Consider the following 72,089-nt stretch of genomic DNA (forward strand, 5'->3'; position numbering starts at 1 on the left):
AAGGATCCAAGTCCCCATAGACCTTGGGGTTAGCAAGGTAATCAGCCTAATAGCTCTCCCCCTCTGAATCCTGAGAAGACATCTTGACCTAGATCTGTGGCAGAAAACAGGCTCGAAACGAAAAACAAAGGAAATCTGGGTGATGTAGAGGTCAGACCAAACGGGAGTATATATAATGATTTTTTCCAGACCACAAGGAGTCCCACGCACGAAAACGGAGTCCGGGAGGCTCACCAGGTGGCCACAAGCCCTCACGGCGCGGCCAGGGGGTGGGCCCGCGCCGTGCAGGCTTGTCGCCTCCTCGCGCACTTTCCAGACTACTTCCAATTATTGTATTTTTTTTTAAATATTCCAACATGGAGAAACATTTCTACTGGAAAAGTTTTGGACTCTGTTTTCTTACCGAATCACATACCTCTTCGTTTTTGGAGTCTGGAACAGGCTGGTAAATGTCATTTAGGTATTCTTCCGGAGTTATGGTATTGATGATATTGCTTTCAACATTTATGGGAGTACCTGAGATATAATGCTTGATTCTCTGCCCATTTACCACTCTCGGACAATTACCTTCTGTGTTGTTGATCTTGATAGCACCGGAACGATATACTTCCTCAACAACATAGGGACCTTCCCATTTAGTGAGAAGCTTGCCTGCAAAGAATCTTAAACGAGAGTTATATAGCAAGACATAATCACCTACATTGAACTCACGCTTTTGTATCCTCTTATCATGCCACCTCTTAACCTTCTCTTTGAACAGCTTGGCATTCTCATATGCTTGAGTTCTCCACTCATCAAGCAAGCTAATATCAAATAACCTCTTCTCACCAGCAAGTTTGAAATCAAAGTTGAGCTCTTTGATTGCCCAATAAGCTTTATGCTCAAGCTCAAGAGGTAAATGACATGCTTTACCGTACACCATTTTGTACGGAGACATGCCCATGGGATTCTTATAGGTAGTTCTATAAGCCCACAATGCATCATCGAGCTTCTTAGACCAATTCTTTCTAGACATGTTGACAGTCTTTTGCAAAATCAGTTTAATCTCTCTATTACTTAGCTCTACTTGACCACTGGATTGAGGATGATAGGAAGACGCAATTCTATTGTTGACATCGTACTTAGCAAGCGTTTTACGGAAAGCACCATGAATGAAGAGTGAACCACTGTCGGTCATTAGATATCTAGGGAAGATAGCTTCTTTCAGCATCTTGATAGAAGTGTTGTGATCAGCACTACTAGTGGGGATAGCTTCTACCCACTTAGTGACGTAGTCAACAGCAACTAGGATATGAGTATACCCGTTGGATTTTGGAAAAGGTCCCATATAATCAAAGCCCCAGACATCAAATGGTTCAATGACAAGTGAATAGTTCATAGGCATTTCCTGACGTTTGCTAATATTACCTATTCTTTGACATTCGTCACAAGACAAGACAGACTTACGGGCATCCTTGAAGAGAGTGGGCCAATAGAAACCTGATTGCAATACGTTGTGTGCAGTTCTATATCCCGCATGGTGTCTTCCGTAGGCCTCGGAGTGACACTTCTGTAGGATCTGTCCCTGTTCATGTTCAGGTACACAACGTCCAATAACACCATCTACTCCTTCGTTATAAAGGTGAGGATCATCCCAAAAGTAGTGTCTCAAGTCAAAGAAAAATTTCTTCTTTTGCTGGTACGTGAAACTAGGTGGTATATATTTGGAAACGATATAGTTTGCATAATCAGCACACCATGGTGCACTACGTTGCTCATCAGGAAAGCTATCATCAATAGGTTGTGGGTCATCAAGAACGTTATCCAACCTAGACAAGTTATCTGCTATTAGGTTATCAGTACCCTTTCTGTCGACAACGTGCAAATCAAATTCTTGTAGCAAGAGAACCCATCTAATAAGTCTAGGTTTAGCGTCTTTCTTCTCCATGAGGTACTTAATAGCAGCATGATCAGTGTGAATAGTGACTTTGGAATCAACTATGTAAGATCTGAACTTTTCACATGCAAGCACGACCGCTAAAAATTCCTTCTTCGTAGTGGCGTAGTTTATTTGGGCACTGTATAGAGTTTTACTAGCGTAGTGAATAACATTCAACTTCTTATCAACTCTTTGCCCTAGAAAAGCACCAACATCATAATCACTAGCGTCACACATGATCTCAAAAGGCAAGTTCCAATCAGGTGGTTGAACAATAGGTGCAGTTATCAAAGCCCTCTTAAGTATTTCGAAAGCTTCCTCACAACCATCGTCAAAAACAAAAGGAATATCCTTTTGCAAGAGATTGGTAAGAGGCCTAGAAATCTTAGAGAAGTCTTTGATGAACCTTCTATAGAAACCAGCATGACCAAGGAAACTTCTTATCCCTTTGATATCTGTGGGGTATGGCATTTTCTCGATTGCATCAACCTTAGACTTATCGGCTTCAATACCTCTTTCAGAAATTTTATGCCTTCATTAACCATAAAGTGGCACTTCTCCCAATTCAAGACAAGATTGGTGTCTTTACATCTCTGCAAGACTCGATCAAGGTTGCTGAGGCAATCATCAAAGGAAGACCCGTAAACGGAGAAGTCATCCATGAAAACCTCAACAATCTTATCACAAAAGTCAGAGAATATAGCCATCATACATCTTTGAAAGGTGGCAGGTGCATTACATAAACCAAAAGGCATACGTCTATAGGCAAAGGTACCGAAAGGGCAGGTGAAAGTGGTTTTCTCCTGATCAGATTGTGCAACTGGTATTTGGGAGAAACCATAATAACCGTCTAGAAAGCAAAAGTGTGTGTGTTTGGACAGCCTTTCTAGCATTTGGTCGATAAAAGGCAAAGGGTAATGATCTTTCCTAGTGGATTTATTCAATTTCCTAAAAACGATCACCATCCTATAGCGAGTAATAATCCTCTGTGGGATCAATTCATCCTTATCATTAGGGACAACGGTAATGCCTCCCTTCTTTGGGACGCAATGCACCGGACTCACCCAATCGCTATGAGCAACAGGATAGATGATACCTGCTTCCAGGAGCTTTAGTATTTCTTTTCTCACTACTTCTTTAATCTTAGGATTCAATCTCCTTTGATGATCAGCAACTGGTTTCAAATCAGGATCGGTTTTAATCTTGTGCTGGCATAGAGTAGGACTAATGCCCTTAAGATCATCAAGAGTATATCCAATAGTGGCACCGTGCTTCCTCGGGGTTTTTAGCAACTTCTTTTCTTCATGCTCTGAGAGGCTAGCACTAATAATAACAGGATATATCTCATTTTCATCAAGATATGCATACTTAAGAGTATCAGGCAACTTTTAAGCTCGAACAAAGGATCACCCTTTGGTGGGGGTGGATCCCCAAGCAGTTCAACACGTGGATTATTCTTAAGGGTAGGATATTCTTCTAAGACAACTCTATCTATCTCATCTCTTTCATCCATATGCATATCATTTTCATGCTCAAGCAAGTATTGCTCTAAGGGATCAGTAGGAGGCACGGAAATAGAGGCTAAGGCAATAGTTTCATCCCTACTAGGCAACTCCTTTTCATGAGGTTGTCTACCAAACTTAGAGAAATTGAACTGATGTGACACACCTTCAAAGCCAACAGTGACAGTTTGCTTCTCACAATTAATATGAGAATTGACAATATTGAGGAAGGGTCTCACAAAAGCTATCTTGTGCGGTAGCAAGAACAAGGAAATCAGCAGGATACTTCATTTTACCACACAAGACTTCAACATCCCTAACAATTCCCACAGGGCAGATAGTATCTCTATTGGCAAGCTGAATAGTGACATCAATAGGCTCTATCTCAACAGGTGCAATCTCATCTTTGATTTCATCATATAAGGATTGAGGTATTGCACTAACACTAGCACCCACGTCACATAATTCATGATAACAATGATCTCCTATCTTAACAGAAACCACAGGCATGCCAACAACAGGCCTATGTTTGTCTCTAATGTGAGGTTTAGCAATTCTAGCAGCATCTTCACAGAAGTGAATATTATGACCCTCAACTTCTTCAGGCAGAAGATCTTTGATAATAGAAATGCTAGGTTCTACTCTAATTTGCTCAGGGGGTGTAGGTGTTCTAATATAGCCTCTACGTATCACAGTTGAAGCTTTAGAATGATCCTTTATCCTAACAGGGAAAGGTGGTTTCTCAATGTAAGCACTAGGAACAACAGCATCATTATAGGCAATGACTTTCTCTTCAAATGGAGTGGGTTTAACTACATTTACTTCTAAAGGAGGATGATATTTACACCACTTCTCTTTGGGGAGATCAATATGAGCGGCAAAAGATTCACACAATGAAGCTACTATCTCAGAGTCAAGTCCATACTTAGCGCTAAAATCACTAAAGGTATTTGTCTCAACAAAGGATTTAACGCAATCAAATGTGAAATTCATACCTGACTCCTTACCTTCTTCAAGCTCCCAATCTTCAGAGATGCGTTTAATTCTCTCCGATAAATTCTGTTTGAAGTCAATATCTCTCTTCATAAAAGAACCGGTACAAGAAGTGTCAAGCATGGTGCGATCATCATGAGAAAGCCGAGCATAGAAGTTCTGAATGATAATTTGTCTCGAGAGCTCATGATTGGGGCATGAATATAGAATTAATTTAAGCCTCCCCCAAGCTTGAGCGATGCTTTCTCTGTCACGAGGCCAAAAGTTGTAAATATAATTTCGATCACGATGTACTAAATGCATAGGATAAATTTTTTGATGAAATTCCAATTTCAACCGATTGTAGTTCCATGATTCAGTATCATCACATAGCCTATACCATGTCAACGCCTTATCCTTCAAAGATAAAGGAAAGACCTTCTTCTTGACCTCATCCGTGGGCACACCTGCAAGCTTAAATAAACCACAAAATTCATCTACATAGATTAGATGCAAGTCTCGATGTGATGTTCCATCTCCTGTAAAAGGATTAGCCAGCAGTTTCTCAAGCATACCCGAAGGAAATTCAAAGCAACTATTTTCAGTAGGTGCAGCAGGTTGAGGAGCAACTATTTGTGCTTCCGTTCGAGGTGAAGATACCCCTAAAAAGCCCCTCAAAGGATTAGTATCCATAGTGACAAGTGACAATAAATTTCAGCACACTATATGAATGCTTCCTTACCAAGTTCCACTTACCAAAGGCGCTTCACTCCCCGGCAACGGCGCCAGAAAAGAGGCTTGATGACCCACAAGTATAGGGGATCAATCGTAGTTCTTTCGATAAGTAAGAGTATCGAACCCAACGAGGAGCGGAAGGATCTGACAAGTGGTTTTCAGCAAGGAAATATCTACAAGCACTGAAATTGTCGGTAACAAGTGATTGTGTGGTGAGATGATTCGTAGCGAGCAACAAGTAACAAAACTAGCAACGGTGCAGCAAAGTGGCCCAATCCCTTTTGTAGCAAGGGACAAGCCTGGACAAAGTCTTATAGGAGGAAAAATGCTCCCGAGGACACACGGGAATTTCTGTCATGCTAGTTTCATCATGTTCATATGATTCACATTCGTTACTTTGATAGTTCGATATGTGGGTGGACCGGCGCTTGGGTACTACCCTTACTTGGACAAGCATCCCACTTATGATTAACCCCTCTCGCAAGCATCCGCAACTACGAAAGAAGAATTAAGACAAAGTCTAACCATAGCATTAAACTAGTGGATCCAAATCAGCCCCTTACGAAGCAACACATAAACTAGGGTTTAAGCTTCTGTCACTCTAGCAACCCATCATCTACTTACTACTTCCCAATGCCTTCCTCTAGGCCCAAATAATGGTGAAGTGTTATGTAGTCGATGTTCACATAACACCACTAGAGGAAAAACAACATACAACACATCAAATTACCGAACGAATACCAAATTCACATGACTACTATTAGCATGACTTATCCCATGTCCTCGGGAACAAAAGTAACTACTCACAAAGCATAATCATATTCATGACCAGAGGGGTAATGAGTAGCATCAAGGATCTGAACATAAACTCTTCCACCAAATAATCCAACTAGCATCAACTACAAAGAGTACTAGCAACCTTACAAGTACCAATCGGAGTCGCGAGATGGAGATTGGTTACAAGTGATGAACTAGGGTTCGGAGATGAGATGGTGATGATGAAGATGTTGATGGAGATGAGTCCCCTCCAATGAGAGGAGTGTTGGTGATGACGATGGCGACGATTTCCCCTCCGGGAGGGAAGTTTCCCCGGCAGGATCGTCCTTCCGGAGCTCTAGATTGGTTATGCTCAAGTTCCGCCTCGTGGCGGAGGGAAAACCACGAAAAAGCTCCTCCTTGATTTTTTCTGGACGAAACCCTCCATATAGCAAAATAGGGGGGCAAGTGGGCCAACAGGGTGCCCACAAGCCCCCATGGCGCGGCCTAGGTGGTAGTCGCGCCGTGCAGGCTTGTGGCCACCCCCTGGCGCCCCCTGGCACTTCTTCGGCCCGGTATGTTTGATAAATCGGGAAAAAATCCTCGTTGATTTTTATGGCGTTTGGAGTTGCGCAGAATAGGTATCTCAACTTTGCTCCACTTTCAGGCCAGAATTCCAGTTGCCGACATTCTCCCTCTTCATGTAAACCTTGCAAAATAAGAGAAAAAATGCATAAGAATTGTACCGTGAAGTGAAATAACAGCCAAAGAAGCGATAAATATCAACATGAAAACATGATGGAAAATGGACGTATCAGGTGGCATTTGAATTTCTTTCGGTATTTGATTCAAATTTATTTCTGGCACAAGATTCCAACCACTAAATTTTCGTGACAATATACTTGCCAAGCAAGAAAGAGAGGAGGTAACATGACACCGCCAAATAAATAAAAGTCAGTAGAAAAAGAGTGCCAAAAATTTTAAAGGCAAAACTTGGATTTTTATTGGATTTTAAAAAATAAAATTTTATAAAGTTTTTATTTCATGAAAAATAAATTGTCCACGTGGTGGGAAATATTTTTCTGAGAATTTCGATATATAATACTTCTATATTTGGAGTTATATTTTTTCCTTTTTATGTTTTACTTTCCTATTATAATAAAAAGGAAACAAATAGCTTTTATTTGGAATGGCATCATGGGCCATTAGGAAATCCCAATCACGCCCGATACACTTCTTCCTCTACCTCACGACACCTTCCTTTTCTCTACGTTGCAGCTTCGAGGTAGCTTCCTCGCTAGAAATCCGCCCCGATTTCCTCGAGCTTTCCATCCCAACACCTCATGTCGCCGTATATAAGATCCCCACCCCCTCCTCTATCCATTTTCCCCAAGAACCGTGCCTCTCCTCGCCTCTAGCCATCGCCCACACCTCGCTGGAGACCCTGTTCGGTCAAGCTCCAGGAGGACTTCCTGCCACGCCCCTAGCGCCCCCTGACGCCACCAGCACGACGCAAGAGATCCCCACCGCTAGCCGTACCCCTCCGTCGCCCCCTACACCACCGGAGCCACCTTTCCGTCGTCTTCTCCAACTCCGGCGACTAACTCCGATGAGCTGCAAAAAAATATCGTAACAGTTTTTTTCAGAAAAAGAGCAAATTTATAAAATTCATATCTATTAGTCTATAACTCCGAATTAGGTGATTCTTTTTGCCTTGGATCAAAAACTTTATGTAGTTTCTGTAGATATAAAATTTGACAATGTTTGAAAATGTAAAATTTGAATTTAAGCAGATTTGCTTTAAATCTTGTTTAGTTAATATCTGGAGTTTAAAATAGATTTTTAGTTGATTCTTTTTGCTACTGATCACTAGTGATCTTATTTATCAGTAGGGAAAAATTCGAAATTTTTGGAATATTTTAACTCATTATTTTATGTAAAACAGATTATGTTTTAGTTCTTTCTAGGATTATTGTTATTTCTTTTGCTATAATTGTTTTTAACTTATTTATTTTTATACTTGTGAAAGGTTATATTTTGTTTCCTGCTAGTTAACGGTAGGTTTTCAACAACAACAAAAATTTATTTTATTTGATAGCATGAAATCAATTCTAGTTCCCTAATAACTTGCAAAATGATTTCGTTGCTAGTTTGATGTCCTATTTGAAAATACTTACAAAATAATATAGTTTATGAAAAAATACTTTCTGTTTTCTTAGTTATTTTTATATTTTCTCTTATATTATTTTACTAGTTTAGTGTTTTATTTCTATTTGATCTTTATTATTGATTTTATTGCATCAATTTTATTGTTGTACTGATTGCTAGGATGATTGCTAGTATCACTGCTTATATGAATACTATGTTTGATTATATAGATTTCATCGGAGAGTGACGAATAGTTAATCAAGTTATTTTTCTGTGAGAGATATCTATCTTCATCAACCCTACTAGGAAATTCACATTGATCATGTATATACCTATGGTTTTATATGCATTGTAGTTCAACCTTCATCACCCATTGCATGCAAGTAGGTACTTGGAAACTTTGGTTGTTGAGTAGTATGTTATGATAGGCACCCTCAAACCCTTGTTACTTTGGTCGGGACATTATTTTACTATGCTCCTAGTAGACGGGGTTTGGTTGAGTGTTTATCATGAGCGTTGTGACAAACTTAATAATCATGACCTGAAGACTCCAAGACTTGCAAGACCTCAGAATGAAATATACCTCTGGGTGAAGGACGGTTCAGATGGGATCCCTGGGATAAACCAGCAGAGGACCCGGGATGCATGGAGAAGCGCCATGACATCTTGCGAAAAGCTTCACCCAGGCTCAAAGATATGGATAGATATTTCAAGACCCAAGGCTTACCTGCACAGCCACAAGTCATTATGGGCTCTGGCTTGGTTGGACAACGTGGTGACTTTGGACGGGCGGTGCTACGAGATGTCGAAGAACAGTAGGATTGGATGGGCACCGACAGAGGCTCAGAGGAACCCGTTGAAAGACCATGTTTTGATCATCCGGTTCTCAAACACCCTGAAGTGCGAAGACTCCAACAGAGGCAATCAAATCTTGTGGGGAACGTGTGCAAAACTCTGCAGAGTACTCAAACCTAATCGATTAGCCGTGTCCATGGTCATGGACAACTTGAGCCGAAGGAACTGAAGTTATCAGGAATTCTCAACACCATTGACTTATTGATGTGGGTAATATTGATAACTTGGGTATGAGAAATGCTTGGTGGAACCTTTCATATTAACAACCAACAATGTAGTAAATTTTGCTTTTACCTCTCTCTTGTTGTAGGAAAAATTTGCTTTATGCAAAACTTTAACTACAGCCCCACTTGCCATATATGCATATAGTATAGATGATATTTTCACCCCTCTCTTTTGTGACTTGCCGGCATATTCAATATGCTGAACTACATGGCTGCAACATCTTATGTTGCAGATACTTTCTTCGACGAGTAAGAGTACGATTAAGAGTTACGGTCTGCACTCAACCTGTTGTTGGTGTTTATTGGGACTCCACTCCCTTGACTGTTTCCGCTGATATTTTGAGGTATATATCAGTTTTACGTTATTTACATGTGATTGCACTTTGATATATACATTGGTGTACTATGTGTGCCAGCATACTGATCCAGGGATGGCATAGATACATAGAGGCTTGACTCTTTTTGAGTCGGGTCGCTACACCTTATCCACCTCAATACCTCGTTTGCAAATTTTATGACCCAAGACAATACCTTCAATTACCATAAAGTGTCACTTCTCCCAATTCAAGACAAGGTTAGTTTGCTCACATCTATGCAAAACTCGATCAAGGTTGCTTAAACAATAATCAAAAGAAGTTTCGTAAACGGAGAAATCATCCATGAAGACCACAACAATCTTTTCACAAAAATCAGAGAATATAGCAGCCATAAATATTTGAAAGGTGGCGGGTGCATTACATAATCAAAAGGCATACGTCTATAAGCATAGGTTCAAAAAGGACAAGTAAAGGTGGTTTTATCTTGATCAGGTTGTGACAAATGTATTTGAGAGAAACCAGAATAACCATCTAGAAAGCAAAAAATGTGTGTGCTTCGATAATCTTTCCAGCATTTGGTCTATGAAAGGTAAAGGATAATGATCTTTTCTAGTGGCTTTCTTTAATTTTCTAAAATCAATTACCATTCTATAGCCAGTCACAATTCTTTGTGGAATGTGTTCATTTTTATCATTAGGAACAACAATAATACCTCCTTTCTTAGGAACACAATGAATGGGACTTACCCATCTACTATCATCTATGGGATAAATTATACCTGCTTCTAGAAGCATTAATATTTCATTTCTTACCACTTCTTTCATTTTGGGATTCAGTCTTCGTTGGTGATCAGCAATCGGTTTAGCATCTGGTTATATATTAATCTTGTTGTCAGAGAGAGTGGGATTAATGCCCTTAAGATCATCAAGAGTGTACCCAATAGCAGCTTGGTGCTTCCTTAAAGTGTTTAACAATCTTTCTTCTTCATGCTGTGTAAGGTTAGCACTGATAATAACATGATATATCCTCTTTTCATCAAGATAAGCATATTTCAAAGTATCAGGTTGTTGCTTTAATTCAAACACAGGAGGACCCCCTAGAGTTTCAACAGGCAAGTTGTGTTTAAGGATAGGTTTTCACTCAAAGCACATATTATCTAGTTCATTTATTTCATGCATATGCATATCATTTTTATGGTCTCTAAAATATTGTTCTAATGGATCAGTAGGAGGAATGAAAATAGAAGCAAGACCAATTACTTCATCTTTACTAGGCAATTATTTGTCATGGGGTTGCTTACTAAACTTGGAGAAATGAAACTCATGAGACATGCCACCCAAATTAACACTGACAGATCCCTTTTTGCAATCTACTTGAGCATTAACAGTGTTCAAGAAGTGTGTACCATATATTCTGGGACAAAAATTATCCTATGGTGAGCCAAGTACTAGAAAATTAGTAGGGTATTTTACTTTTCCACACAAGACTTCAACATCTCTAACATGCCGAAGTGGTGTGATGGTGTATCTGTTAGCAAGTTTAATAGTAATATATATGTGTTCTATCTCAGCGGGTGCTATCTCATGCATAATTTTTTGATATAAGGTGAAAGGGATAGCACTAACACTAGCACCCATATCACATAAACAATGATAGCAATGATCTCCTATTTTGATTGAAACGACAGGCATGCCAACAACATGTCTATTCTTATCTTCAGTGTCAGGTTTGGCTATTCTAGCAGCTTCATTACAGAAATAAATAACATGCCCATCAATATTGTCTACCAAGAGATCTTTAACCACAACAGTACTACGTTCTACCTTGATTTTATCATAGGGTTTGGTTGTTCTCACATAACTTTTGTTAACCACAGTTGAAGCTTTAGTATGTTCCTTTATCCTAACAGGGAAAGGTGGTTCCTCAATATAAGTAGTAGGCACAACTAGGTCAACAGTGTAAATGATAGTTTCAGCCTCAACTTTAATTGGTTCTTCAATTTGTTATTTAATAGGTGGATGATATTTAAACCATTTATATCTAGGGAGATCAACATCAGTAGCAAATGTTTCACAAAATTAGGCTACTATCTCAGAGACAAGTCCATACTTGGTGCTACAATCATTGAGAGCATGGATATTCATAAAAGGTTTAATACAATCAAACTTAGGTTTTATACCTGAATCTTTACCTTCGTCAAGCTCCCAATCTTCAGAGTTACGTTTATTCTTTCTATAAGATCCCACCCAAATTCAATAGTCTTCTTCGTAAAAGAACTAGAGCAAGAAGTATCGAGCATGGTTTAATCATTACGAGAAAGCCAAGCATAAAAAATCTGAATAATAATTTATCTCGGGAGCTCATGATTGGGGCATGAATATAACATTGATTTCAGCCTCCTTCAAGATAGAGCGGTACTTCTCCTTCACGAGGCCAAAAATTATAGCTCAAATTCGGATCACGATGAACAAGATGCATAGGATAATTGTTTTTGGTGAAACTCCAATTTCAATCGATTCCAGTTCCAAGATGCTGTATCATCACATAGCCTATACCATGTCACTGCTTTCCCCCCAAAGATAAAGGGAAAGTCTTCTTCTTGACTTCATCTCCGGATGAACCTTCAAGCTTAAGTAATCCACAAACTTCATCCACATAGATTAAGTGCATATCGGATGTTTTGTTCCATCTCCTGCATAAGGATTAGCTAGCAGTTTCCCTATCATACCCAAAGGAATTTCATAATAAACATTTTAATAGGTTCAGCAGGTTGAGGGACAACTCTTGGTGTTTCTGGATGAGGTGAAGATACCCCGAACAAACCCATCAAAGGATTACTTTCCATAGTGACAAGTAACAGTAAATTTCAGCACGTAATATAAATTTTCCCTTACCAAATTCTGCTCACCAAATGCGCTTCACTCCCCAGCAACGGTGCCAGAAAAGAGTCTTGATGACCCACAAGTATAGGGGGTCAATCGTAGTGCTTTCGATGAGAGTGTCGAACCCAACGATGAGCGGAAGGAAATGACAATATGTTTTCAACAAGGTAATTTCTGCAAGCACTGAAATAGCGGTAACAAGTTTTTGGATAGCAAGCTAATTGTAACTAGTGACAGGTAGCAATAGTAACAATAGGTGCATAAAGTTAGCCCAATCCGTTTGTGGCAAAGGGAAGACCAAAACAATTTCTTATAATATGCAAAGCATTCTTGAGGGCACACTGGACTTTCATCTAGTCACTTTTTTCATGTTGAGTTAATTCACATTCAGTATTTTGATAATTTGATATGTGGGTGGACCGTTGCTTGGGTGTTGTTCTTACTTGAACAAACCTCCCACTTATGATTAACCCTCCCACAAGCATCTGCAACTATGATAAAAGTATTAAGAATAAATTCTAACCATAACTTTAAATATAGGGATCCAAACAACCCCTTACGAAGTTGTGCATAGACAGGGGTTTAAGCTTGTGTCACTCTCGCAACCCACCCATTAATTACTACTCCACAATGCATTCCCTTAGGCCCAAAGATGGTGAAGTGTTATGTAGTCAACGTTCACATAATACCACTAAGGAAATTACAACATTCATATGATCAAACTATTGAACGAATATCAACTTCACATGACTACTTGCAACATTATTTATCCCGTGGCCTCAAGAGCAAAAGTAACTACTCGCAAGTGATAAACATGTTCATGACCAGAGAGGTATTAAATAGCATAATGGATCAGAACATATGATCTTCCACTAAATAAACCATAAAGCATCAACTACAAGGTGTAATCAACACTACTAGTCACACCCTAGGTACCAATCCGAGGTTCCGGTACAAGATTGAGTACACGAGATGAACTACGGTTTTGAGAGGAGCTGGTGCTGATGAAGATTGGCCTCCCTAAGATGAGAGGGTTGTTGGTGGTGACGATGGCCTCGATTTCCCCCTCCGGGAGGGAAGTTCCTCTAGTGGGAATCACTCCGCCGGTGGGCAAAAGTGCTCCTGCCGAGGTTCTGCCTCGAGATGACGGCACTTCATCCCAAAAGTCGTACTCTTAATTTTTCCAGGGTAAAAGAGAATTTATACGAGAAGATGATTGCGAGAGGTGGGCCAGGTGGCCCACTAGACATCTGGTCGCGCGAGGGGGCCTGTCGCGCCCTTGTGTCTAGTGGGCGCCTGGTAAGCCCCCCTCCGGCACTTCTTTGCTCCAGTATTTTTTATTTTTTATAAATTAAATCTCCGTAAATTTTTAGCCCAATTGTAGATGTGCCAAATAGGTATCTCTAACATAGCTTTTTCAGGTCCAGAATTCCACATGCCGGCATTCTCTCACTTGATGTAAACCTTCCATATTACGAGAGAAAGGACATTAGAATTACTCCACCAAGTGGCAAAATTCATAAAAATACTATAACTAAGAGTAACAAAACATGATGCAAAATGGATGTATCAGGCTACCACCGTAGTTTCCACATACCTACTTGTGAAGAACTTGCTTACTATTATCATACTAAGCGAGTCCTTGGGGATAGAACTACAATTCTCCATGCTTATTTTTAAGAACCGGCTTGCCATTCTCATAATAAACTGGTCCTTGGGGGCTATAGATAGTATACAAAGATAGAAAGGTTACAGTGGGAAATCTTACTTCATATTTTTCCCTAAGGACTTTGATCATATTGGTTTCAATCTCCCGGATCTTAGACAGTCGTGTCAAGTATTGCTGGTGGATTTTTTCAACACTAAACATTGACATATTCGGGATCTCCAATTGGGTTTTGCCTTTATCCAAATTCACTGGTTCTTCATTTGCCACAATCTTAACTAGATAGGTGGAAACAACAGGAGCTTGGAAGCTTTCCTTGATAATAGAAACATCTGGAGTGCTCCGGTCAGCCGGTGGAATAGGGTCATGCACATGAGTCGCCGGATTAGAATGATGAGCCACACTTGGTGGATGAGCATAAGGATCAATTAAAGTGGATGTAATATCTACTAGTGTTTCCATTAAAATCGGCTCATTTGATTTAGGTGCCTCAACAACGGTCGCTCCTTCGGTTGCAACATCTAGAATGTTCTCTTTAGAAGGGTCAGCATTGGTGGATGCCTTTTTTGTTAGGTGGTTCAAAATGTCTATGTTTTCAGCACCAAGAAATGATCCGGCAGCGCGACGAGACAAAGTAGCTTTGGCCCTACAAAGATCAGAAGTCAAATGTTATGCTAAGAAAGGTAAACATATGCAATCAGGTCATGATCAGAAACCTACCCGTGGTTGGTGTTAAAGGTGGGGTGTTGCGTTGCTGATGAAGCGCTTGAAGATGGAGGGGATTTATGGTAAAGTGAGTTTGAAGGTCTAAAGGTTGTTTAAAAAGACCAGCCTTTGGACAAGAATCACTAGAACTATATTGCACCTTAACATGTGGCTTACGAGCTGGCGGAGCATGAGACGAGCCAGGGTCTAACTCGCCCAAGTCACTTTGGGTCTTGCGTTTTGATTGACTGGCAAATTGTGCTTTCTTCAAAAGAAAATCCAGAGCTAAATGAGCATCTTGATTTGATATCTTAACCTTCTATATGGCTTGCCTTGTTTTTCTTGCAACAAACGTTTCTGAGGAACTGGAAGAGATTGGAATTACAACAATATCATCGACTTGGCTCGATTCAGAGTCGCCCTAAGTGGAAGGCATGTGAGTAAGTTTAATAAGAAAATAGCCAAGTGAGTCGAGTTCTACCTCATATAGTTCTCCTGAAGATGAGCCAAGAGTCGGGTCATCACGAGCCGAATCATTTCCTTAGCCCGATGAAGAAACAGGAATCTGAGGTGTGACTTTCCAAAGCTAGAATGCTCCTGCAAATGAAAGAGCATGATAAGGGTGGAGGGTTCAAATGAAATCAACAAAGGAACATAGTATACTTGATGGAAAAGGATCTTTATTAAGGCCATTGTCCTTTGAGTCGGAGAAAAACATAGTATACTTCTCCTTTGAGTCGGAGAAAAACCTCTTTGTATCTTTATTAAGGCCATTGTCAGTTAAGTCTTGGGTGGAAAAGTGTTGAGCATCGGATGAGTCACCTGAATAGTCGCACATTAAGCCAGTCCTCGCACTGACAGGCTGGATGCGCCTCTTCCGCGAGCAACGGATCAAGTCGACCCCGGTTAGGCCCTGAGAAACCAAGGCTCTCAATTTTGTGCGAATAGGAGCCATCATATCTGTAGCAACCTGAATCAAAACGAGTCAAGCCTCTGTGTATCTGTGCCATCCCTGGATCAGTATGCTGGCACACACAGTACATCAATGTATATATCAAAGTGCAATCACATGGAAATAGCGTAAAACTGATATATACCTTAAATATCTCAGCAGAAGCAGTCAAGGGAGTGGAGTCCCAATAAACACCAACGACAAGTTGAGTGTAGACCGTAACCCTGAATCGTACTCTTACTCGTCGAAGAAAAATATCTGCAACATAAGACGTTGCAGCCGTGTAGGTCGGCATATTGAATATGCCGGCAAGTCACATATGAGAGGGGGTAAAATATCATCTATGCTATATTCATATATGGCAGGTGGTGTTGTAAGTTTTAGCGTAAAGCAAATTTTCTCCTACAACAAGAGGGGCTAAAAGCAAAATATTACTACGCTGTTGGTTGTTAATGAGATGGTTCCGCCAACCAGTTCTCATACCCAGGTTATCAATATTACCCACATCAAATATATATAACTGGTGTTAGAATTCCAGATAACTTCAGTTCCTTTGGCTCAAGTTGTCCATGACCGTGGACACGGCTAATCGATTAGGTTTGAGTACTCTCCAGAGTTTTGCACACGTTCCGCACAAGATTTGATCGCCTCTGTGTATGTCCTCGCACTTCAGGGTGTTTGAAGACCGGATGATCAAAACATGGTCTTTCAACAGGTCCCTCTGAATCCCTATCGGTGCCCATCCAAATCCTACCGTTCTTCTACATCTGCTAGCACCGCCTGTCCAGAGTCGCCGCGTTGTCCAACCAAGCGAGAGCCCATAATGACTTGTGGTTGTGCAGGTAAGCCTTGGGTGTTGAAAATATCCGTCTGTCTCTTTGAGCCTGGGTGAAGCTTTCCGCAAGATGTCATGGCACGTCTCCAGCATCCCGGGTCATCCACTAGTTTCTCTAGGGAGCCGATCAATCGTCCTTCACCCAGAGTTGCATTGCATCACGAGGTCTTGAAAAGTCTTGACTTAACCGGTCTTGGTTATTAAATTATTCTCGTATCACTCGTGATAAACTCTCAACCAGAATCCCGTCTACTCAAGCATAGCAATATGAAATTTGTCGTCCCGGGCCAAATAATGGGGTTTTTTGGTGCCTACCACATGATACTACAATATGTAACCATAATTTCGAAGTACCTACTCTGCATGCAATTGGGCATAGGATGGTAGAACTACGATGCATAAAACATAGGTGATACATGATCAGATGACTTGCCTGGTGATGTTCACGAAGAAGAATTTTCGTTCTTGAGGAATAACTTGATAGACTACTCGTCACTCTTCGATGAAATCTATATAACAACCATATCATTCACGTAAGCACTCATACTAGCAATCATTCTAGCAATCAAAATAAAGGAGAGAGCGAATAAGAATCCGAAGGAAACTTCAAATAAGACTAGGGAGTCTTCTACTACATCGAACACTAAATAGTTTTTGTCTAACAGAAAATAAAATACTTAAATAAAAAGGAACTAAGATATAAATTTAACTAAGACAAAATAAAGTATTTTTTCACAAAACTATTTGAAGGTATTTCCAAACGGGATTTGAAACAGTAGAGAAACCAATTGCAAGTTATTAGAGAACTAGAATTGATTTCATGATAACATATAAAAATAAAATCAAAACTTGTTGCAAACCTACTGTTAACTAACAGAAACAAAACATAATCATTCTGAAATATAAAAGAAAAAATAACTTAAAAACAACTAAAGAAAGAAATATAGTCATAATCCTAAAACAAGTGAAACAGAAAGTGTTTCACAAGAAACAATGAGCTAAAATCCTCAAACAATTCTGAACTTTTTACCACTGATAAATAAGATCACTAGTGATTAGTAGAAAAAAGAAGTAATAAAAAATCTATTTTTAAACTCCCAGAATAAGCAAAACAAGGTTGAAACTAAATCTGATCTAATTCATATTTTAAATTTTCAAACATGGGCAAATAATATGTTTTTGAAAACTACAGCAAAATTGTGATCTACTGGAAAAATATTCAACTCCACTGGAGTTCTGGATCAAAATTTATGGAGGAAACAAAATTGGAACTCTCTCTATTTTTGAATTAAAGCAAAAAAACTGAATAGCTAATTAGTGAGTGGGGGTCCACGTGGCGTGTTGTGATTGGCTCTGGGGTGTGCGTTGCATAGGCTAAACAGCGGATGGCCGCTATATAAGAAACCGCTTCGCCTAAACTTACAAATAAAAAATAACCGTCGGTTCTTTTAAAAGAACCGAAGGGGTATCTTCAGATCTAATCTCACGCTTTTATGAGATGATCAAAGATTTTAGGTTTGTACAAGGTTTATGAGAAACTTGTATTTCCAAAGAAGTGAGTGGGAGCACTATAGAATTTCTGATAAGTATATGTGGTTGACATATTGTTGATCAGAAGTAATGTAGAATTTCTGTGAAGCATAAAAGGTTGTTTGAAAGGAGTTTTTCAAAGGAATACCTGGATTGAGCTACTTGAACATTGAGCATCAAGATCTATGGAGATAGATCAAAACGCTTAATAGAAGTTTCAACAAGATGCATGCCTTGACAAGTTTTTGAAGGAATTCGAAATTGATCAGCAAAGAAGGAGTTCTTGACTGTGTTGTAAGGTGTGAATTTGAGTAAGACTCGAAACCCGACCACGGCAGAATAAAGAGAATAGACGAAGGTCGTCTTCTATGCCTTAGTCATAGACTCTAAAGTATGCCATGCTGAGTACCGCACCTGATGTGTGCCTTGCAGCAAGTCTGTTAAGAGGTACACAGAGTGATCCAGGATTGAATCACTGATCAGCGGTCAAAGTTATCCTTAGTAACTAAATAGACTAAGGAATTTTCTCGATTATGGAGGTGGTTAAAGAGTTCGTCGTAAATGGTTACGTCGATGCAAGCTTTGACACTAATCCGAATAACTATGAGTAGTGAAACGGATTCGTATAGTAGAGTAGATATTTGGAGCATTTCCGAATAGCACGTAGTAGCAGCATCTATAAGATGACATAAAGATTTGTAAAGAATGCATGGATCTGAAAGTTTCAGAACCATTGACTAAAACCTCTCTCACGAGCAAGACGTGGTCACACCCCAGAACTATATGGGTGTTGGATTCATTGAAATCACATGGTGATGCGAACTAGATTATTGACACTCGTGCAAGTGGGTGACTGTTGGAAATATGCCCTAGAGGCAATAATAAATTAGTTATTATTATATTTCTTTGTTCATGATAATCGTTTATTATCCATGCTATAATTGTATTGATTGGAAACACAATACTTGTGTGGATACATAGACAAAACACTGTCCCTAGTAAGCCTTTAGTTGACTAGCTCGTTGATCAAAGATGGTCAAGGTTTCCTGACCATAGGCAAGTGTTGTCACTTGATAACGGGGTCACATCATTAGGAGAATCATGTGATGGACTAGACCCAAACTAATAGACGTAGCATGTTGATCGTGTCATTTTGTTGCTACTGTTTTCTGCGTGTCAAGTATTTGTTCCTATGACCATGAGATCATATAACTCAGTCACACCGGAGGAATGCTTTGTGTGTATCAAACATTGCAACGTAAGTGGGTGACTATAAAGATGCTCTACAGGTATCTCCGAAGGTGTTCGTTGAGTTAGTATGGATCAAGACTGGGATTTGTCACTCCGTATGACGGAGAGGTATCTCGGGGCCCACTCGGTAATACAACATCACACACAAGCCTTGCAAGCAATGTGACTTAGTTTAAGTTGCGGGATCTTGTATTACGGAACGAGTAAAGAGACTTGCTGGTAAACGAGATTGAAATAGGTATGCGGATACTGACGATCGAATCTCAGGCAAGTAACATACCGAAGGACAAAGGGAATGACATACGGGATTATAAGAATCCTTGGCACTGAGGTTCAAACGATAAGATCTTCGTAGAATATGTAGGATCCAATATGGGCATCCAGGTCCCGCTATTGGATATTGATCGAGGAGTCTCTCGGGTCATGTCTACATAGTTCTCGAACCCGCAGGGTCTGCACACTTAAGGTTCGACGTTGTTTTATGCATATTTGAGTTATATGGTTGGTTACCGAATGTTGTTCGGAGTCCTGGATGAGATCACGGACGTCACGAGGGTTTCCGGAATGATCCAGAAACAAAGATTGATATATAAGATGACCTCATTTGGTTGCCGGAAGGTTTTCGTGCATTACCGGAAAAGTTTCGGGCTCATCGGTAGTGTACTAGGAGTGCCGCGAGGGCTGCCGGGGACCATCAGGAGGGGTGTCACGCCCCAAGGGGTCTCATGGGCTATGGGAAGAGATAAACCAGCCCCTAGTGGGCTGGAATTAGTTCCCACTAAGGCCCATAAGGTTTGAGAAGGAAAAAAAACAAGGTGGAAAGAGTTTCCAAGTGGGAAGGTGGAATCCTACTCCTAGTAGGATTGGAGTAGGACTCCTCCACCTCCAATTTCGGCCAAACCTTTAGGTTTTGAGGCTGCCTCCTCCCCTCCCTCCCTCCTATATATAGTGGGGTTTAGGGCTGATTTGAGACAACTTTTGCCACGATAGCCCGACCACATACCTCCACGGTTTTTCCTCTAGATCGCGTCTCTACGGAGCTCGGGCGGAGACCTGCTGAGATTAGATCACCGCCAACCTCTGGAGCGCCATCACGCCGCCGGAGAACTCATCTACCTCTCCGTCTCTCTTGCTGGATCAAGAAGGCCGATATCATCATCGAGCTGTACGTGCGCTGAACGCGGAGGTGCCGTCCGTTCGGCACTAGATCGGAGCGGATCGCGGGACGGTTTGTGGGACGGTTCGCGGGGCGGATCGAGGGACGTGAGGACATTCCACTACATCAACCACATTTCTTAACGCTTCTGCTGTGCGATCTACAAGGGTACGTAGATCGGAAATCCCCTCTCATAGATGGACATCACCATGATAGGTCTTCGTGCGCGTAGGAAAAGTTTTGTTTCCCATGTGACGTTCCCCATCAGTGGCATCATGAGCTAGGTTCATGCGTAGATGTCTTCTCGAGTAGAACACAAAAGTTTTTGTCGGTGGTGATGTGCGTTTTGCTGCCCTCTTTATTCTTTTCTTGATTCCACGGTATTGTTGGATCGAAGCGGCTCGGACCGGCATTACTCGTACGCTTATGAGAGACTGGTTTCATCGCTACGAGTAACTCCGTTGCTCAAAGATGACCGGCGAGTGTCAGTTTCTCCAACTTTAGTTGAATCGGATTTGACCGAGGAGGTTCCTGGATGAGGTTAAATAGCAATTCATATATCTCCATTGTGATGTTTGCGTAAGTAAGATGCGATCCTACTAGATACCCATGGTCACCACGTAAAACATGCAACAACAATTACAGGACGTCTAACTTGTTTTTGCAGGGTATGCTTGTGATGTGATATGGCCCACGATGTGATGTGATATATTGGATGTATGAGATGATCATGTTGTAATAGTAAATATCGACTTGCACGTCGATGGTACGGCAACCGGCAGGAGCCATAGGGTTGTCTTTAAACTAATGTTTGTGCTTGCAGATGCGTTTACTATATTGCTAGGACGTAGCTTTAGTAGTAATAGCATGAGTAGCACGACAACCCCGATGGCGACACGTTGATGGAAATCATGATGATGGAGATCATGGTGTAACGCCGATGACAAGAAGATCGTGCCGGTGCTTTGGTGATGGAGATCAAGAAGCACGTGATGATGGCCATATCATGTCACTTATGAATTGCATGTGATATTAATCCTTTATGCACCTTATCTTGCTTAGAACGACGGTAGCATTATGAGGTGATCTCTCACTAAAATTTCAAGACGAAATTGTGTTCTCCCCGACTATGCACCGTTGCGACAGTTCTTCGTTTCGAGACACCACGTGATGATCGGGTGTGATAGACTCAATGTTCACATACAACGGGTGCAAAACAGTTGCATACACGGAACACTCGGGTTAAGCTTGACGAGCCTAGCATGTGCAGACATGGCCTCGGAACACATGAGACCAAAAGGTCGAGCATGAATCGTATAGTTGATATGATTAGCATAGAGATGCTTACCACTGAAACTATTCTCGACTCACGTGATGATCAGACTTGAGATAGTGGATTTGGATCATGTACCACTCAAATGACTAGAGAGATGTACTTTTTGAGTGGGAGTTCTTGAGTAATATGATTAATTGAACTAATTGTCATGAACATAGTCTAATGTTCTTTGCGAATTATGATGTAGCTTGCGCTATCGCTCTACTGTTTTATATGTTCCTAGAGAAAATTTAGTTGAAAGTTGATAGTAGCAAACTTTGCAGACTGAGTCTGTAAAACCGAGGATTGTCCTCGTTGCTGCGCAGAAGGCTTATGTCCTTAATGCACCACTCGGTGTGATGCACCTCGAGCGTCGTCTGTAGATGTTGTGAACATCCGACATACACGTTTCTGATGACTACACGATAGTTCAGTACAAAATACTTAATGGCTTAGAAGCAAGGCGCCGAAGACGTTTTGAAACGTCACGGAACATAAGAGATGTTCTAAAGAGATGAAATTGTGATTTCATGCTTGTGCCCTTGTTAAGAGGTATGAGACCTCCGACAAGATTCTTTGTCCACGAAGTAAAGGAGAAAAGCTCAATCGTTGAGCGTGTGCTCAGATTATCTGAGTACGACAATCGCTTGAATCAAGTGGGAATTGATCTTCCAGATAAGATAGTGATGATTCTCCAAAGTCACTGCCACCAAGCTGTGAGAGCTTCGTGATGAACTATAACATATCAAGGATAGATACAATGATCCTTGAGAGATTCGTGATGTATGACACTGCGAAAGTAGAAATCAAGAAGGAGCATCAATGGTTGATGGTTAGTAAAACCACTAAGTTTCTTGAAAGGCAAGGGCTAGAAGGGATACTTCATAAAACAGCAAAACAGTTGATGCACTAATGAAGAGACCCAAGTCTAAACCCAAACCCGAGACTAAGTGCTTCTGTTATGAGGGGAACGGTCACTGAGGCGGAGCTACGCTAGATGCTTGGTAGATAAGTAGGATGGCAAAGTCGAAAGTAGTATATTTGATATACATGATGTTGATGTGTGCTTTACTAGTACTCCTAGTAGCGCGAGGGTATTGGATACCGGTTCAGTTGCTAAGTGATTGGTAACACGAAATGAAAGCTACGGAATAAACGGAGACTAGCTAAAGGTGAGGTGACGATACGTGTTGGAAGTGTTTCCAAGGTTGATATGATCAAACGTCGCACGCTCCCTCTATCATCGGGATTGGTGGTGAAACCCAAATAATTGTTATTTGGTGTTTGCGTTGAGCATGAACATGATTGGATCATGTTTGTTGCAATATGATTATTCATTTAAAAGAATAATAGTTATTCTATTTGCTTGAATAATTACCCTCACTGGTTTATTGAATCTCGATCGTAGTGTTACACATGTTCATAATATTAGTGCCAAAAGATAAAAAGTAATAATGATAGTACCACTTAGTTGTGGCACTGCCACTTGAGTCATGTTGGTGTAAAATGCATGAAGAAGCTCCATGCTGATGGATCGTTTGGACTCACTTGATTTTGAATCACTTGAGACATGCAAAACATGCCACATGAAACAAGTAGAGTAACTTGTTGGGAGTAATGCATTTTTGATGTGTGCAGTCCAATAAGTGCTAAGGCACGCAGTGGATATCATTATGTTCTTACTTCACTGACGATTTGAGTAGATACAGGAGTATTTACTTGATGAATCACAAGTCTAAAATGTTGAAAAGTTCAAAGCTATTTTAGAGTGAAGATCGTCATGACAAGAGGATAAACAGTCTACGATATGATCATAGAGATGAATATCTGAGTTACGAGTTTTGGTGCGCAGTTAAGACAATGTGGAAATTGTTTTGCAGTTCATGCCACCTAGAACACCATAGTGTGATGATGTGTCTGAACGTCTTAGCCATGCCCTATTTGATATGGTGCATACTATGATGTCTCTTATGAAATTACCACTATCATTTATGGGTTATGCATTAGAGACAACCACATTCACTTTAAATAGGGCACCGCGTATTCCCGTTGAGATGACACAGTATAGACTAAGGTTTAGAGAAACCTAAGATGTCGTTTCTTGAAAGTTTGGAGCTGCGATGCTTATGTGAAAAAGTTTCAGTCTGATAAGCTCAAACCCAAAGCGGATAAATGCATCTTCATAAGATATCCAAAACAGTTGGATACATCTCCTATCTCAGATCCGGAAGCAAAGTGTTTGTTTCTAGAAACGGGTTCTTTCTTGAGGAAAGGTTTCTCTCGAAAGAATTGAGTGGGAGGGTGATAGAACTTGATGAGGTTATTGAACCATCACTTCGACTAGTGTGTAGCAGGGCACAAGAAGTTGTTCGTGTGGCGCCTACACCAATTGAAGTGGAAGCTGGTGATGGTGATCATTGAGCTTCGGATCAAGTTACTACAAACCTCGTAGGTCGACAAGGTCGTGTACTACTACAGAGTGGTATGGTAACCCTATCTTGGAGGTCATGTTGTTGAACAATAATGAACCTACGAGCTGTGGAGAAGCGATGGTGGGCTCGGATTCCGACAAATGGCTGGAGGCCATGAAATCCGAGAGAGGATCCATGTATGAAAACAAAGTGTAGACTTTGGAAGAACTACTTGATGGTCATAGGACTATTGAGTAAAGATGGATCTTTAAAAGGAAGACAGACGACGATGGTGGTAAGTCACTATTAAGAAAAGCTCGACTTGTCGCAAAGATGTTTCCGACATGATCAAACAGTTGACTATGGTGAGACTTTCCCACTCGTAGCGATGCTAAAAGTCTGTTAGAATTATGTTAGTAGTTGTTGCATCATTTTTGAAATATTGCACATAGGATGTCAAAACATTGTTTCCTCGACGGTTTCCTTGAGAAAACATTGTATGTGATACAACCAGAAGGTTTTGTCTATCCTAAAGATACTAACAAGTATGCAAGCTCCAGCGATCCTTCAATGGACTGGTGCAAGCATCTCGGAGTTGGAATATACACTTTGATGAGATGATCAAAGATTTTGGGTTTGTACAAGGTTTATGAGAAACTTGCATTTCCAAAGAAGTGAGTGGGAGCACTATAGAATTTCTGATAAGTATATGTGGTTGACATATTGTTGATCAGAAGTAATGTAGAATTTCTGTGAAGCATAAAAGGTTGTTTGAAAGGAGTTTTTCAAAGGAATACCTGGATTGAGCTACTTGAACATTGAGCATCAAGATCTATGGAGATAGATCAAAACGCTTAATAGAAGTTTCAACAAGATGCATGCCTTGACAAGTTTTTGAAGGAATTCGAAATTGATCAGCAAAGAAGGAGTTCTTGACTGTGTTGTAAGGTGTGAATTTGAGTAAGACTCGAAACCCGACCACGGCAGAATAAAGAGAATAGACGAAGGTCGTCTTCTATGCCTTAGTCATAGACTCTAAAGTATGCCATGCTGAGTACCGCACCTGATGTGTGCCTTGCAGCAAGTCTGTTAAGAGGTACACAGAGTGATCCAGGATTGAATCACTGATCAGCGGTCAAAGTTATCCTTAGTAACTAAATAGACATAGTTCTCGAACCCGCAGGGTCTGCACACTTAAGGTTCGACGTTGTTTTATGCATATTTGAGTTATATGGTTGGTTACCGAATGTTGTTCGGAGTCCTGGATGAGATCACGGACGTCACGAGGGTTTCCGGAATGGTCCAAAAACAAAGATTGATATATAAGATGACCTCATTTGGTTGCCGGAAGGTTTTCGTGCATTACCAGAAAAGTTTCGGGCTCATCGGTAGTGTACTAGGAGTGCCGGGAGGGCTGCCGGGGACCATCAGGAGGGGTGTCACGCCCCAAGGGGTCTCATGGGCTATGGGAAGAGATAAACCAGCCCCTAGTGGGCTGGAATTAGTTCCCACTAAGGCCCATAAGGTTTGAGAAGGAAAAAACACAAGGTGGAAAGAGTTTCCAAGTGGGAAGGTGGAATCCTACTCCTAGTAGGATTGGAGTAGGACTCCTCCACCTCCAATTTCGGCCAAACCTTTAGGTTTTGAGGCTGCCTCCTCCCCTCCCTCCCTCCTATATATAGTGGGGTTTAGGGCTGATTTGAGACAACTTTTGCCACGGCAGCCCGACCACATACCTCCACGGTTTTTCCTCTAGATCGCGTTTCTACAGAGCTCGGGCGGAGCCCTGCTGAGATTAGATCACCACCAACCTCCGGAGCGCCGTCACGCCGCCGGAGAGCTCATCTACCTCTCCGTCTCTCTTGATGTATCAAGAAGGCCAAGATCATCGTCGAGCTGTACGTGTGCTGAATGCGGAGGTGTCGTCCGTTCGGCACTAGATCGGAGCGGATCGTGGGACGGATCGCGGGACGGTTCGTGGGACGGTTCGCGGGGCGGATCGAGGGACGTGAGGACGTTCCACTACATCAACCACGTTTCCTAATGCTTCTGTTGTGCGATCTACAAGGGTACGCAAATCGGAAATCCCCTCTCGTAGATGGACATCACCATGATAAGTCTTCGTGCGCGTAGGAAATTTTTTGTTTCCCATGCGACGTTCCCCATCAGGGGGAGGGTCGGCATTAGGGGCTGGGGCGCCGGCTGCCCTGGTCGAGCAGGGGCGAGGGGGGGCAGCTCCTGGTCATGATGTGGAGCTCCTGGAGATAGCTTCGGCGGGGTGGGGAGGGGTGCAGGGGCGAGGAAGGGGCGCGCAGGGGTGGGGTGGGGTGCAGCGAGGGGTGGGGGTGCGCAGGGGTGGGCTGCACCGAGGGTGGGGCGATGGGGAGGTGATGCTGGGCGACAGGGGAGAGCTCCCTGATGCGTTCTTGACAGGGAAAAGGGGAGGTGATGGGGAGATTCTACGGGCAGGGGAAACGAGGATTTCTCTAGGGGAATGGAAAGAGGAGAGATGGGGCGTTCTTACAGTGGTGACGGGAGGCGCCAGGAGGGAGTATAGCTCGCGAATCCCGGAGGGGAAGCTTCCTGGGAAGCTTCTGCCATGGCTACAGAAGGAAACGTTGAGAGGAAGAAGAAGGCGGGGATATGGGCTAGATGACATTCCTAATATGGCCCAAGGACTTTCCTAAAATAAAGATCTCTTTCCATATTTATTAAAACAGGAATTAAAACAATTAAAAGTAAATGGAATATTCCTCGGAATATAGGGGTATAATATATTAAAAATTTCAGAAAAATAAATCCAAAAAGATGGGCATTTTTCCGCTACCAAAATAAATACTTCAAAAAAAAAAATTAGAAAATCCCTAAATTGGTTTATTTTTCTTTTTGCAAATATTTTTCAAATAAACCTTGGGTTTTATGGTCCAAATATTTCAAAGGAATATCCCCGGTTTGGAGGGTCATGTTCCTTCTCTCTTTCTTGCTTGGCAAGAATTATTTTCGGGGTATTTCTCGGGGAAGAAAAATATAGAAGCAAGGGCAAATATTTGAAAGGATTCAAATGCAAAACTCTGTTCAAATTCTTTATAGTTGAAGAGGTCATGTCATCTTCTCCCATTGCTTTTAATTGGATGAATTTGAATTTACCGGAGAAGGGCAAAGTCATTTTATTCCCTCTCATTCAAAAGTTTTTGAAAAGTTTCAAACTCCACTCAAGTTTCAATCACTCAATCAAACAAAGAAACAATCTAATAATTATTTTTAACATTCCAAAATTTGGGATGTTACAAACCTACCACACTTAAAATGAATCTCGTCCTCGAGATTCGAAAGGCTAGAAAGAAAAGGTTAGGGTTTTGGGGTCTTCTAACAAATCCAACCTCCGGCAAAGCGGGATGCTACCACACTTAAAATGAGAGCTACTGGTCCCTCAGAATTTTAGAAATCCTCTCGGGTTTTGGCATCTGACTCCTCACAGTCTTCATACTAACTCCTCTGGTGATGCTCTTCCATTATACTCATAACCTTCCCATCAAAATTGAGGGTTCTTCTGTTGATACAAGCTTCTTCCGTTACTGGGTCTTCTTAACTGACAGACTCGTGATTAATACTAAATAACCTATCGATGATTCTCATGGTGGTATAACATTTGTGGTTATCCTGCAGAGAGAGGGATCTTGGTTTCATCCTCAGCGTAAAATTTCTTACGCGTGACAACAAGTGCCATGTACATGAGGCTTTCCTCATACCATTCTAAGGCTTAAACAAAAGCTTCAAATAACGTCGTCTCTCTCTATGGGTAAGTCTCTTAGATTTACCTTTCCGAATAGCAAGAGAATGATAAGAGTAAGTTGTCATGGTGGCCAAACCATGTCGCACTGAAATCATTACCTTGTATAAGGTTTAGTGAATCTCGTATTCTAACACTTGGGCATCCTCACAAGTGTTGCAGAGTTTCTCTTGTCCACGAACGAAGTTCGGATAAACCATTGGTTCTACAAGCTGAACAAAACACCTATCGTTTCTTCACCACTCTCGGGTTGTCGTATGCTCCTAGGAAAACGTTTGCTGATACAAGTTCCCTTCTTCAAAAAGATAGCACTTGATCCTTATTAGTCTCGGGGTCTGTGGGTTGCAGGCATACTTGGAATCACTACGCCTTAAATCCTATAGTGTTTCATTCCATCATACTCTTGGGGTAACCATCATATAATAAAAATCCTCAGACTTATTTTTGGTACACACTCCACTCTGTGGGATACTTTCCATTGGTGTGTTTACCATGAAAAGGTATTGGTTCATCCATAAATCATATTCATTTCATAATCAATCCTTTATTACATCCTTACTTTCTTCAAAATTCCAACTTAAAAGTAATTTATTACAAACGCTGCCATCCACATTGTTCGGTATGGTCAAGCATTTCTGCCAACATTATTCATCTGTCTCTCTTGGAGGTACTTTAGTTCCACTTAAACTTTCTGAGGTGCTCCTTGAAATCATCCATCTTTTGCTTCATCATGGTGGCCATGAACTTCATCTTCGCACGTACCTCACTCAGGTATTCTTGGGTATGACGGAGTCTTGCTTCAAGTATTTCTCTAATCTGACGTATGGCTTCCAAGGCAGCTTCATGAACAGCATCAAAGAAGGTTGCTCGTGGTACACGTGAAATGAAAAAGTATTGCCCCATAGTCTTTGGACAAACTCCTTTCACATGGTGGAGGTGTACTTACACGTACCAAAGTTCTACCCCACTTTCCATGAATGGGTAGCCTTTGTAGACTGCATCTCCTTCAAGATGAATGTGCTTCATCATGTCCTTCAGGATTTTCGGGTAATCATGATCACTGGTCAGGGTCATGATCGTTTCTCGGCCCTTGAGGAATGACCCGTAGAGAGTTGTCATCTGCAGGTGTTAGTAAATAGGTACTCAGAGGAATGTATATGTCTCCTTGGTAGTTATGGTACATTCCTACTCAGTGGATCCTCTGGGTTTACCGATTACTACCACACTTAAAATGAATTATACTCATGCCTTCATAGACCATATTTTCTCATATCCTCGTAATTGTTCAGAGATCTTTGTTTGAAGAGAAACAACCCATATAGTTTCAACATAGGCAATCATGAGAAAATAAATTCCATTTATTCATGATGTTATTACAATCTCAGGGACTTCTGTTACAAAAAATTTCACTCCATGATCTCATGAAAAACAAGAGTTCTTCAGATTACACTAATTGCCGCGGTCAAAACTTAACTACTCCTTTTTAGCTTTCTTCCTTTGTGGACAATCGTTAGCAAAATGTCCTACTTCCTTGCAACGAAACCAAATGAGTTCTGACAAGTCTCGAGGCGTCTTAGTGTTTGCTTTTGCTCCTTGGGTTTCCGACTTCCTTCCTGAGCACATGTATTTGTGGTGGCCAAATTCCATACACTTGTAACATCTGACATGACTCAGGTCTATATCTTGAGACATTTGGCTCTTCCGAGGGTAACTTTTTTTCTTTCCAGACTCCTTTATTTTGGCTAGTTCTTCTATTTCAAGTGGATCAAACTCCACTTTTTCCGTCGGGAAGTTTCGAAGATACTCTTGGCTTCCCTTCGTGCAATCCTGTGAATAATGTCCTTCTTCTCCACATGAGTAGCATGCATTGGAGAAAAATCTGGTCAGACCTTGTCCATCAGGGTCTTCAATATTTTCGTTCATTACCGGCTCTTCTAGAATCTTCTTCTTGAGTGTTTCCTTCATTGCATCTTTGTGCTGCTTGACAACTTGTTGCACCTTGGGGTAAATGTGACATTGAGATGGGTAGTGGGTGGTTCCTTCACAAAGGAAACAAGTCACCTGACTACTTGGGCACTCCTCAGCTGGGTGATTTTCTTCACAATGAGTGCATCCATCCTTGTGTTCTTCCTGGGTGTGTCCTATTTCTCCACAAATCTTGCATGCACAAGTCTTCTCCTTCGGATTATCATAGCACTTCTGAATGAGATGGGATCTTAACAGAGTCTCCTTGAATTTGTCCCAAGTTTCTTCTCTACTAGATCCTTGTATGGCATGGTGTATTTTCCACCAGATAGCAACACTTTGGGTAAAGTACTGGAGAGCGTGTTCCACTTCATACTTCCTTCAGATCAAGTTGCTCCCGAAGTGGTTCTCCATGTTCTGAATCCATATTTCAGTCTCCAGCTGGGTCATTGGTCCAGAGACTACAAGTCCAGCTTCATACTCCATTTGGTAGGGTTGAGGTTTTGGGGATGAGACGGGTAGAGAGGGAGGGAGATACACACAATACAAACAATATTTTTGAGAATAGGTTTTGTTTGTGGCCGTCGAAAAACACACACCAATGACGGCTCACAAATCATCGTATCTAACGTGGGTATATAAAAGGGGTTTGGACTTCTAATGGTCATATAATTATTCGAACACTTCAGGGACTTTGAGTTCTTCGGGTCTTGAGAGTCTTCTGTTGGTGTAGCTTCAATTCTTCAAATGTGTGGTGAAATCCTCTTTACTTTGAAGTAGAACTCCGTTGATTCTTCATGAGGTCAAAGGGGTAAGGGGATTGTATAATTATTTGCGGTGAGAGAGAACATTTGATGAAATCAGAAGAGGTGAGAAGTGAAAGGTGTTCTCGAAAATAAGATTTTTTTTCAGAGATCCTATCCTAAGAAGTTTCCAGTTTCTTGGGTCACGTCCTACAGTCAACATGTGCTCTGATACCATTTCTGTAGCGACCCGACTCAAAACGAGTCAAGCCTCTGTGTATCTTTGCCATCCCTGGATTAGTATGCTGGCACACACAGTACAACAATGTATATATCAAAGTGCAATCACATGGAAATAGCGTAAAACTGATATATACCATAAATATCTCAGCGGAAGCAGTCAAGGGAGTGGAGTCCCAATAAACACCAACGACAAGTTGAGTGTAGACCGTAACCCAGTATCGTACTCTTACTCGTCGAAGAAAAATATCTGCAACATAAGACGTTGCAGCCGTGTAGGTCAGCATATTGAATATGCCGGCAAGTCACATATCAGAGGGGGTAAAATATCATCTATACTATATGCATATATGGCAGGTGGTGTTGTAAGTTTTAGCGTAAAGCAAATTTTCCCCACAAGATTTGATTTGTTTGAGTACTCTGTAGAGTTTTGCACACGTTCCCCACAAGATTTGATCGCCTCCGTGTATGCCCTCGCACTTCAGGGTGTTTGAAGACCGGATGATCAAAACATGTTCTTTCAACGAGTACCTCTGAAACCCTGTCGGTGCCCATCCAAATCCTACTGTTCTTCTACATCTGCTGGCACCGCCTGTCCAGAGTCGCCGCGTTGTCCAACTGTCACATCCCTGACACCTTAAGCAAGTTAGTCTTGTGCTCATGTCTTCTTTGCATTGCACCTAAGAAAATTTCAACAAGAACAAAGGAAGTGATGAAGGAAAGCTCAAAAACCCTAGCCACTTCTTTAAATAAAGGAATTCTCAAACTAGTTAAAATCAATGAATCCAAAATGGCCTCAAGAAAAGTTCTAACTTTCTGATAAATCATGAAAGTAAATGAGAAATGAAGAATACCATTTTCTTGACACTTTAAGTATTTTAAATAAATGAAAAAAGCTACTGGTTTCAAGTTTTAAATTTGAAATCAGAAACTTTAAATTTTCAAAAATGTTGAAAACTCTGGAAATGGTTGGAAATATTCCAACAAATATTCTAGGGTGCTTAACATAGCTTTTACATTTTATTTGGGAGCTGAAATAATTAGTAAATCAATTTTAGTATTTAAAATAGAAACAGAATAGAAAAAAATGGAAAACCTTACCTGTCGCCTAGCCGGCCCAGCCCAGCTCCTCCTGTCGTCTCCCTCCTCGCCAGTAGGAGCACGAGGTGGCCGCCGCGTCGCCGCGCGCCTCCACGCAGCTCCCTGGCTGCCTGGCCGCCGTTTCGCGCTGGCAAGCACGGGGATAAGCTCCCCGTGGCCGACCCTATCCATTCCCAGCGCTAGATGCCCCCTCCTCTCGGATCTCTCCTCCCTCCTTGTGCCGCCATTGGAGCCCGAGCAAAGCTCGAGCTGCCCGTGCCCCTAGCCATAGGATCCCCTCTCTGAGTGCGCCGTTAGCTCCGCCTCGTCGATCTGGTCCTCCCTGCAGAAGCTGAAGCTTCCCCGAGCCCTGCAACGCCCACGGCACCATCATCTTCAACCTTCGGCCGCCGGCGAGCTCTGCTCGATTAGTCACCCTCAGCCCTTCCCCGAGACGTCTAAGCTCTGCTCTGCACTCCCCGTGAGCATGCGGTCATTTCCCCTAAGATCTCCCCGTCGATCCCCTCCTCTAGGCCTAGTTCCACCGGAGCCCGACAAGATCCGCCGCTGCAGCTCGTCGCCGGTAACCCTCCGGTGATCAGCTCGTCCTTCCGAGGGCACCAGCAGCTTCAGGCTGTCGCGTAGATGTTGTAGGAGCTAAGAACCGTGCGTAGTTCTCTCTGTATCAATGACCTCGATGACGCCCGAACCTTGGCCGCCACCTAGCTCATCGCCGGCGTCATCTCCGGCCAGATCAGCCTCGGCTAAGTGCAGAAATGGAGCTATGGGAGATGTGCCGTTCTTCTGGTGCTCTCCACGTAGCGTTTGGTCCCTTGGGCACCGTTTCCGAGCCCCTCCGCCGTTCTGGTGGTCGCCGGAGGCTCCCCGCCAGCGAGGACGACCTCGCCGCCGGTGGATCTCGGCTGGCCTGAGCCACTGACGGGTGGGGCCAGCCTCTGGATTGTTTAGAGATAATAAAAATAAATCAGATTAATAAATAAGACACTGACATGTGGGTCCAGTGAGTTTAATTAACTAAATAAGATTAATCCTAATCTGAAATTGACCAGAGAGACTAACCAGTCGGTCCCACTGGTCAGGTTTGACTTTCAACGGCCAGATGGACCTGCTGATGTCATGCTGATGCAATAAAAGTATTTTCCAGTATAAAAATAATTCCAGAAATGTTTAAAACTTCAAAAATTCATAGAAATTAATCTGTAACTCCAATAAAAATAATTTATATATGAAAAGGTATCAGAAAAATTCAAGGAATCTGAATATGCTATTTTCAATCATGTTTGAAAAATTTACAGAACCCAAACATGTAGATTAATGAATAAGTCAATTCTTATAAATACTTTATAAATGGAATATGAAAAGTATTTAAATTTCTTCTTGTTTGACATGATCAAACATAACAAACCAGTACCTTAACATGACATCTCATGCATGCTAACATCAAGTTGATCTGAGCATCAGGTCGAATCAATTAAATCGGTATCCGAGAATACCTCGTTTGAATTGATATTCGAATGTGATTCAAATCAACTTCAAACCTAATACATGTTGATTATATTAGTATATCACCTTGCATTCTCATGCCATGCTCATGCATCATCTTGGTTGCATATGATTGTTATTGATTGTTGCCCTTCATCTCGGTAGGCTCCGCACCCCCGGATTCCACCGAATATCCGTCTGACGGATATTGTCCCTCCTCTGAGCAACAAGGCAAGCAACCATTTTGATCATCCCGATAAATCCCATGTTCTTGCTCCTGCACTTATTTATTGCATTAGGATCAAATGCTTCAAATGCTTTTGCCACGTTAGTTGAACCCACTTCCTTTGCATGACCTAACCTTGTCACAGTAAATAGCCGAACCTTGCAACCTAGCATACCTGATAGTTGCTTGAGCTATGTTGTGCCTTATCCTGCTATGCATGCTATGCTTAGAGTTGTGTATGGTCTGTCATCTGGGAGATGAACAGAATTGTGAGAATGTGTTCGGTAAGCAAAGGTTGTGTGTTGAACCTGATTTGGTAAAGGTACCGGTGAAAGGCTGTGTAGGAGTACATGGCGGGTTGTTTCATTGGAACCATCCTTAGGAACTGAGTTCCGTGTATGTAATCCAAGACTAGATACTACCACATGCTGGGCCCTGAAATATGACCCCGCTCGGCCTATTAATCGCTTAGTACTCGGTCCAGGAGTTGCAAGTAGTTTCTGGTGTTTATAGTAATGCTGGAGGCCGTGCATGGTGCTGACCTGAGAGGTGGGCCGTGATGCGGTAGGCAGTGGCACGGTGTACCAAGTGGCACCCGGATGGTGGGCTTGGGAACCCTGCGCACATCGTTTGAGGCCGTGGCGGAAACCTCGGCCGGACTTCCGTACGGGTTACTCTCAGATAGGCGATAAACCTGGACTAGGTACTAGTGTGGTTAACGGTCGTGGCCGACTCCCTCGCTGGGCTTCCGCTTGAAGGTTGCCGAGGTGCATGACGTGCACATGGCGATAAGTGGCAAGAGCGTGTGTGACGAAGTACACCCCTGCAGGGTTATGATCTATTCAAATAGCCGCGTCCGTGGATATGGACTACTTGGAGACATATGTTGTTCATAGATAACTTCAATGGCTACTCATAAAATTGTCAAGATAAGCGTGAGTGTCGTGGACGGCAATTCCATATGGAGACGGGATGATTCCACGATAGTGTATTGTTGTGGTGTTAGTGGACTCGTGTGCGAGAAATCAAGTTGTCAAAATTATTTAAAAATGCAAGTTGTTTAGCCACGAGTCAGATGCTGGCTTTCCGCATGAAACCCCACAATACTCTTTTGATACCTTGCATGAGTAGTTAGTTATCCTGAAGTCTTGCTGAGTACCTTCGTACTCATGCTTGCTTAATAAATGTTGCAGAGGTTGCTAATGACCCTAATGGAGGGTTCTTCGTAGACATCGACGACGACGAGTAGCTGGTGTCCCAGCTACGATCTGGCCCTACGTTGGATTTGTAGTATAGTCAGGCCATGTGCCTTCTAGTTGCCCTGTCTGTACTCAGACAGTTTAAACTCTTCCACTGGCTTGTAACTGAATGACTACTTTTATGGGTCGTGAGACCCTTAATGTGTAACATTATGTGTGTGGCTCTTCCGAGCCTCTTAAATAAAGTTTGTATGTTTATGGTTATGTTGTGATGCCATCGATGTATCTATACATATCGGTATGCCATGCGTACGTGTGTCGTACTTGTATGTACGGGGTTCGATTACCTAGTCGTGAACTTTAGTAGCACTCCTTACAAGGAAATACCCCTTTGTGATCCAACGAGCCTTGGTAGTTCGCTACTGCTCCGGACACATTGGTTGACCGGCATGTGTCCTCCTTAGCTGCTGTGTCTGTCCCCTTTGGGGAAATGTCACGCGATGTAATGGAGTCCTTGTAGCTTGCTACGACTCGTCTACACTCGCTGGTGACCTACACCTGCTTTGTTGGGTCATGTATGCATGTCCTTGTGCGGTACTGCCACTTTGGTTTGTGACTAGACTTGTCGATCCGGGTTCTTTGACATTGGAATGCTAGCGACACTATTGCATACGTGAGTCAAAAGACGCAAACGGTCCCGGCTAAGGTAAGGCTGCAGCCGTGGAGTTAACCGTGCGTGAGACCGCAAAGAGATGCGATGTGTTACAGGCTGGATTCCTATGACTTAGGATCGGGGTCCCGACAGCGTTGGTATCAGAGCCAGACTGACTGTAGGATTACTAAGCCAAACTAGTCGAAGTTGAGTCTAGAATTGCTCTAGTTATATATAAGGGAATTGTTTGTGGAAGGGAACGTCAGACTCTTGTTCTCTTCTCGAGTTATTCTATTCTGGTCATCCTCGTCTTTTCTGCGGGAATTAAGGACTAGGCTACTCATCTTCTTCTAGGCTCGTGTTTCTGATCGGTAGATTATAGGACTACGGGTCAAGAGATATTGGGTTTCTTTCTTTCCTAAGAAAAAGTAAGTAAGTTTGATGACCATAGAGTGGAACTTGATAGTTGAGTGGTTACGCTATTCCATTTTGGGTTGTCTCAAAATTTGTTTTTGAGCATTTACAGCCGTTATGCTGCCCAATTTTGCATTCAGAGCTCTAATGCTTTTGCATTACTCTCTATTTACAGATGCCTGGCCGCCCTTCTCGTCAGGTGGAACGTCTGACCAGGTGCATTGATGTGTCGGGTCATACGGCCATGCTGGTCAGGGTGATGTCGGTGTGCGGTTACCGCTGGTACCCCTAGAACACAGTGGAGGAACAGTACCGAGACTTCAATCAGAGCCAGTACATCTGCACTGTTAGGGTATTTCCAGACTACCCTGGAGCTGAGAAGCCAATCCATTGGTCCTATGGGTTGGGAGTCACTGTTGACATGGCAGTACAAGATGCTGCCTATTCAATGCTGACCATTATGAGAGCAAGACATGCACTCCTGCAGAATTCAGAGTTCTGCTATGTTCCGGCCTCTCAGACTGGTGAAGAGGGATACCTCAGTGGAGTCTATTTTGATTCTTCTATGGAGGATCCACTATTGTAGTCCACTGTTGAGATGCTAGAGAACAGAGACAGGGATTCTCGTGCTCTCCGCATGGAGCTTTATGCTACCCGTGCCCGTCTGTGGACGGCTTTGACGCAGCTGGCACCGGTAGTCCAGACAGGGTATGGAGAGATGGAGATGTTGAACCCTGTTAGGACCCATCTTCCGGCTCACGTTGACTGACCAGCTATAGGAGGAGTCACACCTCTTCGGGGACCCCTCTTACCACCAGTCAGGGGACCAAGGCCACATCCGTGTCCTTATGGATCCCAGGGATCCCAGGCTAGAGTGTTTCCTGATCCGCAGGTTGAGCTTCCAGGTCATGGAGGTAATCTCTATGAGATGTTCTATGCGGATGCTTGAGCTGTGAGCGGAAGGATAGTATGGTAGTAGTCGTACGTTCACAGTCCTGCGTGACTTGTGAAGTATGCATGTGATGTGAAATGAATTCCGGAGGCCTAGATAAATAATGTATAGGAAGCTTGTAAGCCTCTGATGAGTAGTTTCATAATTTCAGTAGTTTGCTCTTCGGTTAAGGTTGTACTGAACTATGTAAGGGTGTGTATGAACCATGGTGTATATATAGCAGTTGCTTGTTACCATGCTGTTCGGATATTCATTTCCGCATTCCGTGTGTTCAGTACATTCTTAATCCATAGCTAGTATTGATATGATATTGGTCTAAGCTGTGAGTTTGTTTGTCAGGATGGTGTTCACCAGGTTGAACCGTGCCCCTACTCATGAGCGAGGCGAGGGTAGTCAAGCGTTGCAGGAAGACCTGCCTCACCCGCCTTCTCTCGCGGAAGTGATGCTTGAGGCAGAGAGAAACAAAAGGGAGACCAACCGACTGTTAGAGCATATTGAGCAGAATACGGCTCGACAGCCTAGGAATGTTGCAGTGTCCCTCAATGACTTTGTGAAGCTGAATCCTCCAAAGTTTCATCATTCCGTCGATCCCCTCGACGCTGATGACTGGCTGTGCAGCATCTCATGCAAGATTCGCTCTGCGAATGTGTCTGAGGCCGACAAGGTAACCTTTGCGGCGTATTTCCTGGAAGGACCCGCCAATCTGTGGTGGGAGAACTTTGAAGCTATGCGTCCTGCTGAACCAGTAGCCACATGGGCAGACTTCAGTGCAGCTTTTCGTCTGCACCATATTCCAGAGGGCCTGATGGCCAGAAAGAGAGAGGAGTTATGTGCCTTCACTCAGGGCAAGTTGTCTGTGGATGCCTATAGCCGCGAGTTCGGGAATCTCGCCCGCTATGCAACAGAGGAGGTGTCTACTGACGCCAAGAAGCAAGCAAGGTTCCGTAAGGGTCTGAGCCCTGAGCTTCGTCGTGATCTGCACCTCCACGAGTGTGCAAGCTTTCAAGCTCTGGTCAACAAAGCGATCAGTGCCGAGACTGGTCATACTGACTTCGAAGCCACAAGGAAGCACTCCCGTGACTTCGGCTCGTCTTCTGGTTCCGCGTTTCCAAAACGCAGGCTGTGGGTTCCGAACAGTTCTCTGCCGCCAAGATACACTCCGAGGCCATCCTATGTGGCGCCTCAGACGAATCAGGCTAACTCTCCAGCAAAAGCTTATGGTGGTCCAGCTAGCAATGCTGCACCAGGTGCCAACCAAGTGATATGTTACAAGTGTGGAGAACCCGGGCACTATTCCCGTGAGTGTCCTCAAAATGTGGGTGCCAAGCAACCCGGAAAGTCCGTCGGGCAAGCCTAGTCGGGCAAAGCTTACTATGTGAAGCCAACTCCTGCACGTGGCCGTGTGAACTATGTGTCAGCAGAAGAAGCTGCAGAGGATCCCGACGTCATGCTGGGTATGCTTCTTGTTAATCATCACCCAGCGTCCGTTCTCTTTGACACTAGGTCTTCTCATTCCTTCATTTCAGAAAGTTATGCATAGTTGCATAACATGTCTTTCTGTGATATGTCAATCCCATTGGTTGTCCAAACTCCTGGTAGTAAATGGCAAACCTCTAGGATAACCTATGACAATGAAATTCTAGTAGACAGGCTAGTTTTTCTAGCCTCATTGATAGCATTGAAATCTTCGGATATTAATATCATCTTGGGCATGGACTGGTTGTGAGCTCACTATGCCAAGATTGATACCCATTCTAGAAATGTCCAGCTTACCCATCCCTCGGGGGAGATAGTAAATGTCTCTATTCGAGTTGCCAAATGCCAACTCTATTCTCTAAATGCCAACCCCCTTCCGGAACTTGAAGACATTCCGGTAGTCCGTGACTTCCCGGATGTCTTTCCAGAGGAACTGCCAGGAATTCCACCTGACAGAGATGTGGAGTTTGTGATAGATCTTGTTTCGGGAACTGTCCCAATAGCCAGAAGACCTTATAAGATGGCACCCCTGGAGCTAGCCGAACTTAAGACGCAACTAGATGATGCCTTGAACAAAGGTTTCATTCGTCCTAGCTCTTCTCCTTGGGCTTGCCCCGTCCTCTTCGTCAAGAAGAAAGACGGAACGGATCGGATGGTTGTAGATTACCGACCAGTTAATCTGGTCACCATAAAGAACAAGTATCCGCTCCCCAGGATCAACGATCTGTACGATCAGCTCGCTGGATCCTCAGTCTTCTCCAAAATGGATTTGAGGTTGGGATACCATCAAATCAAGATTAAGAACGGGGACATTCCAAAAACGGCTTTTGTTACTCGTTATGGCCAGTACGAGTACACCGTCATGTCTTTCGGTTTAACCAATGCCCCAGCCACCTTCTCTCGTCTGATGAATTCAATCTTCATGGAGTATTTGGATAAATTCGTCATGGTATAACTCGATGTTATTCTCATCTACTCGAAGAACGAACAAGAACATGCCGAGCATCTAAGGCTGGTATTGATGAAACTTCGAGAGCATCGCCTTTATGCCAAGTTTTCAAAATGTGAATTTTGGTTATCAGAAGTGACATATTTAGGTCACATAATCTCTAGTAAGGGTATTGTTGTCAATCCCGAGAGAGTTCAAGCTGTCCTTGATTGGACTCAACCTGAATCGGTTAAGCAAGTTAGGAGTTTTCTTGGTCTAGCGAGCTATTGTCGCCGCTTTGTCGAGAATTTCTCCAAGGTTGCAAAGCCTCTAACTGAACTCCTCAAGAAGGATAAAAAGTTCGAGTGGACACCACAGTGTGAGCATAGTTTTCAGGAACTGAAAAGACGCCTGACTTCCGCACCTGTGTTGCTACCACCAGATTTTTCTAAGGACTTTGTTATCTATTGTGACGCCTCGCGACAAGGATTAGGTTGCATTCTCATGCAAGATCGTCATGTGATCGCATACGCATCTCGATAGTTGCGTCCACATGACGATAATTATCCCACACATGACCTTGAGCTTGCAGCTGTGGTCCATGCACTAAAAACCTGGCGACATTACCTTTTGGGTAATCATTGCGAAATATTCACTGATCACCAAAGTCTGAAATATATCTTCACCCAACTGGATTTGAATCTCAGGCAAAGACGGTGGGTTGAGTTGATCTCGGATTACGACTTAGGGATAACTTACACCCCGGGGAAGGCCAATGTTATGGCCGATGCACTAAGTCGTAAATCTTATTGTAACAATTTGATGCTACAACAAGGTCAACCACATCTCCATGAGGACTTCCGGAAGTTGGATCCCATATTGTTCCTCAAGGATTCCTTTCTACCCTGGTGGCGAAGCCTACTCTTAAGGATCGAATTATAGCTGGCCAAAAGCGTGACAAGGGTATATCACGGATCAAGGAGAATATTTTTAGCGGAAATGCTAAAGAATTTTCTATGAACGATCAAGGTGTTGTGTTCTTCCAGAATCGTCTAGTGGTTCCTAAGAACCCACACCTAAGGCAGTTAATCCTTAAGGAGGCTCATGATTCTCCTCTCACCATTCATCCCGGTAGTACTAAGATGTATCAGGACCTACGCCAGAGGTTCTGGTGGACTAGGATGAAGAGAGAAATTGCTGAGTTCGTCGCTAACTGCGACGTTTGTCGTCGAGTTAAGGCAGAACATCAAAGGCCTGCTGGCACCCTTCAACCTCTAGCTATTCCTGAATGGAAATGGGATAAAGTTAGTATGGATTTCATTACCGGATTTCCCAAGACCAAGAAAGGAAATAATGCTATCTTTGTGGTAATTGACCGTCTTTCCAAAGTGGCTCATTTTCTTCCTGTTCGTGAGAGCATAACAGCTAGCCAGCTAGCAGAGTTATATATCTCCCGAATAGTGTCTCTTCATGGTGTTCCCCTGGAGATTAACTCGGACCGTGGGAGTATCTTTACTTCTCGCTTCTGGGAAAGTTTTCAGAATGCCATGGGGACTCACTTATCTTTTAGCACTGCTTTCCATCCCCAATCAAGTGGTCAAGTAGAAAGAGTGAATCAAATCTTAGAAGATATGCTCCGAGCTTGTGTTATATCGTTCGGTATGAATTGGGAGAAGTGCCTTCCATTCGCCGAATTCGCTTATAACAATAGTTATCAATCAAGCTTGGGCAAAGCCCCTTTTGAAGTTCTCTATGGACGAAGATATCGAACACCTCTTAATTGGTCAGAAACCGGAGAGAGGCAACTCTTTGGCCCGGATATGATCCAAGATGCAGAAGAGCAGGTTCGCATCATTCGTGAAAAGTTGAAAACAGCCCAGTCTCGTCAAAAGAGCCAATATGATCGTCATCATAAGGTTGTGACCTTTGAAGTTGACGAGAAGGCTTACCTTCGGGTTACACCTTTGAAGGGTACCCATCGATTCGGTATCAAGGGCAAGTTGGCTCCTCGTTACATTGGTCCTTTTCGCATTCTTGCCAAACGAGGAGAAGTTGCTTACCAGTTGGAACTTCCTCCGCATCTTTCCAAGGTTCATGATGTTTTCCACGTCTCGCAACTCAGGCGTTGCTTTTCGGATCCTATCCGTGAAGTGGACCACGAAACGCTTGATGTCCAAGATAACCTTTCATACCGAGAATACCCCGTGCATATTCTTGATCAAGCTGAGTGTACCACTAGACGTCGAAACCTCAAGTTTCTTAAAGTTCAATGGTCAAATCATTCTAAAAAGGAGGCAACTTGGGAAAGAGAGGATCGTCTCCGACTTGAGTATCCTGCGTTATTCCCGACGACTTCTAAATCTCGGGACGAGATTCCTTTGAGTGGGGGTGAGTTGTCACATCCCTGACACCTTAAGCAAGTTAGTCTTGTGCTCATGTCTTCTTTGCATTGCACCTAAGAAAATTTCAACAAGAACAAAGGAAGTGATGAAGGAAAGCTCAAAAACCCTAGCCACTTCTTTAAATAAAGGAATTCTCAAACTAGTTAAAATCAATGAATCCAAAATGGCCTCAAGAAAAGTTCTAACTTTCTGATAAATCATGAAAGTAAATGAGCAATGAAGAATACCATTTTATTGACACTTTAAGTATTTTAAATAAATGCAAAAATCTACTGGTTTCAAGTTTTAAATTTGAAATCAGAAACTTTAAATTTTCAAAAATGTTGAAAACTCTGGAAATGGTTGGAAATATTCCAACAAATATTCTAGGGTGCTTAACATAGCTTTTACATTTTATTTGGGAGCTGAAAAAATTAGTAAATCAATTTTAGTATTTAAAACAGAAACAGAACAGAAAAAAATGGAAAACCTTACCTGTCGCCTAGCCGGCCCAGCCCACCTCCTCCTGTCGTCTCCCTCCTCGCCAGTAGGAGCAGGAGGTGGCCGCTGCGTCGCCGCGCGCCTCCATGCAGCTCCCTGGCTGCCTGGCCGCCGTTTCGCGCTGGCAAGCACGGGGATAAGCTCCCCGTGGCCGACCCTATCCATTCCCAGCGCCAGATCCCCCCTCCTCTCGGATCTCTCCTCCCTCCTTCTGCCGCCATTGGAGCCCGAGCAAAGCTCGAGCTGCCCGTGCCCCTAGCCATAGGATCCCCTCTCTGAGTGCGCCGTTAGCTCCACCTCGTCGATCTGGTCCTCCCTGTAGAAGCCGAAACTTCCCCGAGCCCTGCAACGCCCACGGCACCGTCGTCTTCAACCTTCGGCCGCGGGCGAGCTCTGCTCAATTCGTCACCCTGAGCCCTTCCCCGAGCCGTCTAAGCTCTGCTCTGCACTCCCCGTGAGCATGCGGTCATTTCCCCTAAGATCTCCCCGTCGATCCCCTCCTCTAGGCCTAGTTCCACCGGAGCCCGACAAGATCCGCCGCTGCAGCTCGTCGCCGGTAGCCCTCCGGTGATCAGCTCGTCCTTCCGAGGGCACCAGCAGCTTCAGGCCATCGTGTAGATGTTGTAGGAGCTAAGAACCGTGCGTAGTTCTCTCTGTATCAATGACCTCGATGACGCCCGAACCTTGGCCGCCGCCAAGCTCGTCGCCGGCGTCATCTCCGGCCAGATCAGCCCCGGCTAAGTGCAGAAATGGAGCTGCGGGAGATGTGTCGTTCTTCTGGTGCTCTCCGCGTAGCGTTTGGCCCCTTGGGCGCCGTTTCCGAGCCCCTCCGCCGTTCTGGTGGTCGCCGGAGGCTCCCCGCCGGCGAGGACGACCTCGCTGCCGGTGGATCTCGGCTGGCCTGAGCCACTGACGGGTGGGGCCAGCCTCTGGATTGTTTAGAGATAATAAAAATAAATCAGATTAATAAATAAGACACTGACATGTGGGTCCAGTGAGTTTAATTAACAAAATAAGATTAATCCTAATCTAAAATTGACCAGAGAGACTGACCAGTGGGTCCCACTGGTCAGGTTTGACTTTCAACGGCCAGATGGACCTGCTGATGTCATGCTGATGCAATAAAAGTATTTTCCAGTATAAAAATAATTCCAGAAATGTTTAAAACTTCAAAAAATTCATAGAAATTAATCTGTAACTCCAATGAAAATAATTTATATATGAAAAAGTATCAGAAAAATTCAAGGAATCTGAATATGCTATTTTCAATCATGTTTGAAAAAGTGCCAAAATTATTTAAAAATGCAAGTTGTTTAGCCACGAGTCAGATGCTGGCTTTCCGCATGAAACCCCACAATACTCTTTTGATACCTTGCATGAGTAGTTAGTTATCCTGAAGTCTTGCTGAGTACCTTCGTACTCATGTTTGCTTAATAAATGTTGCAGTGGTTGCTAATGACCCTAATGGAGGGTTATTCGTAGACATCGACGACGACGAGTAGCTGGTGTCCCAGCTACGATCTGGCCCTACGTTGGATCTATAGTATAGTCAGGCCATGTGCCTTCTAGTTGCCCTGTCTGTACTCAGACAGTTTAAACTCTTCTGCTGGCTTGTAACTGAATGACTGCTTTTATGGGTCGTGCGACCCTTAATATGTAACATTATGTGTGTGGCTCTTCCGAGCCTCTTAAATAAAGTTTTATGTTTATGGTTATGTTGTGATGCCATCGATGTATCTATAGATATTGGTATGCCATGCGTACGTGTGTCGTACTTGTATGTATGGGGTTCGATTACCTAGTCGTGAACTTTAGTAGCACTCCTTACAGGGAAATGCCCCTTTGTGATCCAACGAGCCTTGGTAGTTCGCTACTGCTCCGGACACATTGGTTGACCGGCATGTGTCCTTCTTAGCTACTGTGTCTGTCCCCTTTTGGGAAATGTCACGCGATGTAATGGAGTCCTTGTAGCTTGCTGCGACTCGTCTACACTCGCTGGTGACCGACACCTGCTTTGTTGGGTCATGTATGCCTGTCCTTGTGCGGTACTGCCACTTCGGTTTGTGACTAGACTTGTCGATCCGGGTTCTTTGACATTGGAATGCTAGCGACACTATTGCATACGTGAGTCAAAAGACGCAAACGGTCCCGGCTAAGGTAAGGCTGCAGCCGTGGAGTTAACCGTGCGTGAGACCGCAAAGAGATGTGATGTGTTACAGGCTGGATTCCTATGACTTAGGATCGGGGTCCCGACACCAACCAAGCCAGAGCCCATAATGACTTGTGGTTGTGCAGGTAAGCCTTGGGTCTTGAAAATATACGTCCGTCTCTTTGAGCCTGGGTGAAGCTTTCCGCAAGATGTCATGGCACGTCTCCAGCATCCCGGGTCATCCACCAGTTTCTCCAGGGAGCCGATCAACAGTCCTTCCCCCAGAGTTGCATTGCATCACGAGGTCTTGAAAAGTCTTGACTTAACCGGTCTTCGTTATTAAATTATTCTCGCATCACTCGTGATAAACTCTCAACCAGAATCACGTCTACTCAACCATAGCAATATGAAATTTGTCGTCCCGGGCCAAGTAACGGGGTTGTTGGGTGCCTACCACATGATACTACAATATGTAACCATAATTTCCAAGTACCTACTCAGCATGCAATTGGGCATAGGATGGTAGAACTACGATGCATAAAACATAGGTGATACATGATCAAATGACTTGCCTGGTTATGTTGACGAAGAAGAATTTTAGTTCTCGAGGAATAACTTGATAGACTACTCGTCACTCTCCAATGAAATCTATATAAAAACCATATCATTCACGTACGCACTCATACTAGCAATCAAAACAAAGGAGAGCGCGAATAAGAATCCGAAGGAAACTTCAAATAAGACTAGGGAGTCTTCTACTACATCAAACACTAAATAGTTTTTGTCTAACAGAAAATAAAATACTTAAATAAGAGGTAACTAAGACATAAATTTAACTAATATAAAATAAAGTATTTTTTCACAAAACTATTTTAAGGTATTTCCAAACGGGATTTGAAACAGTAGAGAAACCAATTGCAAGTTATTAGAGAACTAGAATTGATTTCATGATAACATATAAAAATAAAATAAAAACTTGTTGCAAATCTACTGTTAACTAACAGAAAGAAAACATAATCGTTCTTAAATATAAAAGAAAAAATAATTTAAAAACAACTAAAGAAAGAAATATAGTCATAATCCTAAAAGAAGTGACACAGAAAGTGTTTCACAAGAAACAATGAGCTAAAATACTCAAACAATTCTGAAATTTTTACCACTGATAAATAAGATCACTAGTGATCAGTAGAAAAAAGAATTAATTAAAAATCTATTTTAAACTCCGAGAATAAGGAAAACAAGGTTTAAACTAAATCTGATCTAATTCAAATTTCAAATTTTCAAACATAAGCACATAATATGTTTTTGAAAACTACAGAAAAATTGTGATCTACTGGAAAAAGATTCAACTCCATTGGATTTCTGGATCAAAAGTTATGGAGGAAACAAGATTGGAACTCTCTCTGTTTTTGAATTAAAACAAAAAAAAACTGAATAGCTAATTAGTGAGCGGGGGTCCACGTGGTGTGTTGTGATTGGCTCTGGGGTGTGCGTTGCATAGGCTAAACAGCCGATGGCCGCTATATAAGAAACCGCTTCGGCTAAACTTACTAATAAAAAATAACCGCCGGTTCTTTTAAAAGAACCGAAGGGGTATCTTCAGATCTAATCTCACGCGTTGACTAAAGATCTAACGGGTAGAAAGTAAAACAAAAGAAAAAAACAAAAGGGAGAGGGAGTTACCTCGTGCACGATGGCAGGGAGGAGCAGTGGCGAGGAGGAGGCACTCCGGCGAGGTGCGAGGTCACCGGCGAGGGTGGGGCGGCGGAGGAGGGTGCGGGCGACGGAGGGGGAGGGTCGGCACTTGGGGCTGGGGCACCGGGTGCCCTGGTCGAGCAGGGGCGAGGGGGGCAGCTCCTGGTCGTGATGTGGAGCTCCTAGAGGGAGCTTCGGCGGGGTGGGGAGGGGTGCAGGGGCGAGGGTTGGGTGCGCAGGGGTGGGGGTGGGGTGCAGCGAGGGGTGGGGGTGTGCACGGGTGGGGTGCAGCGAGGGTGGGGAGATGGGGAGGTGATGCTGGGGCGACAGGGGAGAGCTCCCTGGTGCATTCTTGACAGGGAAAAGGGGAGGTGATGGGGAGATGCTACGGGCAGGGGAAACGAGGATTTATCTAGGGGAATGGAAAGAGGAGAGACAGGGCGTTCTTATAGTGGTGACGGGAGGTGCCGGGAGGGAGTATAGCTCACGAATCCCGAAGGGGAAGCTTCCTGGGAGGCTTCTGCCATGGCTACAGAAGGAAACGTTGAGAGGAAGAAGAAGGTGGGGATATGGGCCAGATGACATTCCTAATATGGCCCAAGGAATTTCCTAAAATATAGATCTCTTTCCATATTTATTAAAACAGGAATTAAAACTATTAAAAGTAAATGGAATATTCCTCGGAATATAGGGGTATAATATATTAAAATTTTCAGAAAAATAAATCCAAAAAGATGGGCATTTTTCCGCTACCAAAATAAATACTTCAAAAAAATTTAGAAAATCCCAAAATTGGTTTATTTTTCTTTTTGCAAATATTTTACAAATAAACCTTGGGTTTTATGGTCCAAATATTTCAAAGGAATATCCCCGGTTTGGAGGGTCATGTTCCTCCTCTCTTTCTTGCCTGGCAAGAATTATTTTCAGGGTATTTCTCGGGGAAGAAAAATATAGAAGCACGGGCAAATATTTGAAAGGATTCAAATGCAAAACTCCGTTCAAATTCTTTATAGTTGAAGAGGTCATGTCATCTTCTCCCATTGCTTTTAATTGGATGAATTTGAATTTACCGGAGAAGGGGAAAGTCATTTTATTCCCTCTCATTCAAAAGTTTTTGAAAAGTTTCAAACTCTACTCAAGTTTAAATCACTCAATCAAACAAACAAACAATCTAATAATTATTTTTAACATTCCAAAATTTGGGATGTTACAATATCCCTCTCCTCATCCATTGGCTAACCCAGGAATTCTACGTTGTTGCCGATCCTCTCCAATCTATAACCCGGTAGCGGATTTTCTTCTGCGGGGGACGTGTTTTGACAATAGAACCTGGTTTTGTACCATCCGTTCGGATGACTTGCCAATTTAGACCCAGGAAACATATTATTCTTCCTTTGATCAAAGGAGATTCCGCCAAGTTCACGAGAAGGGCCATCCTTGACTTCAGCCTGACAATTGGTGTAGAAGAATTCCCTAAACACAGTCACTAACGGCTCAATCTGGAGATATACTTCGCATAAAACTTGAAATTGACATATGTTGGTCATAGAACTGGGACCAATATACCGAGACCTGAGATTGAAGAAGTGCAGAAGGTCCCTGAAGAATTTTGAACTGGGTGGTCGAAAACCTCTACGTAAATGATCAGTGAAAATAACAACTTCTCCTTGTCGAGGTTGCGGATAAGGCTCTTCTTTGGGAGCACGCTAGTTTACCTCCTTTCGAGCTGGCAAGAATCCTGGACTCACAAGGTTTCCAAAGTGAGTTTGGACTCCTGGGACCTAGCCCAGTTACAAGCCTTGGAGTTCATAGGGGCCATTAGGAGGTATGGAACAACTACAAGGATGGTAAAAGAAAATAAGTTGATGCATAATACCAGCAGCTGACTTCGGTCGTTATTCAAGGGGAGTTTAAGCCGACAAAACTATTACAGAACAGTGTCCTAAGGCGGCTAGTACTACAACAAGGTGTTCCAAGCCGGCAACAACGAGTAAAGGATCTTGAAAGGCAAACTACACCTCCATGGAAGACTTGGCGGAAATTCTCCACAAACAGGTTGCTACAAGCGACATCTCTTGCGATGGATCTAAATACTGTGCACAAAATGAAGGAATATGTGTTCAACACCAGCGGAATAACCGAAGCTCAAGAAATTTGCACACGCTCTCCTAAAACGTGTCTTATTTCACATCTATGTGCAAAAGATACAAAGCGGAGGCCGCGGAAAACCTATGGATGTACAAGGGATGAGAAACTTGTGGATCTGCAAAGCGGTTCTTCGGTGAACTCGATGAACATAGTATTAACACCGACGAAACCTACTGATGAATCTACAAACCCAAGTAAGAAGGAATGTGTACATGAATTGTTGGAGTTGGAAGGTGATGGATGCGTGCACCCCGACAAATGCAAGGGAGATCCAGTAACAGAGACGACATGGTCGAGAAAGTCCGGCCGGCGTCCTCGGAGCTCTGGCATGTGAAGTAATGGGGAAGAGCCTGGAGTAGAAGAAGATAGGAAAAGATATTGCAAACGTTTGCCCCGCCTATTTATAAGGAAGGGGGGATTGAAACGAAACGATCCCAGGAAATTGGTGGCTAAGATTACGCCTAGATTTTTGCGCCAGTCCGGATTTAGTGATGTTTTTTTAAAAATTCGCTATGATGGATCCGGACAACAACAGTCACCACGGTGAGATCACAAGGATATTGACTGAAAAGATGCTAAGTCACAAATAAGGAGAAATGGCATGCGTAGTTTTGACCCGGATTTAAGTTTTGCTTCACGGATAAAAGGCGAAGAATTTCCGGCTCATAGTTTGGCTTTAAACCTCAAGATTGCCAAACATGTTCAAGATGGAGTTTAGCACGGATGAACTCAAACTAAACTGGAGGCTAATGTCGGGGATATACCCTACAGGTATTACCCACCCAAGTTTTAACCTCGTCTCCATGAAGACGGTGCAAATGGAAGATGACCATGAGAAGAGCAAGGCCTAGATGGCCGGCTTGTTATGCGGGCCAGTTTAAAGATGTCATCCGGATGGTTGGCTCATGGATGAAGACACGAGGGACTCTCTCTTTTCCTTGAGGAGCAAGGAAAGTAGGAGTTAGATTAGATCACAGGTGTTTAATTGACCCGGACTCTTCTGTAAACTTGAGGCCTCCATCTATATATAAAGGGGAGCCCTTGAGCCAAAAAGATCAAGAAGGAAACTCTCAAAAGCTAGGTTAGCCATTCCGCATCCTTGTAATCGAGATCACCATCAATATATACACAAAAGCAGGATGTAGGATTTTACCTCCATTGGAAGGGCCGAACCTGGGTAAATTTGTCTCTCGTTCCTCATCAACCCCTTCGAGTCGCCACATAGCGACGATGGCCTCCAACCTAAGTTCTCTAATGAGAACATTTTCCGTGACAAAACCACGACACACAGGGACTCAAAAATCTCATTTACAAAGATATCAAGACTAGCAAAGCTTAATTGTTGAGGTATGGTTAAGTGGCGAGGCTGCAACAAGCACTAAGCATTATTTTGAGTGGCTAACGTATGAGTACAAGAATAAAAGGGGGGTGGTCTGTGTCGTGGGAATAAACATGACAGTAGAGGTGTAGGGTACGAATGGAGAGGGCAGAGTCCTAGCTACAACAAGATTGTACGCAAGATGTATGAGTTCAGGCCCTCTCTTGGAGGTAACGGCCCTATGTCTCATGTGCTCGGGATCTATTGCAGGGTGGTTTGTGTAAAACAGGGGGTGCAAACCCTTGTGCCAGAGGGGAGGGGTGGTTTATATAGAGTGCGCCACCTCTCATCAATACCTCAGCATCTAAGGGCTCGATCAATATGAGTTAAAGATACACGTTACTGATAACGTAAGTGGGTAATAATGCTACTAAAGACCATTGGTTGAACGTGTGTCCGTTGGCCGTCGTGGGTGACTTCTGATCTTCAGTACCGACTGGAATCCTTCTGAGTGTATATGGGTTGTCGAGTGGATGTAAACATAATCCGAGTGCCTTAGTACCGAATGACTTTTAAGCACCATCTTCATCTAGTCGGAATCTTCTGTCTGACCCTTGGCCTAATAATGAGGTGCCATTGGGTAGGACCTTTAGATCAGCCCTATCACCCTACCCTAGGTTCATATCCCCATCACTGGCCCCCGAATGGATCATGGTTCGAATGAGGAAGGGGTCAACATGAGTTCTTGTTGAGTCGTTCTCATCTTGGTCCTTTTCCTGGGATTGACAAAACTTCGGGTCGAATGAAATCTTCATCATTCGCCTTGATCGATTCTGTTTCGAAGTTCTCTGCTACGGCAACAAAAGTTCTTCCCCGGCAACGGCGCCAGAAATCCTTCTTGCTACTTCTCAAGCAACAGCGCCAGAAATTGACACGTTGACGGAGACTTTCTTGCATTGGTTTTTCCCTTGAAGAGGAAAGGGTGATGCAGCACAGGAGTAGTAAGTATTTCCCTCAGTTGAGAACCAAGGTATCAATCCAGTAGGAGAATATCGTCAAGTCTAGAGTACCTCCACAAACACAAAGAGCTTGCACCCAACGCTATAAAGGGGTTGTCAATCCCTTTAAGATTGATTGCAAATTGAGATCTAAAGGCGGAAAGTGAAACGAAGAAAAAGTGTAAGGCTGAAAATATGGTGTGGAGTAGACCCGGGGGCCATAGTGTTCACTTGAGGCTTCTCTCAAAATAGCAAATATCACGGTGGGTAAACAAATTATTGTCGAGCAATTGATAGAACCGCACAAAGTCATGACGACATCTAAGGCAATGATCATACATATAGGCATCACGTCCGAGACAAGTAGACCGATACTTTCTGCATCTACTACTATTACTCCACACATCGACCGCTATCCAGCATGCATCTAGTGTATTGAGTTCATGACGAACAGAGTAATGCCTTAAGCAAGATGACATGATGTTGAGGGATAATCTCAAACCAATGATGAAAACCCCATCTTTTTACCCTTGATGGCAACAACACGATGCGTGCCTCGCTACCCCTTCTGTCACTGGGTGAAGTCACCGCATGGTATGAACCCAAAACCAAGCACTTCTCCCATTGCAAGAATCATAGATCTAGTTGGCCAAACAAAACCCACAACTCGAAGAGAATTACAAGGATATGAATTCATGCATAAGAGAGATCAGAAGAAACTCAAATAAGATTCATAGATAATCTGGTCATAAGTCCACAATTCATCGGATCTCGACAAACACACCGCAAAAGAAGATTACATCGGATAGATCTCCATGAAGATCATGGAGAACTTTGTATTGAAGATCCAAGAGAGAGAAGAAGCCATCAAGCTACTAGCTATGGACCCGTAGGTCTATGGTGAACTACTCACGCATCATCGGAGAGGTCATGGTGTTGATGAAGAATCACTCCGTATCCGAATCCCCCCTCCGGCAGGGCACCAGAACGTGCCCCAGATGGGATCTTGCGGAGACAGAAGCTTGCGGCGGCGGAAAAGTACTTTCGATGATCTCCTGATTTTTTCTGGGATTTTAGGGAATATATAGGCGCAAAACCTAGTGTAGAGGAGGTCCAGGGGGCCACAAGCCAGGGAGGCCGGGCCTCCCCCCTGGTCAGGGCTAGGGGTCTTGTGGGGTCCCTGGGGACCCCTTGCCTTGGTTCTCAAGTCTCCTGATCTTCTTCTGTTTTGGAAAAAATATTTTCGGGGATTTTATTCCGTTTGGACTCCGTTTCAAATCTTCCTCTGAAAAAGGTCAAAAACACGGAAAAAACAGGAATTGGCACTTGGCACTGAGTTAATAAGTTAGTCCCAAAAAGATATAAAAGGCATACAAAACATCCAAAGTTTGACAAGATAATAGCATGAAACAATAAAAAATTATAGATACGTTGGAGACGTATCAAGCATCCCCAAGCTTAACTCCTGCTCGTCCTCGAGTAGGGAAGTGATAAAGACTGAATTTTTGATGTGGAATGCTACCTATCATAGTTGTCCTTTGCAACTTCTTTCATGTGACATGAATGTTCAGATCCGTAAGATTCAAAACAATAGCTTGCTATTGACATGAAAACAGTAATACTTCAAGCAAACTAGCAAGGTAATCATGAACTTTCAAAATAACAAGACCAAAGAAAGTTATCCCTACAAAATCATATCGTCTGGCTATGCTCCATCATCCTCATAGAACTAATGTAAATCATGCACAACCCCGGTATTGGCCAAGTAATTGTTTTCGCACTCTTACTTTCTCAAACTTTTTATAACTATCACGCAATACATGAGCGTGAGCCATGGATATAGCACTATAGGTGGAATAGAGTGTGGTGGTGGTTGTGAGACAAAAAGGAGGAGATGGTCACATTGACTCGGCGTATCAAAGGGCTATGAAGATGCCCATTAATAGATATCAATGTGAATGAGTAGGGATTGCCATACAAAGGATGCACTAGAGCTATAAGTATGTGAAAGCTCAAAAGGAGAACTAGTGGGTGTGTATCCAACTTGCTTGCTCACGAAGACCTAGGGCAGTTTGAAGAAGCCCATCATTGGAATATACAAGCCAAGTTATATAATGAAGATTCCCACTAGCATATGGTAGTGACAAAGCAAGAAGCTCTCAATCATGAAGAACATGGTGCTATTATGAAGCACAAGTGTGGAAAAAGATAGTAGCATTGTCCCTTCTCTCTTTTTCTCTCTTCTCTTTTTTTTTGGGATCTTGGCCTCTTTTTTTGGGGGGGATCTTTGGCCTCTTATTTATTATTATTATTTCCTCACATGGGAAAATTCTCTAATAATGATGATCATCACACTTTTATTTACTCACAGCTCAAAGCTCAAAATGATGATGACTCTATAGAAAATGCCTCCGGCAGTGTACCGGGATGTGCAACGATCTAGCTTTGCGTATGACGTTGAAACATCAATCTAGCTATCTTATGATCATGCAATGGAAATATGAGAGTGATGGCACAAGTCATGAGACGGAACGGTGGGAGTTGCATGGCAATATATCTCGGAATGGCTATGCAAATGCCATAGTAGGTAGATATTGTGGTTGTTTTGCGGAAGGCATTTGGTGGGTTTGTGCACCGGCGAGAATCGCGTGGCACTAAAGAGGCTAGCAATGGTGGAAGGTGAAAGTGCATCTATACCATGGAATCACATTAGTCATGAAGAACTCACATACTTGTTGCGAAAGTTTTTATTAGTAATCGAAACAAAGTGCTAAACGCATACTCCTAGGGGAAGGGTTGGTAGGTGTTAACCATCGCGCGATCCCGACCTCAACACAAAGGATGACAATCAATAGATCAATTATGCTCCGAATTCCTAATATAGCGGTTCACCAACGTGCATGCTACGGGAATCACTAACTACAACACAAGTATTTCTAGATTCACAACACCCTACTAATGTAACTCTTAGTATTACCAAATCCACGTGTCAAAACTAATTGAGAGGAATCAAAACTTCTCTTTCTACTCAATGCACATGAAGATGGAGGTTTTTGTATCCTCTTTGGGTACCTATCACCTTTGGGACTACTTTCATAGCATAAGCCAACTACCAAGTCACGCACCGTCGTGCTCTAAAAGATCTAAGTGAAGCACATAGAGCAAAATATCTAGCTCAAAATATATAAGTGAAGCACGATAAGCATTCTAGCAAAATCACGATGAGTGCATGTCTCTCTCTAAAGGTGTGCAGCAAGGATGGTTGTGACACAACAAAAAGAAAAAACTCCTAAGATACAAGATGCTCCAAGCAAAACACATATCATGTGGTGAATAAAAATATAGCTCCAAGTAATGTTACCGATGGAATGAAGATGAAACAGGGGATGCCTTCCCGGGGCATCCCCAAGCTTAGGCTTTTTGGTGTCCTTGAATTTGGCTTGGGATGCCTTGGGCATCCCCAAGCTTGAGCTCTTTCCACTCCTTATCTCTTTGTCCATGAGAACATCACCCAAAACTTGAAAACTTCGCAACACAAAACTTAAACAAAAATTCGTGATAACATTAGCACAAGAAAACAAACCACCACCTCTTTAGGTACTGTAGAAAACTTGAATTCTATTTATATTGGTGTTGGGCTACTGTATTCTCACTTTTCCATGGCTAGTACCCCCCCCCCCCCCGATACTATCCATAGTTTCATCAAAACAAGCAACCAACTCAACAAAACAGAATCTGTCAAAAACAGACCAGTCTGTAGCAATCTGTATACTTCATATACTTCTGGTACCTCAAAAATTCGGAAAAATTACGACTGCCTGGGAAAAAGGCATATCAACCAGCAGTAAAAAGAATCAACTCAAAAGATCTTTCTGAAGAAAAATGAAAAATCATCTCGTGAGCGAAAAGTTTCTGTCGTTTTCCAGCAGGATCAACCAACCCTCACAAAGACTAGTCATAAAGGTTTTGCTTGGCTCATACACAAAAAGAAACACAAAAAACACAATCACAACAGAATTATAATGGTGTGGATGCAACAAAACAGAAAGAAAAAGATAAATTCATTGGGTTGCCTCCCAACAAGCGCTATTGTTTAACGCCCTTAGCTAGGCATAAGGCGATAGAATCACGTATCGTCATCTTTGGTGCTCAAACCATAAGTAGTGTGATCACTTATCATCTTAAGGTTTTCATCTTTATTGCTAGATGATTCACCACTATTTTTTGGAACAAAAACATACTTGGTGACCTTATTGTGGGCAAAAATTGGAGTATTCTGCACAGCGGCAAAAGTGGAACCCAAGTTCGTTATAACATCCTCTAGTTTGCCAATCCTAGCGGAATCATGACCTAGTTTTTCGTTAACTGTGGGTTCCTTCTCCTTTAAATATTCAAAACCATTCCTACCTTGGATCTGTACTGAGTGATTTGATTGTGGATCTTTTTATCCAAATTCTCAATAAACTCGATCGTAGCAACTTTATTTTCAATGACATCCAGCCTATGCATCACATGTTCCAGAGTTAAGGTAGTTCCGTTAACCACGAGTGGCGGTGAGCCTACCAAATTTATTACAGCTCCGTAAGAATCAACGGTATGGCTACCCAAGAAATTTCCACCTACGATGGTGTCAAGAATGTACCTATTCCAAGGAGAAACACCCACATAAAAGCTGCAAAGCAGGACGGTAGTAGATTGCTTATGAGTAGATCTACTCTGAGCTCTGCAAATCCTATACCAAGTGTCCTTTAAGTTTTCTCCCTCAATTTGTTTGAAATTGAGAACTTTGTTCTCGGGAGTATCGTTCGAAGTGGTGGATCTAGCCATGAGGACAAGTAGACTATCCCACACAGACGAACAGAAAGCGAGCGAGAGAAAGGGCGGACGAAAGAGGCAAATGAAAAAGGCAAATTGGTGAAGTAGGGGAGAGGAAAAAAAGAGGCAACTGGCAAACAAAGTAAATGCAAGAGATGAGTTTGCGACACTTACTTGGATGAGTTCTTGACAGAAATCCTTCTGCTACAGCAACAAAAGTTCTTCCCCGGCAACGGCGCCAGAAATCCTTCTTGCTACTTCTCAAACAACAGCGCGAGAAATTGACACGTTGACGCAGACTTGCTTGCGTTGGTTTTTCCCTTGAAGAGGAAAGGGTGATGCAGCACAGGAGCAGTAAGTATTTCCCTCAGTTGAGAACCAAGGTATCAATCTAGTAGGAGAATATCGTCAAGTCCAGAGTACCTCCACAAACACAAAGAGCTTGCACCCAACGCTATAAAGGGGTTGTCAATCCCTTCAAGATTGATTGCAAAGTGAGATCTGAAGGCGGAAAGTGAAACGAAGAAAAAGTGTAAGGCTGAAAATATGGTGTGGAGTAGACCCGGGGGCCATAGTGTTCACTAGAGGCTTCTCTCAAAATAACAAATATCACGGTGGGTAAACAAATTACTGTCGAGCAATTGATAGAACCGCGCAAAGTCATGATGATATCTAAGGCAATGATCATACATATAGGCATCATGTCCGAGACAAGTAGACCGATACTTTCTGCATCTACTACTATTACTCCACACATCGACCGCTATCCACATTGCATCTAGTGTATTGAGTTCATGACAAACAGAGTAACGCCTTAAGCAAGATGACATAATGTAGAGGGATAATCTCAAACCAACGATGAAAACCCCATCTTTTTACCCTTGATGGCAACAACACGGTGCGTGCCTCGCTACCCCTTCTGTCACTGGGTGAGGTCACCGCACGGTACGAACCCAAAACCAAGCACTTCTCCCATTGCAAGAATCATAGATCTAGTTGGCCAGACAAAACCCACAACTCGAAGAGAATTACAAGGATATGAAATCATGCATAAGAGAGATCAGAAGAAACTCAAATAAGATTCATAGATAATCTGATCATAAATCCACAATTCATCGGATCTCGACAAACACACCGCAAAAGAAGATTACATCGGATAGATCTCCATGAAGATCATAGAGAACTTTGTATTGAAGATCCAAGAGAGAGAAGAAGCCATCTAGCTACTAGCTATGGACCCGTAGGTCTATGGTGAACTACTCACACATCATCGGAGAGGTCATAGTGTTGATGAAGAAACCCTCCATATCCGAATCCCCCCTCCGGCAAGGCACCAGAACGTGCCCCAGATGGGATCTTGCGGCGACGGAAAAGTACTTTCGATGATCTCCTGATTTTTTATCGGATTTTATGGAATATATAGGCGCAAAACCTAGGGCAGAGGAGGTCCAGGGGGCGCACAAGACAGGGAGGCCCGGCCTCCCCCCTGGCCGGGGCTAGGGGCTTGTGGGTCCCTGGGGACCCCCTGCCTTGGTTCTCAAGTCTCCCGATCTTCTTCTGTTTCAAAAAAAATCTTTTCGGTGATTTTATTCCGTTTGGACTCCGTTTCAAATCTTCCTCTAAAAAAGGTCAAAAACACGGAAAAAACAGGAACTCGCACTTGGCACTGAGTTAATAAGTTAGTCCCAAAAAAGATATAAAAGGCATACAAAACATCCAAAGTTTGACAAGATAATAGCATGAAACAATAAAAATTATAGATACGTTGGAGACGTATCATTCTCCCAAGTGATTTCAGATGCTTTGGTTTACTCCAAGTGACTACCGGGATCTTTTGATATGACTGATCACTACGGCAGGTCCGGATCTTCCGGGATTCAAAATTTCGATTTCCGCGCGCCTCGCGGTGATGACACAACTGTCAGGTAAGTGGAGCAATGACGCCTCGATTATTGCACCGTCATCATCGCCACGCGTCACGTCTCCACTAATAACGGGATATGTTGAGATCTGGAGGTCCCACGGTGACTCAGTGGGTCGCTTATATAAATGCAGCCGTGGCTAGGGTTACAGCTGCGCTTTGATCTTTTCTTGCTCCTCCTCCTCCTTTGTCTCGCCAACCTTGCTCAATCTTCTCCTCGCTGCCACAGCCATGACGAAAGGCAAAACCTCCAAGCTTGAGCGCGCCAAGAAGGGCGGCAAGGGGAGAAAAGCCGGTCGGACCACGGTGCCGCTAGGGTGGATACAGGGAGATTTTCTCCCGTCCACTGTGACGAAGGAGGATGTTCTGGATCTCGATGAACATGGGATGGTGGCGGAGAAATCATGGAGACTGCCAGGGGAGGAGCTTGAACCAGCACCTCGTGAGGGGGAACGGGTCCTCCTCACCACTCATGTCGAGCGAGGTTTTTCTATGCCTCCACATCCTTTCTTTCGCGGATTCCTCTTCTATTTAGGGATTCAACTCCATCATATTCCTCCCAACACTGTCATATCTCTCTGCGTTCATCACCTTGTGTGAGTGCTTCTTGGGCTGCCCTCCTCATTGGGGTTTGTTCAAGAAAATATTTACTGCCCGATCCCAAACAGTGAAAAAAACGAATCCTGGGGACACCCGGACCAATGTAATCCAGTTGTGCGGTGGCATAGGAATTCAGAAGAGGAATAGGAGTACTTATCCTCCGATGACCCTCCCTGAATCGGTTAGGAACTGGCAGGCGTCATGGTTCTACTGGAATGATATTGCATCTCCGAACATGTTGACTGGTCTTCCCCCCTTCACCTTAGATCATCCGACTGCTCCTAGGATATTGACTATATTCGAGGATGAAAAGGCAGAAATGGAGATGTTGGCGGGTGAAGTGATCAACTTGGTCAGAAATAGGCTGACTGGTTTGGACCTGCTGGAGAAGTTTCCCAGTTGACGCATCCAGCCTCTTCAGGCAAGGGACCATGCCATGTGGCATTACACTGGTTCTGAAGATTCCACTCGGTCACATCCAGAGGAAGTTGATGAAGAGACGGTAAGCCAGTGGATTAGAAACATCACTGGTCCTTGTGACAACCTCGTGGGATCTAGAAGAGCCGCGGAAGTTGGTATGTTACATCTTTTCCGATTGTATTTATGTCTTCATCGAGTGACTTCATATCCATCTGATTGACTATGTTATCTTTGTGCTTTGCAGGAATGGACCAACCTGCACTCTCCTGTGCCCAACGGGGAGCAGTTCGACCTTGGAGGAGAAAGTGAAGGTGACAGTGCCTATAGTGAGTATGTAGATGACAGCAAAGAGAGCGAGAATGCTTCAGAAAATAGTGAGGAAGAAGAACAATCTCCCTCATGCCGAGAACCACAAACCAAGCAATGCAATGACCCATCAGTTGCACCAAGTAAAACAGTCGCCTCCAGCAGCAGAAGCGTGAAGCGGGACCGAGCCATCGCGCCCGGCTCTGCAGAGAAGGCTGCAAAACAGTCGAAGCCCAATGCGCCAAAACTCCGGAAGGCTTTGCCGCGAATGAGAATCTTCATACCGGTTGCCTCGGTGTGAGTGTTTGTCTTTTTCATCTCACCATTGTGTCTTTTCAAACTTCTGGTGACTGAGTGCAATTTGTTTGCTAGTGCTGCTACTTCGGTGTCGACTGTTGTCGAGACGGGAGAGCACCGTATGGATCTGGCGTAGTGGATCAGCCCGCACCTCCACCAGGTATGATAAACATTAGCTTCACTCCGTTTTATATATTGGATCGGGACTGATTTGACCATCACCATTTCAGCTTCGGGTGTCATTTTCTTGGATGACAATCCAGAGCCTCAACATACAACGTACCGGTTACCTCTGCACTAGGGATGCCTGTGACGCCCATGTCAAATGCTCCTCCAGTCGGTTCAGGCACTATGGCGACGGCCCCTCCGGATGGATCAACTTTCGTGACGACTATGCAGAGTGCTCCTCTTGTAACCCAAGCTACCCCTGTCGTGATGCCTACTTCTTCATCAGTTGCATTCTCTATGCATCGCGTCCCAGAGGATCAGACTGGCGCTGCCAAAGAGGCGATGATCCAGGCCAATCTGATGATGCAACGCACAAAGGAGGTGTTCGAGGCCAGCAAATTGGCGTATGACATCTCGGCACTCGGAGCGAACATCCGAGTAAGTTCCACTGTAAGTTATTTTCTGGTTGAATCTCGTTTGTCAATCCGATTGGAATGTTGTCGACCTTGTCAATCTTGCTTTATTGCTTTACACCCACTCGGGGTTTGCCGCATAGTAGTTTATCTTTATTCCAGTGGGGGCACACTTAGTGAAACCACTCGGTGTAATCCCCGAGACTGCTATTTAATGCTTGCATCAGCAGGAGTCTGAAGTTGAGATAGGTGCTCTATTTTTTACTCGGCCAGGTCAGACCTGGTCGACTATTTTTGTATTCTAGTGGGGGCACTCTTAGTGCACCCACTGTGTGTAGTCCCCAAGACCGTTGTCGAGTGCTTGTCTCGACAATGGTCTTAAGTGAGAATAAGTAAATACATGACTCGGGCAAACTAGCCTCGACAAGTAATTTTGTATCGAGTGGGGGCACGGTAAGTGCACCCACTCGGTGTAGTCCCCGAGACTAGTGTCGATTGTTTACGAAGGGCAGTAGTCTTAAGAACTCGGGTGGGTGCGGCGGGCCGCTAATTCAACTGTCAAATGACTTTCATTTTTCCGCTCGGAAGTAGAAAAATAACTATGTCGAATGACTTGTATTTATCCACTGGGAAGTAGAAAAATAATTGTGTCGAATGACTTGTGTTTTTCCACTCGGAAGTAGAAAAATATTTGTCGAATGATACTTACTTTTCCACTCGGATGTTTTTCAGAAGGCTTGCGAGATTGGGTCGCAGTATACCCAGATGGAGTCTGAGAAGAACCAACTGAAGCTGGAGTGTGATGCAATGAAAAAGGTGCTGGAAGACAAGAATCTAGTCCTTGCCAAGCCGAAGGAGAAGTCCGAAGTTGATGAACTGAAGCTTGCGGACTTTGATAAGTTGATGGCAGAAAAAGAAAAAATGAAAAAAGAAAGAGATGAGTGGGCAAAGAAGCTTCACTCTATGGAAAAGAGGGCAAATGCCATCGAAATTTTTGTAAAAGATTTCCTGGCGAAGATGCTTGCGTCCCTCATTGGTATGTTCTCTTTGTCGAGTGAGTCTTAACATTTTTCGTTGACTGACATGCAGCTGATATTTCATTTTTCTTCTTCTACAGAATTATGTCCTGACTTCGAAAAGGAGACCTTCGAGGTGGAGCCATAGTTGGACCCGATCAAGTTTCCTATTCCCGATGACTTGGCCGTGAACATGTATCGCCTCAACTGCCGCCTCGTGACAGTTAAAGGATACTTCACTTGACCGCGAGCTGCTGTTGGAGGAATCGACAAAGAGCTATGGCCTGAAGATACATTCCTCATCAATCTGGAAGCTGTGATGGAGCGCCTGGGTCGGGTTCCTGAGAGACTCCAAGCATGGAAGAAATTTTTTGCTCGATGCGGGGCTGATGTTACTATTTCTCTCGTCAGGGTCCATTGTAAGGAGGCAAGGGAGGAGAAACTGAAAATGCTCCAAGTAGCAAATACCAAGAAGCTCCAATTCGAGGATTTTAAGGAGACTTTCATCAGTGATGCGACTCGCATTGCTGATTGAATCGATCTCGATACCTTTGTCGAGCCAGCAAGTCCCGGAGGTCCTTGAAGAAAAACTGACGTTATTCCTAAAAACTTTAAATTTATCTTGGTATGCCGAGTTGTCGATGTATCCTATAAACTTCGTTCGGGTGTTGATCCTGAGTACTTTATGGCTGCGTGGATAACTTTGATCCATGTTGAGCTCTTTTGAATCTATCTGCTTTTGATATTTCCAAGATTTGCTTGGTTTCCTTCGAGTGAATAGATTACTATTCATTTGAAAAAAAGTTTTTGACTTAGGCGTTTTGTTCGCAACTAAGTTTCTGAATGTGAAGTCTTTTTCTCCATTCGAACTATATTTTTACTTAGGTGAATTGTGTCCAGCTAAGCCCCTGAGTGTGAGAATTGCTCTCCACTCGGAGTACATTTTGTACAAAAGCGAATGCTGGTTCGTAGTTAAGCGTTCGAGTGGATAGTTTTTATCCACTCGGAAGAGTTTGTTAACTTAGGCGAATCTTGTTCGCAGCTAAGCCCCTGAGTGTGAGGATCGCTCTTCACTCGGAGTACGTTTCGTACTTAGGCGAAGACTGGTTCGCAGCTAAGCGTTCAAGTGGATAGTTTTTTCCACTCGGAAGAGTTTGTTATCTTATGCGAATCTTGTTCATAGCTAATCCCCTGAGTGTGAGGATCGCTCTTCACTCGGAGTACGTTTTTGTACTTATGCGAAGACTGGTTCGCAGCTAAGCACCCGAGTGGATAGTTTTTAACCACTCGGAAGAGTTTGTTAACTTAGGTGAATTTTGTTCACAGCTAAGTCCCCGAGTGTGAGGATCGCTAATACGTCCATTTTGCATCATACTTTCATGTTGATATTTATCGCTTTTTGGGCTGTTATTACACTTCACAGTACAATACTTATGCCTTTTCTCTCTTATTTTGCAAGGTTTACATGAAGAGGGAGAATGCCGACAGCTGGAATTCTGGCCTGAAAAAGGAGCAAGTTTGAGATACATATTCTGCGCAACTCCAAAAGCCGTGAAAATCAACGTGGATTTATTTTGGAATTTATAAAAAATATTGGGCAGAAGAAGTACTAGAGGGGCGCCAGTAGGAAGCCACAAGCCTGCTAGGCGCGGCCTCCCCCTGGCCGCGCCTAGGGGCTTGTGGGCTCCCACTTGGCCCTCTGGCCCCCCTCTTTTGCTACAAGAAGGGTTTCATTCCATAATATCAAGGGAGGATTTTTGGAGGATTCGCCGCCGCCACGAGGCGGAACTTAAGCAGAACCAATCTAGAGCTCCGGCAGAACTATCCTGCCGGGGAAACTTCCCTCCTAGAGGGGGAAATCGTTGCCATCATCATCACCAACACTCCTCTCATTGGAGGGGACTCAACACCATCAACATCTTCATCAGAACCATCTCATCTCCAAACCCTAGTTCATCTCTTGTAACCAATCTCCGTCTCGCGACTCTGATTGGTACTTGTAAGGTTGCTAGTAGTGTTAATTACTCTTTGTAGTTGATGCTAGTTGGATTACTTGGTGGAAGATTATATGTTCAGATCTTTGATGCTACTCATTGCCTCTCTAGTCATGAATATGATTATGCTTTGTGAGTAGTCACTTTTGTTCCTGAGGAGATGGGATAAGTCGTGCTATAAGTAGTCATGTGAATTTGGTATTCGTTCGATATTTTGATGTGTTGTATGTTGTCTCTCTTCTAGTGGTGTTATGTGAACGTCGACTACGTAACACTTCACCATTATTTGGGCCTAGAGGAAGGCATTGGGAAGTCGCAAGTAGATGATGGGTTGCTAGAGTGACAGAAGCTTAAACCCTGGTTTTTGCGTTGCTTCGTAAGGAGCTGATTTGGATCCACTAGTTTAATGCTATGGTTAGACTTTGTCTTAATTCTTCTTTCATAGTTGAGGATGCTTGCGAGAGGGGTTAATCATAAGTGGGATTCTTGTCCAAGTAAGGGAAGTACCCAAGCATCGGTCCACCCACATATCAAACTATCAAAGTAGCGAACGCAAATAATATGAACATGATGAAAACTAGCTTGACAGAATTTCCCATGTGTCCTCGGGAGCGCTTTACCTCCTATAAGAGTTTGTCCAGGCTTGTCCCTTGCTACAAAAGGGATTGGGCCACTTTTCTGCACCATTGTTACTTTTGTTACTTGCTACTTGCTACAAACCATCTTGTCACACAACTATCTCTTACCGATAATTTCAGTGCTTGCAGAGATTACCTTGCTGAAATCCACTTGTCAGATCCTTCTACTCCTCGTTGGGTTCGACACTCTTACTTATCGAGAGGACTACGATAGATTCCCTATACTTGTGGGTCATCAAGACTCTTTTCTGGCGCCGTTTCCGGGGAGTGAAGTGCCTTTGGTAAGTGGAATTTGGTAAGGAAACATTTATATAGTGTGCTGAAATTTATTCTCACTTGTTGCTATGGAAACTAATCCTTTGAGGGGCTTGTTCGGGGTATCTTCACCTCGAACGGAAGCACAAAGAGTTGCTCCTCAACCTGCTGCACCTACTGAAAATATTTGCTATGTATTTCCTTCGGGTATGCTTGAGAAACTGCTGGCTAATCCTTTTACACGAGATGGAACATCACATCCCGACTTGCATCTAATCTATGTAGATGAAGTTTGTGGTTTATTTAAGCTTGCAGGTTTGCCCGAGGATGAGGTCAAGAAGAAGGTCTTTCCCTTATCTTTGAGGGATAAGGCATTGACATGGTATAGGCTATGTGATGATACTGGATCATGGAACTACAATCGGTTAAAATTGAGATTTCATCAAAAGTTTTATCCTTATGCATCTAGTACATCGTGATCGGAATTATATTTATAATTTTTGGCCTCGTGACAGAGAAAGCATCTCTCAAGCTTGGGGGAGGCTTAAATTAATGTTATATTCATGCCCCAACCATGAGCTCTTGAGAGAAATTATCATTCAAAACTTCTATGCTCGACTTTCTCATTATGATCGCACCATGCTCGACACTTCTTGTACCGGTTCTTTTATGAAGAGAGATATTGACTTCAAATGGAATTTATTGGAAATAATTAAATGCAACTCTGAAGATTGGGAGCTTGATGAAGGTAAGGAGTCAGGTATTAATTTCAAGTTTGATTGCGTTAAATCCTTTGTTGAAACAAATACTTTTTGTGATTTTAGCGCTAAGTGTGGACTTGACTCTGAGATAGTAGCTTCATTGTGTGAATCATTTGCTGCTCATATTGATCTCCCCAAACATAAGTGGTTTAAATATCATCCTCCCTTAGAAGTCAATGTAGTTAAACCCAATCCAATTGAAGAGAGAGTCATTGCCTATAATGATCCTATTGTTCCCAGTGCTTACATTGAGAAACCACCTTTCCCTGTTAGGATAAAGGATCATTCTGAAGCTTCAACTATGATACGTAGAAGCTACATTAGAACACCTACACCCCCTAATGAAATTAGAGTTGAACCTAGCATTGATATTATCAAAGATCTTCTGTCTGACAATGTTGAGGGACATGATATTCACTTCTGTGAAGATGCTGCTAGAATTGCTAAACCTCATGCTAGAGACAAACATAGGCCTGTTGTTGGCACGCTTGTTGTTTCTGTTAAGATAGGAGATCATTGTTATCATGGCTTATGTGACGTGGGTGCTAGTGTTAGTGCGATACCTCAATCCTTATATGATGAAATTAAAGATGAGATTGCACCTGTCGAGATAGAACCCATTGATGTCACTATTCAGCTTGCCAATAGAGATACTATCTGTCGTGTGGGAATTGTTAGGGATGTTGAAGTCTTGTGTGGTAAAACGAAGTATCCTGCTGATTTCCTCGTTCTTGCTACTACACAAGATAGCTTTTGTCCCATCATATTTGGCAAACCCTTCCTCAATATCGTCAATTCTCATATTGACTGTGAGAAGCAAACTGTCACTGTTGGCTTTGAAGGTGTGTCACATGGGTTCAATTTCTCCAAGTTTGGTAGACAACCTCTTGAAAAAGAGTAGCCTAGTAAGGATGAAATTATTGCCTTAGCTTCTATTGTCGTGCCTCCTACTGATCCCTTAGAGCAATACTTGCTTGAGCATGAAAATGATATGCAGATGGATGAAAGGGGTGAGATAGATAGAGTTGTCTTAGAACAATATCCTATCCTTCAGAATAACTTGCCTGTTGAACTGCTTGGAGATCCACCCCCACCAAAGGGTGATCCTGTGTTCGAGCTTAAACAGTTGCCTGATACTCTTAAGTATGCTTATCTTAATGAAAAAGAGATATATCTTGTTATAATTAGTGCTAGCCTCTCAGAGCATGAAGAAAAGAAGTTACTAAAAACTCTGAGGAAGCATCGTGCTGCTATTGGATATACTCTTGATGATCTTAAGGGCATTAGTCCCACTCTATGCCAGCACAAGATTAAAACCGATCCTGATTGCAAACCAGTCGCTGATCATCAACGGAGAATAAATCCTAAGATGAAAGAGGTAGTAAGAAAAGAAATACTAAAGCTCCTGGAAGTAGGTATTATCTATCCTGTTGCTCATAGTGACTGGGTGAGTCCGGTGCATTGCGTCCCTAAGAAGGGAGGTATTATCGTTGTCCCTAATGATAAGGATGAATTGATCCCACAGAGGATTATTACTCGCTATAGGATGGTGATCGATTTTAGGAAATTGAATAAATCCACTAGGAAAGATCATTACCCTTTGCCTTTTATCGACCAAATTCTAGAAAGATTGTCTAAACACACACACTTCTGCTTTCTAGATGGTTATTCTGGTTTCTCCCAAATACCAGTTGCACAATCTGATCAGGAGAAAACCACTTTCACCTACCCTTTCGGTACCTTTGCTTATAGACGTATGCCTTTTGGCTTATGTAACGCACTTACCACCTTTCAAAGATGTATGATGGCTATATTCTCTGACTTTTGTGAAAAGATTGTTGAGGTTTTCATGGATGACTTCTCCGTTTACGGGTCCTCTTTTGATGATTGCCTCAGCAACCTTGATCGAGTCTTGCAGAGATGTAAAGATACCAATCTTGTCTTGAATTGGGAGAAGTGCCACTTTATGGTTAATGAAGGCATCGTCTTAGGACATAAAATTTCTGAAAGAGGTATTGAAGTCGATAAGGCTAAGGTTGATGCGATCGAGAGAATGCCATGCCCCACAGATATCAAAGGTATAAGAAGTTTCCTTGGTCATCCTGGTTTCTATAGAAGGTTCATTAAAGACTTCTCTAAGATTTCTAGGCCTCTTAACAATCTCTTGCAAAAGGATATTCCTTTTTTTTATGATGATGAATGTGAGGAAGCCTTCGAAATACTTAAGAAGGCTTTGATAACTGCAACTATTGTTCAACCACCTGATTGGAACCTACCTTTTGAAATCATGTGTGATGCTAGTGATTATGCTCTTGGTGATGTCCTAGGGCAAAGAGTTGATGAGAAGTTGAATGTTATTCACTATGCTCGTAAAAGTCTAGACAGTGCCCAAAGAAACTATGCTAATACTGAAAAGGAATTTTTAGCAGTCGTGTTTGCATGTGAAAAGTTCAGGTCTTACATAATTGATTCCAAAGTCACTATTCACACTGATCACGCTGCTATTAAGTACCTCATGGAAAAGAAAGACGCTAAACCTAGACTTATCAGATGGGTTCTCTTGCTACAAGAATTTGATTTGCATGTTGTCGATAGGAAGGATGCTGAGAACCCAGTAGCAGATAACTTGTCTAGGTTGGAGAACGTTCTTGATGACCCACAACCTATTGATGATAGCTTTCCTGATGAGCAATTGAGTGTCATCAATACTTCACGTAGTGCACCGTGGTATGTTGATTATGCAAACTATATCGTTGCCAAATATATACCACCTAGTTTCACATACCAGCAAAAGAAGAAATTCCTCTTTGATTTGAGACATTACTTTTGGGATCATCCTCACCTTTATAAGGAAGGAGTAGATGGTGTTATTAGATGTTGTGTACCTCAACATGAACAGGGACAGGTCCTACAGAAGTGGCACTCCGAGGCCTACGGAGGACACCATGCGGGAGATAGAACTACACACAAGGTATTGCAATCAGGTTTCTATTGGCCCACTCTCTTCAAGGATGCACGTAAGTTTGTCTTGTCTTATGACGAATGTCAAAGAATAGGTAATATCGGTAAACGTCAGGAAATGACTATGAATTATTCACTTGTCATTGAACCATTTGATGTTTGGGACTTTGATTATATGGGACCTTTTCCAAAATCCAATGGGTATACTCATATCCTAGTTGCTGTTGATTACGTCACTAAGTGGGTAGAAGCTATCCCAACTAGTAGTGCTGATCACAACACCTCTATCAGGATGCTTAAAGAAGTTATTTTCCCTAGATTTGGAGTCCCTAGATATCTAATGACCGACGGTGGTTCACATTTCATTCATGGTGCTTTCCGTAAAATGCTTGCTAAGTATGATGTCAACCATAGAATTGCGTCTCCCTATCACCCTCAATCCAGTGGTCAAGTAGAGCTAAGCAATAGAGAGATTAAACTAATTCTGCAAAAGACTGTCAATAGGTCTAGAAAGAATTGGTCTAAGAAGCTCGATGATGCACTGTGGGCTTATAGAACAGCCTATAAGAATCCCATGGGCATGTCTCCCTACAAAATGCTTTACGGTAAAGCATGGCATTTACCTCTTGAGCTAGAGCACAAGGCTTATTGGGCAATCAAAGAGCTCAACTTTGATTTCAAACTTGCTGGTGACAAGAGGTTATTTGATATTAGCTCGCTTGATGAATGGAGAACTCTGGCATATGAAAATGCCAAGTTGTTCAAAGAAAAAGGTTAAGAGGTGGCATGATAAAAGGATACACAAGCGTGAGTTCAATGTAGGTGATTATGTCTTGTTATATAATTATCGTTTAAGATTTTTTGCACGCAAGCTTCTCTCCAAGTGGGAAGGTCCTTACATTGTTGAGGAAGTATATCGCCCCGGTGCCATCAAGATCAACAACACGGAAGGTAATTTTCCGAGAGTGGTAAATGGGCAGAGAATCAAGCATTATATCTCAGGTACTCCCATAAATGTTGAAAGCAATATTATCAATACCATAACTCCGGAGGAGTACATAAGGGATATTTATCAGCCTGTTTCAGACTCCGAAAACGAAGAGGTATGTGATTTGGTAAGTAAACAGACTCCAAAACTTTTCCAGTAGGAATTTTTCTCTGTTTTGGAATTTTTGAAAAAATAGAAAAATTTAAAGTAGTCCGGAAAGCGCACGAGAAGGCGACAAGCCTGCCAGGCATGGGCCACTCCCCTGGCCGCACCTGGGGGGCTTGTGGCCACCTTGTGTGCCTCCCGGACTCCGTTTTCTTGCGGAGTACTCCTTCTGGTCGGAAAAAATCATTATATATTCTCCCGAAAGGTCTGACCCTCGTATCACGCAATTTTCCTCTGTTTTTGTTTCGAGCCTGTTTTCTGCCGTAGATTTAGGGCTAGATGTCTTCTCAACATTCAGAGGGGGAAAGCTATGTGGCCAATTACCTCGCTAACCCCAAGGTCTATGGGGACTTGGATCGTTATGGTTGGACCACTGATGAGGAAGAAGATTATGATCCCAAGGGGAAAGAAGGAACAAGTTCCAATGAAGAGGAGGCTCCTCTACTCCCACCTGGAGACACACATGTGGAGTTCAAGAAGTCGAGCCTCCGTGACTCAAGGAAGAAGCCTAAGATTTTGTTTTTCCCTTCTCGTCTTTTGCAGGAGAGTAAGCAAGAATTATGCCGAAGGGTGTTGATGCTTGAAGAGGACATTAATGATCTTAAGGAGCAAAATTTTGTGCTCAAGAGGAAATTAAACAAGTTCAAGACCTCTGCAACAACTCCACCACCATCACCATCAAAGGAAGACAACTAAGCATGGGTATGGGCAATCCCCTTGGCTTGTGCCAAGCTTGGCGGAGTTGCCCCAGTATCGTATCACCATCACATATTTTGCCTTTACCTTTTCTTAGTTCGATCCTTTTTGGTTTTATCTTTCTCTAGTAGAGTAAAGTTCTTAGTGTTTTAGGCTTGAGTTTTGCGTTGTGTCACCCCTGATGTATTCGAGCTCGTGAGCCATATAATAAAGAGTGTCTTAGTTAAGGGCCTTGCCTCATGCCATGATCAAAAGAATGAGAAAAGAACAAAAGCATGAAAGATCATGTAATGATCTTATGGGAAGTGATGGCTTCACATCTAAAAAGAATGACGATTGAAACTTGTTGAGGGTAGACAAATGTAGACCTTGGTCATTGTTTCAATTAATAGGAAGTGATAAAGAAGGAGAGGTTCACATATAAATATATCATATTTGACACCATCTATGATTGTGAACACCCACTAAACTATTACATGCTTAGAAGAAGATGTTGGACAAGGAAGACATCATAATGAATTGTGTTTGCTTGGTTCCGAACAATGTTATATGACTAGAGATCCCTTAGCATGTGACGATTGCTTCCACCTCATATCAGCCAAAACCTCCGCACTAAGTAGAGATACTACTTGTGCATCCATAAACCTTCAACCCCGGTTTTACCATGAGAGTCCACCATACCTACCTATGGATTGAATAAGATCCCTCAAGTAAGTTGTCATCGGTGCAAGCAATAAAAATTGCTCCCTAATATGTATGATATATTAGTGTGTGGAAAATAAGCTTTGTACGAACGAGTGATGAGGAAGACATAAAAGCGCAGACTGCATAATAAAGTTCTTTATCACAGGAGGCAATATAAAGTGACGTTCCTTCACACTAAGAGGACACACATTAAAACCTCAAAAGCGCATGACAACCTCTGCTTCCCTCTACGAAGGGCCTATCTTGTACCTTTACTTTTTGCCCTTGAAAGAGTCACGGTGATCTACACCAATTCCTTATTTCGCCTTTATCTTGGCTAACGTCATATGCTAGGGAAAGATCTATATTCATATGTCAACTTGGAAGTAAGTATTCATGAACTATTATTGTTGACATTACCCTTGAGGTAAGTAGTTGGGAGGCGAAACTATAAGCCCCTATCTTTCTCTGTGTCCGACTGAAACTTTGATCTCATGAGTACCACGTGAGTTGTAGCAATTTTAGAAGAAAAAAGGATGATTGAGTATGTGGATTTGCTTTACAAGATCTTATTTGACTCTTTCCGATGTTATGATAAATTGCAATTGCTTCAATGACTAAAGGCTATCAGTTGTTAATTCTCGGTAAGGTTCTTGATCCATACTTTACTCTGTGAAGGAATTATCACTTTAGCATGAGAGATTATATGTTGGTATTGTTGTTCTAACTATGATCATGATGTCTGCATGTATGTATCTTGTTTTTTCGACACCTCTCTCTCTAAACACGTGGGCATATTTATTGATCTCGGTTTTCGCTTGAGGACAAGCGAGGTCTAAGCTTGGGGGAGTTGATACGTCCATTTTGCATCATGCTTTCATGTTGATATTTATCGCTTTTTGGGCTGTTATTACACTTCACGGTACAATACTTATGCCTTTTCTCTCTTATTTTGCAAGATTTACATGAAGAGGGAGAATGCCGGCAGCTGGAATTCTGGCTTGAAAAAGGAGCAAGTTTGAGATACCTATTCTGCGCAACTCCAAAAGCCGTGAAAATGAACATGGATTTATTTTGGACTTTATAAAAAATAATGGGCCAAAGAAGTACCATAGGGGCGCCAGCAAGAAGCCACAAGCCTGCTAGGCGTGGCTTCCCCCCTGGTCGCGCCTAGGGGGCTTGTGGGCTCCCACTTGGCCCTCTGGCCCCCCTCTTTTGCTACAAGAAGGGTTTCATTCCAGAAAAAATCAAGGGGAGGCTTTTCGGAGGATTCGCCGCCGCCACGAGGTGGAACTTGACCAGAACCAATCTAGAGCTCCGGCAGAACGATCCTGTCGGGGAAACATCCCTCCCGGAGGGGGAAATCATCGCCATCGTCATCACCAACACTCCTCTCATCGGTGGGGACTCATCACCATCAACATCTTCATCAGCACCATCTTATCTCTAGACCCTAGTTCATCTCTTTTAACCAATCTCTGTCTCGCGACTCCGATTGGTACTTGTAAGGTTGCTAGTAGTGTTAATTACTCTTTGTAGTTGATGCTAGTTGGATTACTTGGTGGAAGATTATATGTTCAGATCTTTGATGCTACTCATTACCTCTCTGGTCATGAATATGATTATGCTTTGTGAGTAGTCACTTTGTTCCTGAGGACATGGGATAAGTCATGCTATAAGTAGTCATGTGAATTTGGTATTCGTTCGATATTTTGATGTGTTGTATGTTGTCTCTCCTCTAATTGTGTTATGTGAACGTCGACTACATAACACTTCACCATTATTTGGGCCTAGAGGAAGGCATTGGGAAGTAGTAAGTAGATGATGGGTTGCTAGAGTGACAGAAGCTTAAACCCTAGTTTATGCGTTGCTTCGTAAGGGGATGATTTGGATCCACTAGTTTAATGCTATGGTTAGACTTTGTCTTAATTCTTCTTTCGTAGTTGCGGATGGTTGCGAGAGGGGTTAATCATAAGTGGGATGCTTGTCCAAGTAAGGGCAGTACCCAAGCGCCAGTCGACCCACATATCAAACTATCAAAGTAGCGAATGCGAATCATATGAACATGATGAAAACTAGCTTGACAGAATTTCCCATGTGTCCTCGGGAGCGCTTTACCTCCTATAATAGTTTGTCCAGGCTTGTCCCTTGATACAAAAGGGATTGGGCCACTTTGTTGCACCATTATTACTTTTGTTACTTGCTACTTGCTACGAATCATCTTGTCACACAACTATCTCTTACTGATAATTTCAGTGCTTGGAGAGATTACCTTGCTGAAAACCACTTGTCAGATCCTTCTGCTCCTCGTTGGGTTCTACACTCTTACTTATCGAAAGGACTACGATAGATCCCCTATACTTGTGGATCATCAATCGCTCTTCACTCGGAGTACATTTTGTACTTAGGCGAAGACTGGTTTGCCGCTAAGCGCCCGAGTGGATAGTTTTTATCCACTCGGAAGAGTTTGTTAACTTAGACGAATCTTGTTCGCAGCTAAGCC

Source organism: Hordeum vulgare, chromosome 1H (genome assembly GCF_904849725.1).
Source record: "Hordeum vulgare subsp. vulgare chromosome 1H, MorexV3_pseudomolecules_assembly, whole genome shotgun sequence".
NCBI classification, from domain to species: Eukaryota; Viridiplantae; Streptophyta; class Magnoliopsida; order Poales; family Poaceae; genus Hordeum; species Hordeum vulgare.